Consider the following 71,210-nt stretch of genomic DNA (forward strand, 5'->3'; position numbering starts at 1 on the left):
GAGTGGTTGATGGGTGTATTCAAGTCTGTTTCAAACACCCCATCACCACACCACCAATCTTGCCAAACCCTCACTTTGGAACCTCTGCCAAGGGTCTATCTCACCCCTTTAACAAGGAGCTCTCTAGTATTTAACACACCTTTCCAAGTATGTGAAATACTCTTGCATTTCCTTATAAATAAAAAAGGTTGCTGCCTCAAATATTTTTGTTTAAGCACCTCCACCCATAAACAATTTTCCTCTTTTATCATTTTCCAGCCCAATTTGGATAAAAGGGCTAGATTTTGATCTCTAGCCTTTTGAATCCCAAGTCCACCATCTTTTTTTAGCTTGCAAACCTGAGTCCAATTCACAAGGTGAACTTTCCTCTTTTCAGAGGTATCACCCCAAAGAAAGTTTCGGTTAATTTTATCAATCTCATCACAAACTTTCCGTGGAATCTCCATTGTGTGCATGGCATAAGTTGGCATAGCACTAGTAACTGATTGAATCAAAGTTGCCCTCCCAGCCAAGGATAACATTCCAGATTTCCATCCAGCAAGTTTATTTTTGAGTTTTTCCAAGATATAATTGAAGTTATTTTTGCTCACTCTAGTATGAAACAAATGTATCCCAAGGTATTTCCCCAGATTGTGCGTTAAAGGAATACCACATTTGTTACTCAAGTTACGAGCTCTGTGTCGTTCTATGTTAGAAGACACATACATGTGTGATTTTTGAAGATTAACCCTTAGCCCAGAAATAGTACTAAACTCATCCAGCACTTTCGAGATTGTGGTAAAATTTTTTTCATTTGCTTTAGCAAACAAAATGAAATCGTCAGCAAAGAATAAGTGAGAAATAATAGGACCATTCTTAGCCAAACTAAGTCCCATCCACTCATTTTCATGCACTTTTTGACTAATCATAGCAGATAGCCTTTCCATGCATAACACAAAAAGGTAAGGGAATAAAGGATCCCCTTGCCGTAAACCCTTAGCAGGTTGGAACTCTTCAAGAGGTTGGCCATTCCAAATGATAGCAGTAGACACACTAGAAACACAACTCATAATTAACTCCACCAGTTTCCCATCTAATTGAAACTCATTCAGAGTTTGTTTAAGAAAATTTCAAGATATATTATCATAAACTTTTTCGAGGTCAACCTTAAAAATCATGAAACCCACCTTTCCTTTTTTCTTTCTCAAAGTGTGAAGAGCTTCCTAAGTAATAATGATGTTGTCATGAGTGGATCTACTCGGAATAAAGCTACTTTGGGTTGGGCTAATGATAGTGTTCAACAGAGGTCTAATGCGGTTGACAATGATTTTAGAAACAATTTTGTAGGACACATTGCACAAACTGATAGGCCTGAACTGTTTTACATTTTTCGGATTGGCAATTTTAGGTAAAAGAGCTATAAAAGTTCTATTTTACCTCGGGGGGAATGGAATAGGTGGCAAAACAGTGTTTGACAAAGTTGATCACAGACCTTCCTACTATATCCCAGAAGGTATGGTAAAATATGGCTTGGTACTCATCCGGACCCGGGGCCTTGAAGGCTTTGATGTTTTTGACTGCTCTCCATATCTCATCATCAGAGACATCCCTACCCATCTCAACTTGATCCTCAGGACTTAAACAATTGGTCAAATTGTTCCAGTGATCGAGACAAATAGTGTGATTAAAAGCAAACAAATTTTGAAAATGAGAATTGACCAGAGTTTTTAAGACAGTGAGATTGTCAATCCAAATCCCCTCATTCATTTTCAAAACTTCAATTTTAGCCTTCCTTCTTTTAATAATGGTAGACATGTGGAAAAACTTAGTATTTCGTTCTCCCTGGGTAATCCAATTAGCCCGAGATTTTTGGAACCAAAGCAATTCTTCTTGATATAAGATTTTATTATACTCAGCAATAAGTTCAGTTTCTAGTTTATGCAGATTATGAGAGAAATGCTTAGCTTGTGAAATTTGGATTCCATTGACCCTACCCAATAGCCAACGTTTGCATCGAAAAATGTTGCCAAAAACATTTTTGTTCCAAACCTGAACCGTAGATGTCAAGGAATCCAAATTTTCCAATAGGTTGGCCTAGTTATGCTTTGACCAACTATTATCAACAACTTCCCGGAATCCCTCATAGGAAATCCAAGCAGCCTGGAATTTAAAGGAGGGACAAGAGGTGCTAGAATGGTGCGTACCTTGAGTATGAACGATTAGGGGAGAATGGTCTGAATAAGTACGAGGTAGGTTGCGAACATATCCTTCTGGAAATAAAGTTCTCCATTCCGTGTTGCACAGGGCCCGATCCAGTCTGACCATGGTGTTAGCCCACCATTTTCTGTTATTTGTCCAAGTGAGTCTTGGACCAACACAACCTAAATCCATAAGGGAGCATTTGTTAACTCTATCAAGGAACTTCTGACTTTATCTGTGGCTTTGGCTTGAACTTTGGCTCTAGTGAAACGAATAGCTCATTTAATCCTCAGAACTTGAATAGTCATTAAAATCCCCTACAACCAGCCACGGTTCCTGGGTATTTTGCGCAATTGTTTCCAACCTATTCCAGAGTTCATGTCTCAGTCTGTGATTTGGGCTTGCATAGATGGCGGATAATACCTAGTCTGGGTACTCTTGGCGTGAGATTGTGGCCATGATCATCTGGGAGTTAGCTTCGGTGACACGAACATTAGCATGGCTAGGATTCCACAATAACCAAATTCCTCCATTCTTTCCAATCGGATCAATATGAGTTGAGGCAGTATATCCCAAGTTATTGAAGAACATACCCATAGTGTTTAACTCCACTTTGGTCTCCATTAGGATAAGCATGTCAGGTTTGTGAATTTGTACCAATTCGCGCAGATTCTACCTGAATCGATTTTTACCAGCGCCCCTACAGTTCCATATCAGCAAATCCATTGACGACATTTGAAAATGTGGCCAGTCCGCTGACTTAGAGAGTCCTAGTAATCTTCTCACTTGGTTCTGAGTTGTCTCCATTTCTTTCGTTGGTTTCACAAGTACCATGTGTCTCACATTGTGTGAGTCTATCTCCCACCAAGATTGAATCAGTAGCTTCACTTCTTCTAGCCACCAATCTATTCTGATGTGGTGATACACTTATTTCTCGAGCTCTAAAAATAGTAGAGTCCTGAACTGATCCACTCGATGCTCGGTCATTAAAATGTTCTCTGCGATTTCCTCCATTAGCTCTTACCGCCTGTGTTCTACTAGCTTCAGGTTGTTTACCTCATCGAGCTTTCGATCGATTTGGTGAGATTTTACCGCCCAACCTTACAGTTGAACTCTTGGAGATAAAGGGAGGCTTAGAAACAATTGAAATGTTAGGGTTTCCTTGAATACAAGCTTTACCTGGGTTGAGATTCGGTGCCTCTTGATGGGTAATGGTTTGATTGGCCTGATGGTACACTTCTTCTGGCCCATGTTGAGCAACTGGCCCTATACCTTGTCTACAATCCTTCATGGGTTTAACTAAGTCCACATCCATTACTGGAGAGATTTGTAAAAATGAATCTGGTGAGCCCCTAGGTTGGTCGTTAGGCGTGATACTTATATCAATAGTGAGGGCCATATCCAGGTCCACATACGTCCTCTGGCCTCCACTGCTTCTTTGGGCTTCACTACTTTCCTCATGCTCTTTATCCAGTTGCAGGACTTTAAATCTGTTATCCTTTTCAAAATGGGCCTTTTGTTTAACTTTTCCCTGTTAGAATTTTTTCCTACTTGGGGCTATGGTCCAGGACCCATACCCATTTGTCCCTTCCTCATTGCATATGTCTTTATTCTTATGTCCATTGGGCCTTGATGTTGTTGGCCCAGTATCTTGTTCAGGTTTGGCAACGGTCTCATTTTGTTTCATCTTCTCCAGATGTATCATCGGAAATTCAGGGCACTTGTCTTTCCGGTGGCCAACTCGGCCACATGCAAAACACAGAATATGTAAATGTTCATATTCCACCACATAATGATATTGCCTAACAGTGAGGTACGAAATAAGCGATTTACGGAGGTCCATTTCAACACAAGCCCTTACGTATTTTCCTCGTGTTGCCATGGCAGTATTAATGTCAACCTTTAATGGATTACTAAGCACCTTCGAGATATGGTAAAGAACCTTTTCATCATAATACTTAATGGGGAGGTTTGGGAACTTGACCCAGATTGCGGTTGTATCTGCCTCTGCCTCGTCAGATTTAAAGTCAGGTTGTCATTTATAGACTGTTACGTAACGATCCAACACGATCCATGGGCCCCCTGTGAAAACCTTAGTGTAGTCCTCCATCATTTCAAATTTTACTATGAAGAAACCAATTCCAATATCCAACGATTCAAAACCTGCTTGTAAATTCCATAGTTTATGCATTCTATTGACAAACAAGTTGTAGCTAATATTCCTTCCCAAAAGTCTCACAATGAGACAATTTTTCCATGGTTCTTTGACTTTCTTAAGGAGACCAATCGGAATTTTCACAACCGTATTTGAGGCGGTCCCTTTAAACTCCACATCTGCCTCTATGGGTTCATAATTTTCCATTTCCTCATCGGAAGAAAAATAGGCCGCCTCACAATCGAGGCTGCGTTCTCGTTCTATTTCATTAAATCTAGATATTAGGAGTGCTTGTTTGAAGGATCGATGAGTTTCCTTAGAAGACTCGGTGTCCCTATCTTTGGGATCTATTCGTCCTTCAACTGGCTCCACCATTTGTTCATCTATATGATCCATAGGGCTATCATGAGTTCCTTGCAGTTTTCCATCAGAATCTTCTATTGCTTTAACCTTTTTTTTGCTCCGATCAAGATAATCTTGCTCCTTTGCGGATGTGCCATGGTTTCCAAGTTCACCTTTAACGGTTATTTTTCACTAGTCTAGACGAACTTTGTATACAATTTTTTTCATCGTTTTGGAGATCTTCCAGTCATTCACTTCTTTGGAGTTGGTGTGTTTGGGTTTCTTTCAGTGGTATTTTGAAAAGTTGATAAAAAGTTAATTTTTTTAACTTTTTTGACAAAAAACTGAATTGTTTTAAATAAAAAACACTAACTTTTTATTGACTAAAAAAATTAAAAAATTTAAAAATTAACTTTTTATTAATTTTTCCAAAGTGTCCCTCATGTAGGGTAAGTCTGCGTTATTTTGTACAATATCCTTTTGTTTATCTCTTGATGCAGCAGATTCTTGGTCAAGTATCGGCAAAGGATAATAAAAGAGGAGCAAGGGCTTGAGTTCTATTAAATGTCATTAACTGCTCTGGTCTTGTCCTTTGACTTTTGTTTCAGGACATGTCATGGAAGATAAGGTACTGGTTTGGATCCTGACATATTAAGCATTAGCATGCTAATAAAAAGTATGATAGCATGCATTGCATCCATGTGTAGATGAGAAATTAAAGATAATAATTTCAAACTTTTTCATTATTATTTATTATTTATGCCCTGAATACTAATGTTATGTTTGGTTAAGAGATTTGAAGAGAGATTTAGAAAGAGAATTGAAAAAAGTGTGTAAAATTAAGTGAAATATAGACATGTTTTATTCACATTTTACCTACCTTTTTCATTTCCCTTTCTAAATTCCTTTCTAAATCTCCTAACCAAATACAACATAAGAGATTAAGAAAAAGCAACTGTATGAATTTTTCTTGTTAATGTGAGTTGGTGATAATTTAAATTTCTTGATGACGATTTTGCTCCTCTAATATCTACGTACACATTAATGCAATATGTAAATGTATAGTTCTTAGCAAGTAAATTCTTGACCCCTACACTAACATATTGTTCTTATATTTTATGAACAATTAATCATATTTGTTTATGTGTCTATACGTTGTCCATGAGTATAGCTCTTCTTAATATAGATGAGTTTCATTTATCTAAAAAATTAAGAAAACAGAAATAACAATGACTAATTTAATTTTGATATACTATGTCACAATCGTGCTGGGAGATCCGACTAGTATTATTATGGCTTGGTTTGGGAAGTAGGTTGATTTTTTGATTTTTTGACTTTTTTGACTATTTTAGCCTGGGCTAAAAAGTTTAGTTTGGGAAGGGCTTTTTGGCTTTTTGGCTTTTTTGACTTTTTTGACTTTTTTTGTGAGAGAAGAATGTAATGATTATAGATTGGATGTAATATTTTTTTGTTATGGCTAAAATAACTTATTTTATTTTTTGTGCCTAAAATAACCAAAAAAGCCTGAAAACTAACTTGCCAAACAGAGGCTATAAAACTATATAATTTATTTTTTAACTGTAATAAAAAAAATTATGTAATATTTGTTCGAAAAATATATAAAGATCCGCATGATAACAGTTACGAACTGGAATTGGATTGGCCAATCAATCTGAGTGGATCATGTACGTCAGAGGCGTAGGTCCCACTATGTAGGATGACGCCACTTTTTCTACGTGTTAACCGCACATTGGATTTCAGACTTAAAGTCTTGAGCTTCCTTGAGAAGAATCCATCAATTCTCTAAACTACCCTACCTTTTCGCCAATATCTCTCCCCGTGCCCTCTCTACTGCTTCCAAGTCAGCCGTAAGTCCTCCGGGCATAATTGGACAATAAAAATTTCAGTGGCAATTTCCGAAATTTCGGAGCAAAAACTCCATTTAAAACGCGGGTTCTCTGCTCCTTTCGCTCCCAAATCACCCACACTTTCCTCTCTCTCTCTCTCTCTCTCTTGCTCTCTCTGCTTCTGCTTCTGTTTCCATCTTCAAAAACTACATCACTGTGAATTTTCTTTGTTTCTCTTCCTATCTTTTACACTATATATTGTATATGTATACAGAAGCTCTTGTATATATATATATATAGTTCTCTCTCTCTCTCTCTGTGTGTGTATCTATTCATTCTCTCTCTAAATCTTGGGGATGGAGGTTTTGCCCTTGGAAGCTCTGCCGATAGGGTACCGATTTAATCCGACCGACGAACAACTCATCGATCACTTCCTTCGCTCCAAGATCACTGGCAATGAGGACGCTGTTCGTTTCATTCGAGAGGTTGATCTATGCAAATGCGAACCCTGGGAATTGCCTGGTAATTTGTTTTTTATTTTTTTGATATACTTGATTGAAAGCCCTAATTTTGTGTATTCATGTTTGCATTTTGGGTTTGTGTTTTGTTGATATCAGTACTTATTTAGGTATTTTGTGTGTGTGTGTGTATGTGTGTAATTGAAGGTATGTCGCTGATACCGACGAATGATGATGAATGGATCTTTTTCTGTCCCAAAGATCCCAAGAATAGAAAAGGAAAGCGATCGAACAGATCGACTAAGAAAGGGTTCTGGAAGGCGACGGGTAATGATAGGCCGATCAAGAGTGGGAATGGAACGACTAAGATTGGCACGAAGAAGAGTTTGGTGTTCCACACTGGGCGTGCTCCTAAAGGGAAGAGGACTAACTGGGTAATTCATGAGTACTGTGCAACCAGTAAAGAGCTTGATGGCTCTAATCCAGGACAGGTTCAGCCTTTTGATCTCTTTCTCTTTCACACATTTCTGTCAATTCTGTTTGATTTCCCTTTGATTTCTAATTTTTTCATGTCTTGGATTGTGGGCGGGCCTAGTTTTAAATAACAGTATTAGGAGACATATTCATATTGGTACTTACTGGAAATCGGATGTTTGTGGATTATATAAGATCCTTGGTCACAAATGAAAAATAAAAAAAACTTTATAGCAATGAGCTGGTACAAACCAGGCGATAGGTATGTGATTTTCATTCTAACTGGTATTTGTGCCCATTGGCTCAAATTTTGTTTCACTTTCTGTTGCTTTGGAACAAATTAATTTTGAAATGAGGTCCTTTTTGGACATCCTAAGAGACTCCTTTGATTGAGCTACCTTGAGGTGGAAAAGAAACAAAAAAATAGAGCGATTAGTTTGTTTCAGGCTTTTAGCTGAACATATGGAGTTTGTTTCTCAGAGTCTCAGATTACTCACAAGACATCTTGGAACAGTTATCTCAGCAATCTATGTCAAGAGCTTCTTGTATTCTCCCAAATGAAAAGTACACAGATTTTTCTGCAGCCCTTTTATAATTTTGGAGGGCATTGACAGCGTAGTTGATTTTTTTGAAGTCTGATTGATTAATTTTTTTTATTTTTAAATGTATTGTATCTTGTGGCTCTTTAGCCTGTAATTGATGAAAATGTGTTATACATTAATGTAGAACTTGTGTAATTAGAAATAATAATTATTATGATTTGCATTAAAAAATAACGTCCACATTATTCTTAGTTCAAACTGGTGCTTTGTTTCAATTTTTTGGTCTTTAGGTTGAAATTTTCCGCTCAGTTTTTTTTTTCCCTTTAGTTTTGTTTTGGAGATTCTGACTAAATCTGTGAATTATAATTCAAGTACTGGCTCACTTAATTCATTTTACCTACTTTTTGCCTTATGCAGGGTTCGTTTTTCCTGTTTAAGTTAATCAAGAAGCATGATAACAAGCTAGAAAGAAATCAGGATGAGAGTACTGAAGGTTTGAATTGCGATGAAGTTGAGGAGAATGTTTCTTCTCCTGCCACAGTTGTATCATTTATGCCATCAGAGCCGGTGACTCCTACGGTGCATGCCCAAGTTGAAAATCTACTGTCTAGTAGTAAGAGTTGCCTTGCTCAAAATTATGAGAGCTTCCATGATAGCTATGTTGCTGATGATGTGAGAACAGTTTATTTTTTAGCTTAATTCATTAACTATCTTTGTGGAGAGTATGAAATCACAGTCAAATTGTTTCTTATTTTTTCTTGAATGTTTCAGCTGGAATATGACCCAGAAGTGTCGAGACATCTTGTTGATCCGGAACAACCAGATTCCCTTGCCAAAATATTCTCCCCATTGCACTCGCAGATGCAGCCAAATCTTGAATCTATGCATGACTTGCATTGGCCCTTCTCGAACGATGTGGGTGACCATGGACCAACTGAACAGGGTTCTACTGAGTACTTTGCTTCAGTCCCAAGTGAGGCGCCTCTTTATAATTATCTTCTTCAGTTGGTCTCCAATAGCGACTCAGATGCAGAAGCGGCCCAGGAACAGGTAAGCTGAATGCTCTGAGAACCATTCAGCCCTTATGATTTTGTGAATTCTCAACTTAACGACTTCTGTGAAGTTTCCAGAATCCAACTCAAATGCCTTGAATTGCATAATTTTCATGATACTTGCATATGAAATTATTCTGCATTATTCTAAGTTCTTATATTTAGAAAATTAATGTCTTCCTGCACCCCAGGTTGATCCTGAGCAATTTGAGCCGAACAATGAGAGGACGGCTAATGTATTTATGGCAACGTCTGTTGAAGCTTATAGAACTCCTGATATATATATTAGCAATGATGAGCAGCAGAGGTATTTTCTCTTGCTAAAAAATGAGTTTCTTGAGCGATCTTTTGTCTCTGTTGCTTCTGCCAGTGACTAATCCTATGATTTGTTAAATAGTCCCGAAGGATCAAGCAGCAATAGCGATTCCATCGGCCATGGTGATACCTTTGGAACTGGAATCAATTTAAGGACTCGCCAACCACGTGATCAATCTAGTTTGAAAAACTTTGGGCCACAGGGAAATGCACCAAGAAGAATCCGGCTGCAGCAGAAACTTCAACTTCCATCATTTTTCTACAGCAAGTTTACAGGTTTGAGCTTCGAGGAAGAAAACCATGAAGCAAAATTAGTAGCGGCTAAGGTGAGAAGAAGTTTGCCAGCAAAGCTTGTGTACAGATTGTGATAATGCCTCTTCTTGGTTTGTAAACTCCATTTATATAATTGGCATTTTTTGCAGGCTGAAGAAGCCGGAGAAAAGCTTAGTGCTACTGATGATCCCGCTGCTGTCATAGATGCGTCCCTTTCCAAGTCCAATCAAGAGCACTTGAGGTATTTGGTTTGAGTAATGTTACATTGACCGTGTTGTTATGCCAGCTTATTTGTCACAGTGATGATATGTGATGTGTCATCACTGTATGACAAATAAGATAATATAACATGGTGATTGTAGTATTACTTATTTGGGTTTACTAGAAAATGAGTTTCTTGAGAAGTCGATTGTCTCTGTTGCTTATGCCAGTGACCAAGCTTGTGAATAGTGTTGAAGGATCAAGCAGTGTGGTCAGCATGTGTGATATGTCATCACTGTATGACAAATAAGATAATATAACATGGTGATTGTAGTATTTACTTATTTGGTTTTACTAGAAAACGAGTTTCTTGAGAAGTCGATTGTCTCTGTTGCTTATGCCAGTGACCAAGCTTGTGAATGGTCTTGAAGGATCAAGCAGTGCTGTCAGCAATGATGACTATGTAACGTCCCAACTTTTGGGCCGTTAATAAATTAAATAAATCTTAAATTTATAATTCCAAATAACTAATTGTTGGAATGTGTCTCACATTGTCTGGAGTTGCCCTATCTGTGTTGGTTATAAGACTCCAATTTTCCTTTCCTTAATACCTGGGTTTTAAGGAGAAGTGTTGGATGGGTTTTTCAATTTGGTATCAGAGCTTGGTTGGCTTTGTGACTGGTATGCCGTTTGTTCGGCTACTGTATGTTGTGGTTTAGGATGGTGTGTTGGAATGCGTCCCACATCGCCCCCTGGAGGTGCCCCATTTGTGCTGGTTATAAGGCTTTCGTTTCTCTCTCCTTAATACCTAGGTTTTAAGAAGAAGTGTGGATTAGACTTTTCAATTCTAATCAGGGTTTGTTGGAATGGTTATAAGGCTTCAGTTTTCCTATCCTTAATACCTAAGTTTTAAGGAAAAGTGTGGACTATTGTTTACAGCTTCATAAAAATTGAAACCAAATCAATCTATTTAAATCATGGAATCAATCCAATCCGAATCAAACTATTTAAACACGGTTGTTCATAAAGAAAAATCATATCACATTTTTTATTTCAACATTAATTTACCAATGAGTTTTTGAAACATAAACATGCATATTATTCTACTATTAACTTAAACAAAAAAATATATAAAAGGGTAGGATTTTATGCATCAGGTATATGGTATATATGTGGTTTAAGTTACATGCGGATTCAAAAATTTAGTCCAAATCTACTGGATTGGACTGGACCGGTTCAGATTGTGAATTTTTTGGATTCCTTGCTCAGTGTTAGTACAAATTGTCTCAAAAAAATAATATAGACAATTGTCTCCAAAAATAATTTATTGTGGTGGTCCCAAAGTTCTAACTCAAATAATCCCTTAGTACTGCAAATTTGGTCGCGACTAATGCTCTGCACTTGAAAAATAAATTAATTCGGGAAGTATACAATAAGAGAGAATGAAAAGGCTCGGATAGAAAATAAATCAACAGTAATCCATTAATTTACGACATTGCACAAATGATTCGATTTGAGACTATCAAGCAATTTATCAAATTGTACAAACAAATCAACTCAACATATGACAATTTGTCCAGGACTAAATACCCGGTCCTACTCAATATATGATTAGTGACTGACCTCACTCACTCTCATCCAAAAACAACCACTTATCCGAATATATTGGTTCAGACAATATTAGTAAGGTCTACTCGATCTATGTATAGACCATTTTCACGTCATTTAGTCAGACAAATTAACATCGTCAATACAGAATAATTTCACAGAATTTTATCAAATATTCAAAATAATCAAACGTATCAAACATAGAATGATTTCATAATATTTTATAGATTTTATTAAGTGGCTAGTATAACAAACGGAGTACAAATTACAAGTAACTAAAACAAAACTCTTTGCAAAGAAATTTAGAAGAAGTATATTGTATACCCACTCGAATTACCTCTAATCAATTTCCTCCATATCCTACACTTTAATCTGCTGATATTCACCATAAATCTCCAAAGGTAATTGATCAAAATTCTAAAGCATAATGTATCTAAGGATTGACAAAATTTACAATTCTCCTCTTTGTAAAATTGCTAACTCTCATTCTAAGCCCTTCCAATCTAAACTCTAAATTTACATCACAATTAGAGAGATAGAGATACGAATGGACTAAGAAGAAGAATAGAAAAAAAGCTCAATTTATAGAGAAAGAAATGGGGAGGGGTAGAAAATAATAATAATAATAAAAAAAAAAACCAAAAAAATTTTTTTTTTGAAAAGAATGAAAAAATGAAAAGACAAGAAATGGAGGGTTAAGGCATGGCATGGTATGGTATGGTATATGGTATATACCATGTATTGTATCAATCAAAATGACAAGGGTATGGGGAAGGGAATGGGATGGCCGACCATTTAAAGAATTTATTTATTTATTTCTTTTTCTTGGTAAGGAAGAAAGGATGGGAAATGAGAGTAAAAATATCTTTTCAAAAGAGATGAATAAAATAATGAGGTGAAGACAAAAAGAGTTAAAATAAATACATAAATATAAGAAAGTACGTTAAATTCTCATATAAAATCTCACTACCAAACTGCTATCTTAAATAATAAATTACGAATTCTTCTCATTAAAATATTTATACTTAAAAAATACGGGATTTTACAAACTATGTTGTTGACCATCTTATTTTTCATAGAGTGATGACATGTAACATGGTGATTGTAGCATTACTTGTTTGGGCTTACTAGAAAATGAGTTTCTTGAGAACTCTTTTTGTCGCTGTTGCTTCTGCCAGTGACCAATCTTGTGAATTGTTCAATAGTCCTGAAGGATCAAGCAATGCTGTCAGCAATGGTGATACTTTTGGAACTGGAATCAAATTAAAGACTTGCCTAACTCGTAATCAACCTAGTTCCAAAAGCCTGAGGCAGCAAGGAAATGCACCGAGAAAAGTATTCTGGCTGAAGAAGAAACTTCAAGTTCCATCGTTTTACCGCACTAATTTTAGAGATCTGAGCTACAAGGAACAAAACCATGAAGCAGAATTAGTAGTGGCGAAGGTGAGAAGTTTGTCAGTGAAGCTCGTGTACAGATTGTAATAATGCCTCTTCATGTATTGTAAACTCCACCTATAAATTGCATTTTTGCAGGCTGAAGAAAAGGAAAGTGTCAGTGCTGATCCAGCTGCTATTGTAGACGAGGGCCAGGATACATCCCTTACTAAGTCCAATAATGTCACAAAGTTGCTCAAGAACCGGCTTGGAATGTGAAATCCAGAAGGGATTTTCCAAGAGGCGGTGACAAAGAGGTTACCTGAGTCTTTGTAGGCTCCTCTAGCATCGCACTCCATTTTCTCATCTAGGCATATACTTGGTGTACTTTTGACTCTAGGTTTACCCATTGTTATTGTGGGTTTATTGAGATATCTTGAGTTTTGAAGTTAATTAGAGAAGAGAGCTTGTTGTGTGTATAATTTTGACCCCCTAGTTAATGTCTTAACGTTAGAATACAATGGATAGGGATGATCATTTTGCTTATGTTTATTTATGTTTTTTCTTCCTTCTATCTACTTGTTATATATACAACACCACTTGGTGACTTGGGATATATGTGTAATCTTCTGAAATGGAAGCCTTCTTGTACATGATGTGACTGGAAAATGTGATTTGTGTGTTGGAAAATGAATTGTGGCCCTAAAAACAGTGGCCCTAATGGCCCTAATTTCCTTTTCTGGATAAGTTTGTTTTTTTTTTCTTTTTTTTTTTGCCTTGTTTTTTTTTTGTTGCCTTATATGGAAATTTAGGGCCATTAGGGCCACTAAATTTTGAGCTACCAACCAAAACCGTTGTGTGTTTAGGTTGTAGCCAAGTTTGGTAAACCTTATTGGGTGTGGGTCACTTCAAATATTTTTTTTCTCTGTCCATCTAATTTGATTTCTCGCCCAAGGTGGGTCAATTTTTGTTAACATTTATTTTGCGGCGTCCACATTTTATTGTTTTTGTTTACAGAGAATACAGTTATCATGTTTATGTTTATTTTTGGTTAAAATGAAAATTAAAACATGTTTGATACACAATTGTTTTCAAAACAAGGGAAATGAGTGGTGGAGGTGGCTGTTGGCTGCCAAAAACGGTGAGCAGAGGTGTATTCTGGCTTTCGGATCGTGGGCTGGCTGCCTCTCACTGAACTATGGGCAAGCTGACAGGCTGCACTGGTAGGTCAGGCCATATTCAAAACTGGCCTTATTTGCTTTGAGAGATTGGACTAGGGATTGGATTTATTATTATGGGGAGGGCTATTGAAATTATGTTTGTTTGTAGAAATAGCCATTAGACTGTAGTTTCATGGGATTAGAAATACCCTCCAGTGAGGGGACTAGCAATCCCATGTGGGAAGATGGTATTCAAACCTATCTCATGAGATTAGAGATGAAATAATTATTTTGTCCCTCATTTTACAAAAATAATTTAATATTAAAATAATTTTTAATATAAAAATAAAATAGTATAATAATATACATAAAACAATCTATTAAAATAATATAATACCAGAATATAATTTTTAATATTAAAATATATCAAAAATACTAAGAGTATTTATGAAATTTTATAGGGTAAATTACATATACCCCCTCGAGATTTGGCCAAATTACAAATATCTCCCTGAGTTTTGAGAAATTATAAATTTTTCCCTGAATGCTATATTTGCATAACAAATTAAGGGGTAATTTGTTATGAAATTTAAACCTCAGGGGGCAAATTTTTATGAAAATACAAATTTTAGGGGGCGGGATGTAATTTTTGAAACCTCAGGGGTATCTGTAATTTAGCCAAACCTCAAGGGAGGTATATGTAATTTGCCCAATTTTTATATAACTAATCTTATTATAGAATGATAAAACAAACATGAATTCTTACTAATTCGGTGATTATCAAACAAATATAATTTTTTTAATCTTCTTACTAACAATCTTTATATTAACAATTTCATCATTAATAACACCTACATTAACAATTTCACCCCATCTATATGTAAAAAACAAACGGGTTGTAAACCCAAACCCACTATATTGCAAACCTCATTCAGGCCAAGCTGATGTGCTTGAGATATATTAGTTTGTGACATAGGGAGTTGGGCCAAGTAAAAGGCAGTGGAGTCTGTAGGGTCTGGGCTGGGCCTTTGAATCAAATAATAAGTCTTGCTTCTAAATGCCGGGTGATTATTCGATAATTTGATAGCACGGTCATGTAATATTTATATGATTGATGGAAAAAATAGATTATTAATTATTTATATTGCGTGATTGAATAATATAACGAAATATAATGAATAATGATTAGTGAAGTAGTAAGATCATATGATATTTCCGGACTATTATTTAATTGCCTAACTTTTTGGAGACATTTTTGTATGAAGCTTAGGGGTAGTTTAGACAGTTTTACAACGAGCAGGCTGAAAGCTCCAAGTGGAAAAATCAATGTGAGTTTGCCATGTGCCGTCATCCTATCCAGTGGGCTACACGACTGGCTGACGTAGGCAAGCATTTAGGGAAAATTATTCAATATATTATGAGACACACCACTTTTATGTCGAAATTTTAAGAAATAAAATGTTAAGTCTCAATGTTGGTGGTTGAGAAGGAGATTTTATGTGAACTAGGGCCGAGATAGGCCCAGATATTGTAATAGACCGATCTGTGGGCCGTAGTGAAAAGGGCTTCTCAGCTGGACCTTGCTTCTGTGAGCTTGGTCCGGAGTAATGGCAATTAGCTCGGTCTATGTATTCTGAACTGAGGTATGGGCTTCGCGTAGCATGGTCCCATGTTGTAAAAAAGCTGGGTAGAGGTACTTTGAACCGAGCTACCTAAATAAGTGGGCTTAGCGGTTAGCTTAGGTATTGATGAGAGAGGATGCCAGGCTTGGTATAGCTCGGCCAAATGCTATCCAAGTTATTGCTTAAGTGTATGACCGAGGTAATATAGCTCGGCTAAGCCGTGGCAGCCCAAACAAAGGAGGTAACCATCTTACTTGGTTGGCGGAAAGTATAGCAGCCCAAACAAAGGAGGTAACCATCTTACTTGGTTGGCTGAAAGTATATTGTTATAATAGACATTCTTCATTTGAGCTTAAGACTTCTAGGAGGGCTCTGCTTAGGAGAGTAGAGTCCTACTAGGATTGTGCAAAACCATCTCACTTGGTTAGTAGTGAGTAGGGTGTGTGATTCTTAGGAGGACTTTACATTGGAAAAAAAGAGTCCTACTAGGATTGTATAACGTGGAATCTATAAAAGTTCATAGTAAGACCTATGAACAGGTATCACAATTTTCATCCTAGAATACACAGAGCTTTTGTGTCTATTGTCTATTCGTTGACTTAGGCGTCGGAGAGGTTTCCGGCACACACCTTCCGGCTAGCTCATGTTTGTGTTTTCAGGTGACAAAGCGACGACGTTTGGAGGAGTGCAAACTTGATCAACAGAATTATACGAGAAGATTATTTCGTGCTCGTACAATTGGCACCGTCTGTGGGAAATTTCACAAAGAACGAAACCCCTTGATCAAGTTTTCCTCTCTAGTTGAAAGCAATAGGGACAATGAAGACTTGCCATAATTTGTTGTTGATGGGGAGACCTTGGAGGGAGGTGGGAGGCGCGAAGGTTTACCTCCTATCCCACCCATGGCGGATTGAGAACCCCAGCGACAAAACTCCCGGAGGGACACAAGGGAGAGACGGGGCACTAGCCCCCGTCGCTCTCAAAGTCCTGAAAGGCAAATGTGGAGGTTTGATTCTCAAGTTCTGGAGGATCGCGTGAGGGAGCAAGATGAGCTAATAAGGAGATGGCGGCAGACATGGAGACAATGATGCACCAGATAAAAGGAAAAGGGGTGGAGACAGGAGAGGGGCGCAAATACAACACACCCCTTCGCCACTCGGAAGATTGTGACAGGAATACCACACCATCACTAGCAGAAAGTAGGAGCCTTAGAACAGGCAACACCCAATCAAGGACTTCCAGGACTCGACATTCCAGGTCTTAGAGAACGAGGACTGAAAGGTCGTATACAGAGAGAAGCAGCTATTACCCCTCACATACGCACCAGACGACTTCTAGGCACACGGAGTTGCCTAGGTCAGCGGACTTACGGACAGTGCTGGAGGAGAGGGCCCGTTGGAAGGAAGACACCAGTCCTCGCGACCCTTGCAGGGTTTCAGCCCTACAGTGATTGGCCCCTAGGACACGTAGGAGTGTCGAGATAGCGATGCCAATGTTGTGCCTTGCTTACGAACCAGCAGATAAAGTATTAGCAAGGTTACAAAGCTCGCCGTTCGTTCCGGCAATGGAGAACGCACCACTACCTTCAGGCTTCCATCAGCCCAAACTTACTATTTATGAAGGGAAGTTAGACCCCTATATGCACTTAAGCCACTTTCGCTAGGTTATGACAGTATACCGGCGAAACGAAACTCTAATGTGCATCCTGTTCCCATCCAACCTTTGCGACCTAGGTCTGACCTGGTTCGAAAAGCTGCCGAAGGGCAGCATAGCCTCATGGGCACAGTTGGTAAAAGCGTTCGTAACAAGATTCAGAATGAATACCAAAACACTAGTAGAGATTAATCAGCTACTCTCCATTAACATGGGCGAAAAGGAGACATTGAGGTCTTACAACAGTCGTTATTGAGAAACCTTCAACCAGATTGGGGATTGCCCTACAAATCTCACCATCGCACAATACAAAGGGTTCTACCAGTCGGAAACAAATTGAGGGACTCAATTACTATGATGCCACCCCTCACGATGGAAGCCCTAATGGAGAGGGTACATCAACATATCCGAGTAGAAGAAGATAGCGTCCGTGCTAAAGCAAAATCTGGCAAAACAACGTTGCCAGATAAAAAAACTACAGCGAAAGTCAACGCGGTGGAGCAAGCAAGCAGAAATGGGCGAGGCAGGCGAGCCAACAGAGAGGACCCAGAAAAGAAGAAGTTAAGAGTCCGCAATGCCATCACCACCGTATTCAATAAACCTATCTATCGGATTCTTAGCGAGATGCGTAACGAACCCTTCGTTCGGTGGCCATCCAAGTTGGGAGAAGCACAAAGAGGCTATGATGAGAGGTCACGCTGCACCTTCCATGATGAAAAGGGAAACCGCACTGAGAATTGCACACCACTAAGGCAACATCTAGAAGAGTTAGTGGCCGCTGGACACTTGGACCAGTATATAGAAGAGGGAACACAGCCAGCTCCACAGGACCCCAACAAACCAAACGGGATGCTGGTCGACGGTCCACCCTAAGGCGTAATCAACGTCATACATGGAGTCGTCGAACCTGAGTGGGTATGTGAGCTCAGGGGGATGATTAAAAAGGCTGAGCACTTGAGAGAGGTACTAAGTGCATAACCAATCGTGAAAAAGGGCAGAACAGAAGCCACGAATGTCATATCTTTTTCAAACAAAGACTTAGCAAGGCTGCATTGCCCTCACAACGACGCACTGGTGGTGACGTTGCGCGTCAAAAAATTCAATATCAAACGGATCCTGATCGACCAGGGAAGCTCATGCGAGATAATGTACTATGAGACCTTCAAACAACTGAAATTAGAGGACAAAGACTTGGCTCCTGCGACATCTCCACTCGTCGGTTTCAACTCAATGCCAGAATGGCCAGTGGGTAAAATAATCCTTCCAGTCAAGGCAGGAATCGTGATGAAACAGGTGGAATTCTGGGTATTGAAGGTCCCATCCACCTACAACATAATCTTGGGAAGGGCATGATTGCATGCCATGCGCTCAGTAGCGTCAACCTACCATTAGGTAGTACGATTCCCTAATGAAACCGGTGTGATTGAAGAAGTCTTAGGATACCAAATCATGTCGAAGCAATGTTTCGTCACAGTAAACGACAGCCGTGTCGCGAAAGGATTCGTCCAGATGGTAGAAGAGCTAGAAAGCAACGAATTGTTTGCAAATGTCGACAAAGCAGTAGAGCAGAAGGCAGTGAAGGACTCGATTGAGGTAAGGATAGATGAAAGAGACCCAGAAAAATTCTTTTTGCTCGGCTTGTCTTTATCCAGCACTGAGAGAACTGAGATTATGGAATTCTTAATCTCAAACATCGAAGTGTTCGCCTGGACACCATACGAAATGCCTGGCATTGACCCTAAGTTCATCTGTCACCAATTTGATGTCCACCCAAATGTCAGGCCAATTATACAGCGCACTCGCAGGTCAGCACTCCACCACGCAGAGATAGTGGCGGAGGAAGTGGGAAACCTGCTGGAGGCAGAAGCCATCAGAGAAGTGAACTATCCTAGGTGGATCTCTAATACTGTGGTAGTGCCAAAGAAAAATGGAAAATGGCGTGTTTGCGTGGACTACAAAACAGTCAACAAGGCATGCCTAAAGGACAGTTTCCTCCTACCACGAATAGACCAATTGGTGGACCTAACTGCAGGACATAATCAACTTAGCTTTCTTGAAGCGTATAGAGGTTACCATCAGATCGCTATGTATGAGCCAGACCAGGAGGTCACATCTTTTACGACGCCTAGAGGACTGTACTGTTACAAGGTCATGCCCTTTGGCCTAAAGAACGCAGGGGTAACATTTCAACAGATGATCACCAAAATGTTTAAACCTTTATTAGGCAGAACAATGGAGGCTTACATAGATGACATGGTTGTCAAAAGCAAGGATGAAAATGACTATCTCAGGGACCTAGATGAAATGTTCCAAATTCTGAAGAAGAACAAGTTACGCCTGAATGCATCCAAGTGTGCATTCGGTGTAGGATCAGGCAAATTCCTAGGCTTCCTGGTAACCAACCGAGTTATAGAAGCTGACCCTTCTCAAATCAAGGCAATCCAGGAACTTGAGAGGCCTAACACAGTCAAAGAGGTATAGCATCTCACTGGCCTAGCAGCCATACTCAACCGATTCATAAGTCGATTGTCAGATAGATGTCGACCATTCTTCCAAGCTTTGAAAGCCAAATTTGAGTGGGATGAAGAATGCGACCGTGCCCTAGAGAGACTGAAGAAGTACATGACCTCTCCTCCATTATTAGTAACCCCAGTACCAAGAGAAGAGCTCTTCTTATACTTGGCGGTTTCACAGCATGTGGTCAGCGTAGTGTTGGTCATAGCGGAAGGAATCCAACACTTGCCTATCTTTTATGTTAGCAAAACCTTGTTGTACGTTGAAACAAGATACCTACCATTGGAAAAGCTGGCCTTAGCTTTGATGATGGCCTTAAGGAAATTGACGCATTATTTCCATGCCCACACCATAATCGTCCTAATAGCTTTCCCATTAAAGACCTTGTTTGAGAGGGCAGACTTTTCTAGACGAATCTTGAAATGGGCAGTAGAGCTGGGACAGTTCGATATCAACTTTCAACCCAGAACAACAATAAAAACCCAGGCTTTGACAGACTTTGTGGCTGAGTTCACACCAGGAAGCCATCACATCTGCCCAGTTGACTTAACCGATACAACCGAAATCGGGATGGAAAGTGCCGCAGGAACTACACAGCCCCTAAAACAAGATGCCCACCTACATTCCAGGCCATACAGAATTGAAGACAAGAAGGAAGGGGCAAACCATGCTATGCCTAGCAAGGACTCATCAACAAGTAAAAACTTGGGGTAGTCTGATAGTGAAGAGCAAACCCCAATAGCAGGCATGGACTTAGAAGAAAACATCAACAACACACATGACCTCAAGACATCATCCGACCCCTCTACTTGCTGAAAACTATTTGTCGGAGAAATGTGGAAACTCTTCGTGGATGGAGCATCCAGTAGGCACGATGTAAGACTTGGGATAGTCCTCATCTCACCATATGGCCTAATAGTGGAACAAGCAATTAACCTTGGCTTCCCAGCATCAAACAATGAAGCGGAGTATAAAGCACTGTTAGCAAGCCTAAAATCAACACTTTTCATGAAGGCCACCGAGCTAATGGTTTACAGTGACTCCTAGCTGGTAGTAAACCAAATTTCAAGTGACTATGAGGCAAAAGATGAGAGGATGGCTAAGTACCAAGTATTGGTCAGAAAAGAGGTCATGAAGTTTGAAGTAGTTCGGATAGAGAAAATCGGCCGAGAAGAAAATAGTAGAGCAGATGAGCTGGTAGGTTTTGCATCAATGGCAGATATATCTATCCCACATCCATTACTGATCGACTTCCTACCCAGACCAAGCATTAAAGAACCTAAAGTAGCTGAGGTATGTTGTGCCGAACTAGGCCCTTCATGGATGGATCCCATCATACTATTCTTAAAAGATGGCAACCTACCTAAAGAAAAGAAAGAGGCCAACAAAATTAGAGCAAAATCACAGCGATTTTGGCTCTCTCCATCATTAGCGTAATACAAAAAATCCGTCATAGGACCTTACTTGAAATGTGTCCATCCCAACAAGGTCGAGACATTTTTGTTCGAGATACACGAAGGCACATGCGGAAGCCACCAAGAGGGAAAATCATTAGCGTATAAAGCAATTTTGCAAGGATATTAGTGACTATACATAAAAGCAGATTCTGAGAAGTACGTCAAAAGATGCGAGGAATGTCAGAAGTTCGCACACCAGATACACCAACAAACCAGAGAGCTTCTACCATTAACTAGCCCATGACCCTTCGCAATGTGGGGCCTGGATATAGTGGGACCACTCCCAATAGCACAAAACAACAGAAAGTTCTTTCTCGCAGTAACAGGCTACTTTACAAAGTGGGTAGAAACCGAAGCACTTGCATCAATAAAGGAGAAAGATATCAAGAAATTCGTCTGGCAAAATATCATTACCCGATTCGGCATACCCAAGGCCCTAATATCTGACAACGGCACCCAGTTTGATAGCAAAATCTTCAAGGGCTTTTGCGAGAAATACAAGATAGAATTCTATAACTCTGCACCGGCATACCCTCAAGCGAATGGCCAAGCAAAAGCATTAAACAAAGTTGTCTTAGATGGTTTGAAGAAGAGGTTAGAAAGGGCCAAAGGCAAATGGACTGAGGAGCTTCCTCATATTTTATGGGTCTACCGCACCACACCTCGGCGATCAGCTGGAGAAACGCCTTTTTCCCTAGCCTATGGCATGGAAGCAGTAATCCCACTAGAAATAGGCCTCCCTACTATTAGAAGTGAAAATTTTGACCCAGACTTGAATGAAGAAGCTATAACCTTGGAACTCGACCTTACAGAAAAAAGAAGGGAAAAAGCTCTAGTTCACTGCCTCATACTAGTAGGAGCTATCCAAAAAAATATAACAAGACAGTATATCCAAGGCAATTCAAGATTGGGGATAAGCTATTACGCAAAGTAGTGGGCAACACTTTGGTACTTGGAGATAGCAAGGTAGGACCTAACTGGGAAGGACCATACAAAGTAGTTGGTCTAGTAGGAAAAGAAGCATATCACTTGGGAAGATGGAGACGACAAGGCTATTTCCAGGCCATAGAACACTATCAATCTCAAACTATTTTATTTTTAGTTTTTAAATACTTGTAATTTTTCCTTTTTCAAATAAAAGAAGTAGTTTTTAGCATTATTCTTTCTATTGTAAAAATTGTTCTTAGTCATTGCCAGCAAAGGGCAATCAGGAAGTTTGGCAGGAATAACCAAACATGTAGTTCTCTTCAGCCGAGATCAGGATTTAGATTGAAGAAAGTTGGCTAGAATAACCAACACTTAGCTCTCTTCAGCCCAGATCAAGATCTAGGCTGAAGAAGGTTGGCTGGTGTAGACACCCCATTTTTGATTGACCTTAAGACATAGACGTCATCGATTGAGCGCTTGGTGATAGTGCATGTTGTGCTCGTTTCGAGGTTTCGGAGTTTTGGCTGAGAGCCTTGCCTTTGGACCTCTGAACTCTTTGTGTTTTGGCTCAGTTTGCACACCAAGCCTTGTTTTCCTTGCCTGAGGGAAGAAGAGGTCTTGTAGACCACTATTTTGTGGTCGTAGACCACTTTTCCCGCTTGGAGACTAGTTTTCGATTTTCGAAGCCTTCAGTCGCATGCCTTGTCTCGGGACCGCTTAACATTCTCCGTTTGGCGTGATTTTTGAACCACACCTTGTTTCCTTGGCCTAGAGGGCCACTGTGGTTTGGGAGACCACTTTTGTGATCGTAAACCACTTTTGGTGCTTGTCAGCTAGTTTTCGAGGCTCCCGGCTGTGCGCTTTTTCTCCCGAGCTTTCGTCTTACATCCGTTTTGGTTTGTTTTTGGTACAAAATTTGTTTTCCTTGTTTGGAAGGTGGTACAAGGGTAGGAGACCAATTATTCCCCTTGGAGACCACTTTTCTTCCCGCCAGCCAATTTTCTGGCCGGGAAACTGGTTTGCTTGGTCTTTGGACCATCTTTTTTGGCCGGCCACCACTCCACTGCGTTGTCTTCATGCTTTAGACCATCTCCTACCATGGCCGACCAGTTGTCTTCTTGGGAGACCACCTGAAGTGGTCGGCCGACCACTTTAACTAGCTGGCCGACCACTTCAAGTGGTCGGTTGCTTTTTGTCACCTTTTGGAGATATTTGGGCCAGCTGGTACAGCTGGAGAGCACTTGAACCATCCTCCATACACGTGTATGGAGGGATGGCCTTGAGCCTTAGCTTCTTCAAAAAGCTTAAGCTTTTGTTCTCTATAACAGGGAGGCTCCCCCTCCCTCCTCCAGGTTCAGCTTTTTGGGTTGGAGAGTGATAAATACACCTTTATCTCTATATCTCTCTTTTTTCTTCATTTTGTGCCTTTAAAGTGTAGTTTTGTCATACTTTAACACACAAACACACACTCAAACACCATACTCTTGGAGCTGAGGTCCCTTGAGGTTGTTTTTGAAGCTTTTGGACTGGTTTTGGATCAAAAAGGGTGCTGGAGTTGCAGCCTTGAAGGTGGTCATCAAGGGTGAGAAACTAACCTCTTAAACCCCGATTCTTGCTTAAGCTTTTGAACCTATTTTCATGATGTTTTAAGCTTAACTCTTAACTACAAAAAGTTCTGATTTTTGGTCCTTAAGATCTTTGTTTAAGGTCAGTTTTGTGTTGGGGGTTGTCTACCCCCTCTTAGGCCTTGTTTGGCCTTGCTTTTGTGCCTTCTTTGTGAGCTTTTGGGACCACCTTGTTTTGACCTTTTCACCACTGAAACTTAGAGGAATTTCAATAGTGGAAGTGGTGTTTCGAGGTCCCAAATAGGAGAGAGTCATCCCCTCTCCTTATGTCTTGAATACTTGTCTTGAATGCCTCATGTGTGAGCATGTTTGTTAAGTTTATGTTGGTCATATCTTAGCTTGTATTTAGGCTTATTTTGCTAAGATATACCACTGTTTTTATTTGGTTTTGTTACTCCATGCATGCCTAATACACTTGTAGTGTAAATCTCTTAAACTAGCTTTGTATGCTTCATGAAGTAGCATGTCATTCTAGCTTGATTTGAGTCCATTTCAGCATGTTCTTGGTGTTGTTTTTCCATGTCATACCTCTGTTAAGGTTTGATTTGATTGGTCTTTGCATGCTTCATGCACTTATAGTGCAATTTTATGAAATAGCTTAACATGCATCATGCTTTAACATGTCATTCTAGCATGATTTTGCCTTAACTCTAAGAAGTTTTTGTCCATGTTTTGGCATGCTCTAGCTTTGATTTGTGTTGTTTTGGTCATGCATGACTTGCTTTGTATAGCCATAGTGCATTCTAGCTTGTTTGCTTTGTGTATCAAGTCCACTAGCATGCTTTACTTGGATTATTTGAATGATTTGACATAATTTATTATGTGATTTCAGTTCATATTCCATGGTCATACACTTGCATCTTTCACTCATTCAATGCGTTGGAGGGTTTGCCCTTTTATACCTTAACATGGGTCATTGCGTATGCCTTCATGCCTAAGCTTGCGAGCTATCATTTCAGTGTTTATTTGGGATTATTTTGCCATGATATAACTTTGATTTTTATTGGTTAAGTCATCCTATGCTTGGTCTTAATAGGTATAGTGTAATCCACCTTATTTGCCTTGTATGCATCATGCCTTATGCCCTTCATGCTAGCTTGTTTTGGCTTCCTTCTATTCATGTTTTAGTATCATTTTGACATGTTCTAGGACTATTTTGGGTTGCCTTTGCCATATCCTTCATGCTTTGTATAGCTGTAGTGCAATTGGCCTTGCTAGCTTTGTGTTTTGATGACTCATGCATACTATCTTTGAGCTATTTAGATGATTCAACATCATTTAATACTTCATTTCAGAGCTTATAGCATTGCCAAGTTCCCATTTCTTTCATGTTTTGAATGCCTTTAAGTGTTGTGCATTGTTGTCTTACTTATGGCCTAGCATGTATGCCATCTTGCCTAGGCCTTTGAGCCCCTAACTTAGCATGTTTTGGTCCATGTTTAGACCTATTTCAGCTCTGTTTGTGGTTGGTTCATGCATATTTGCCATGTATTGCATGCCTCCTTTGTAGTCCTCTTTACTAGCTTCATGCTTTAAGGACCTTTACATGCTATGCTTGCTTTGTTTGAATGATTTGGCATCATTTCATACCTTGTTTCAGTGGACTTAGTGTTGTTACACTTCCGCATTTGTCACTCTTTGAGCACTCTTAAGAGTTGTGCTCTTAGGCCTAGTTAAATGGCCAATGCATTGCGCATGCATGCCTTGCCTTTTGTGCCTTGGTTTTGATGTTAATGGCCACTGATTTGGGCATGACCGAGGTCTGCCCATTTTGGTTTAAGTCCATCGAGCATTGTATATGCCATGTTGTTCATTGTATTGTGTATGCCATGTTTATTTGCATTGTGTATGCTAGTGTAGACACCCCATTTTTGACCGTCCTCAAGACTTGGACGTCACCGGTCGAACACTCGGTGATTATCCATGTTTGTGTTTGTTTGGAGTTCCCGGAGGTTTTGGCTCGCGTGCCCTACCTCAGGATCTCCGAACTTGATCGTTCAGTGTCCGGTTTTGCACCGAACACTTGTGTTTTGCCTTGGAAGGGCAGGGTAGGGCTTGTAGACCATCCCCACCCACCACCGGCATTGGCTTGAGGCCACCGGCTGGTTTTTGTGGCCACCGGCAATATAGTTTGCCGGCCGGCACTATTTGTTGCCGGTCAGCACTATTTGTTGCCGACCGGCACTCCTTTTGGCCAAGATGGCATTTTTTGCCGGCCGATTGCTGTTCATCTGCTTTTGCAGATATTTTAGGACAGCTGTATTACTTTTGCTCCCCTCCATACACGTGTATAGAGGGATCTCCCTCTTGCAAAGCTTGTCTTGTAAGCTTTACAAGAGGCATATAGAGAGAGCTCTCTCTAAGGCAAGAGAAGAGGCTTGAGACATTTTTGAGAGAGAAAATACAGAGGAGAGCTCTGGTTTTCTAGGGTTAGGGTTAGACATACACAACCTATCTCTCTTTCCCTCTCATTTTGCACACTAGGTGTTTTGTGTCTCACTATTGCACACAAACACCTAGTGTTTCACCTTCCTCTTGGAGCTGAGGTTCTAAAGAGTGTGTTTTGAAGTTTTTGTCTTGGATTCAAGCTCAAGGAGGCCATTGGAGCATCTTTGTTGAAGAAGGCATCAAGGGTGAGATTCTAGTCCTTTTTTTCCCATTTTTGCATCAATTTTCTACTAGTCTTAGAGCTGTTTTTGTGATTATTGTATAACATAAAAAAGTTCTGTTTTTAGGCCCTCTTTATTGTTTATTAAGAGTGTTTTGTTGTTTGAGGGTTGTTGACCACCCTTAGGCCTCAAAAGGCCTCTTTTTGGACCATTTTGTGCTAGCTCCGGGATTTTGGTGTTGAGGTCTCTTCACCACTGAAATCTTGAGGGATTTCAGTGGTGAAGATGATGCTTTGAAGTCCCAAGAAGGAGAGGGCCACCCCCTCTCCTTGTTGTCCTTGAAAAGGGCATATTTTGGCCTCTTAAGGAAGCCTATGCTTGAGTGTGTGTTGAGCATGTTTGGTTTGTTTTTCATGCTTATATGTCCATGATATAACATGATTTAAAGTTGGTTTTGGAACTCCATGCATGCTTAGCATAGTTGCCATGTAATGCCTTATTTGTGCCTTAACATGTTCTAGGTTGTTAGCCTTTGTTGGAGCATGTTTTAGGCTTGTATTTGTGAAGTTTATGTGCTTATTTTGCCATGTTTTAGCTCTGTCCATAGTCGTTTGGGTTGATCTTTGCATGCAATATATAGCTCCTTTGTATTTAGGCTTGTTGGCCTTGAGTATGTGCATGTGTAGCATGCCATCTTTGCATTGTTTTGGTGATTTGGGATCATTCTACATGTCATTTCAGTCCCATTTCCATGCTTGTTTGATTACCTTGCATGCCTCTTTAATGCTTTGAAAGCATGTGTTGCAATGCTCCATGTTTTGGCCATGGTGTATGCCTTTGAATTTGGGCCATTTAGATGCCATCTAAGTAGTCCTTTAGCTTTGTTTTAACATGCTAAACCTCTGATTTTGGTCCTTCTTTGCATGCCTTGTTTGGTCTTGTTAAGTGTAGTTCAATGCCTCATTGATTTGCTTTGAACACTTAGGCCTTTTGGTGCATGCTTGGCTTGATTTGTTACTTGGTTGGGCACCATGTATTAGCATGATTTCCAGAGCTTATGTTGCATGATACTTGCTCATGTTTGCCTCTTTCAAGCGTGCTTGAATGTTGTTTGCTTTGTGCTTAAGTGTTGGCCCTTATGTGCATGTGTGTGTGCATGCCATTTAGCCCTCATTTTATAGCATTATGGCCACTGTTTTAGGCCTTATTAGAGCTGCCTAATTCATGTATAAGTCCATCTTTCCATTTATTTGCATTGCCATATGTATGCTTGTATGCTTGCATAAGTGCCTTACCATGCCATGTTGCATTCCTAGCTTGTATGCCTAGGTTGCATTGCATCTTGCATGCATTCCTTGTCCCTTGACTTGGGTGATAGGGATTGGGAGTTTTGTTTGATTGGTTTGCATTGCATTTGAAACCAAAGTTGCATACTCGGCTCTTTGGGCCATCATGCATGGAAATGCGTGATTGGTGGTCCGAGAACCGAGGCACATGTCCCTTTGAGTCTTCACAATGATAAGAGACATGGTTGGTGCATACATACTTTGAATTGTGCTGCCATGCCTTGTTTTGCCCTCTGTTGCTGTGAGTTGCAGGTTCTGCAAGAATACTCTGCCGACCGGCAGTGTAATGTGCCGACCGGCACCATTTTCTCTGCCGACAGATCCTATTTTGTGTCGATGGCCATACTACACTGCCGGTGGAAGTTTCATCTAGCCGGTGATGATCCCCTCTGTCCAAGGATGTAGTCCTGAGGCTTTGACAGTCTCCAGAGGAGGAAAGGAAGGAAAACAGAGGCAGCTTGTGCATGGTGGCGCACTTCCCGAGGCGTTTTCCCGCTTTAAATTAATTTATTTAATTTGTTAATTAAATTAATTAATTTGTAATATTAATTAGCTTGTGTAGTTAATTAATTTGTAATATTTATTCGGTCCCTCCGAGCGAGGGCAAATCTGTAATAAGTGTGCGTGAGTGTGTGTATGTCTTCCAACTTCACGTCTTTCTTCCCTTTTATTTACCTGCTTATGATGGTAGATTAGGGCACATTTATTTTAGCATACCTTATGCTATGCATGCGTGCATCCATGCATTTGTACTGCATGCATTAGGCTCGGTACATCATGCTAACCGCATTTGTACTTCAATTCAAAAAATTGAATATGTGATAGTTGCGCATTTTCACATGCCATGTTTAGGTTAACCGAGCCTGTTTAGATTGCATCTTTGCATGTGTTGCATTAGCTATTTTTAACATGAACTAGGATCATGCATGTTTGCTAACTAGTTTATTGTTTTGGCACGGAGTACGATGTAAGTGTTTATGCTTTAGCATATCGCATGCGTGTGAATGTTGCCATAAAAGTATGCTTGCCATGCGGCTAAGTGTTTACATGAGATAAATTGCTTGAATGCCTGTGGGTGAAGGTTGGATTGTCTGAGTTGGAAAGACTCGTCGAAATCCGTATTTTAGCCTACTTGCGAGTAGCAAATTCCAAAGCATTTTCAAACCAAACGGGTATGCAATGTTTATTTCCAAATTAGGCAATCTAGTCTATACTTGTTTGCTGCGCGCATAACATAGTAATTCTAGGCTAATAATTGGTTTAAGAACACATAAAGTTTTCAAAAACGGATATCACGGTTAGTAGAGGCCGGTCTTCGGACCGGGCGAAAGGGGGTGCTCATAGCTGACCTTTCCCGATCGTACCCAAGCTCCCGAGCCGAGACAACTCCGGTGATGACGGACATGTGGCCTTCGGCACCGAGTCAGGGTTTCCTAAATTCTCCCAAAATAAAATATTTAGGTGGCGACTCTGTATCTGGCAAAGCAGTCCATGTTTGGCACTACTTTTTCAAAAATCTGTTTCTCAAAACGATTTGCCAGATTTGGACTCTTTGGTTCAGATTTAGAACCGTGACACAAATCGAGTCCGAACTGTAGCGAGGTCCCCCGCGGGCTTGCTACAGTTTCTGGCGACTCCGCTGGGGAATTAATCAGAGAGCTTGACTCGAACTCGTGATATCCTATTTTGATTTCGCTTATGTGTTTCTTTGCATTGCATGTGCATTGGTGCGCCTAGGAACACCGTGTTTGTCAAGGCATGTCCATAAGGCTGACCGGCTATGGGCTCTGACAGCATGGGAACACAAACCCCGGTTTACCGGGGCACCCTTTTTGACCATTCGACCTAGTGCATATTCGGAATCCATAGTAACCATTCCAAACTAGGACAGGTTGCTTACCCGATAGGTTGTTTGAAACTGCTGTGTGCATAGTGAAACCCTAGTTCCTGACAAAATAGGACAGGGAAACCCTACCCCAACATAGGGGTGTTTTGACTCTCTCTTACTTGCTATGTGCTTTTAGAGTGTATCTCTACAGGAATGCATATACCAGTTTGCACATTTGAGTATCAGGCCCGAGGGCACCAGAATCAGTATTGTTGGGGATCAGTAATTGAGAATCAGTTATCTGCGGGTATCAGATTCAGTATTTTGGGAACAGTGATTTTTGGGAACAGTGATCAGCAGTAGGGTATAGTTGTTCGGCTACACCCGTGTTTGATCCGTTTTGGGCTGAAATGCTGCCTGTTTTTCCTTTCAGGGGGGGTTCAGAGAGTCGCAAAGTTGATACAGAATAGCCAGTGTCTCCCCTTTGCTGAGGCAGGACTTATGATGGCGCAGAATTCAGAAGAGACTGTGGTTATGACAGCCACATTAGGTCAAGGAATCAGTTTGCAGGGCGAGATCGATGGTGGTGCACCACATTCGCCCAGGTTGCCTGTTGCGCACCCGGTCTGGGCCTCCCAGCTATACCAGGCTCGCGAGCCTACTACATTTGAACTAATGACGATGATCGAAGATCTTCAGAGAACTGTGGCAGATCTGGCCTTTGGGGTTTTGGCTCCATCATCAACCACATCACGTACCAGGGAGTTCATGTCTAAAGGCTCCCCAACTTTGGGACGGGTTGCATTGGAAGAAGGCCAATCTCTTGACAAAGTGGAAGCGACTGGTAAGAACAAGGTAGGAGCAGGTATTGGTCCCCATGAACACCTTCGGTGGGATATTGAGGCTTTGAAAGCTGAGGGACTGAACAAAGAGCAAGTCCTTGCGGTTGTCACAAAAACTGTGGATGACACTTTCGCCACTCAGAATGAGAGCACTCTGAATCAAGGGGCAAGCCGGGAGAAGGGCCTTTGTACCAGGAATGTTCCCTTCAGCCCTAATCCCATGCTCGAAAACGATCAGCAAACCCAGTCAACGCCTGCCAATCCCTTTGCTGGTGCATCCAGCAAAACTCCACAAACCTCAAAACACCCACCTCGAGGCCAGAGGGTGTTCACACCACTGTACATGTCTCTATCAGCGGCCTTGAGGGTCCTGATTAAAGAGGGGGATCTAAAACCCCTGGAGCCGCGATCACTGCCAGATAGACTTCCTTCCTCCCATGATCCGGCCAAGTACTGTGCCTTTCATCAGCAAGTTGGCCATATCACTGATAGGTGTTTCCGTCTTCGCCACGAAATACAAGATCTGATTGACAATGAGGTCATCGTCGCACCTACTCAGAAAATTCTATCGTCATTGGATCAGTGAACTTGTGGGGGATAATGTGATGTGATCAGGGGATGAACCACCTGTGGGCGGCACTCAGTTTACTCCAGATGTGGCGTGTGGCACGCACTGTTTTGAGCACTTGCGAATGCTGGTTTTTGTAGCTTCTGACTTGGGTGTTGAGTCAGTTTTGTGGTTTTGCTTTAAGTCTGTCTCTTTGTTTTGAGTCAGTCTTTTTTGATTAATGGTCTGTCTTGTTGTATCGAGTCAGTCCTGTTTTGTTAGGGTCAGGTGATTCCGGGGGTGTTACCTCGGGCATCATTATTTTGTTTTGTGTTTGTCTTTTTGCCTTCTTTTGAGTCTGTTTCTGCCTTGGAGCCAGTTATGCCAACAAATTTGAATGGAACAGCAGTGATTTTCACACTCTTGTGTTTGCTTCTGCCGTATGCCAGTTGTGCCAGAAGTATTGAATGGAATGACAGTGCTCTTCGCCTGCCTTTTCTGTGCCTTGAAATCATTGTATCGACCTAAGTTTTTTTCAAAACTTTTTTTTTGAACACTGCGGTGAAAACGAAGAGGAAGGAATTCCTCGGAATTTGCAAAATTTTGATCATTTGAGAGAAAGAGAGGCATGCTAAGCCCTTAATGAATGAGATCATGTTTGTTAATGTGAGTACTGAGAAGGATCCTGGCTTGATTCAGATTGGTCCCACACTGTCTTCAGCGCGAGCGATTTGTCGCTTTCTTAAAAACTTTCGAAAAATATTTTGCGCAGTCCTGTGAAGACTTGTGTGGAATCGCTCTTGAGATTGTGCAGCTTAGGATCGCTCTCAGCCTCGAGATTCGACCCCCCCCCACTTTCAAACCTTGAACCTGAGTTCAGAATGTTCAACGGTCAACCACAACGTGAGGCCTATGTGGCCATTTTGAAGCAGCCCTCGAACAAGAGGCACCGAAGTCAGATCAAGAAGATCAGATCAAAGGAAGCTTGTAAAGCTAGATCAGAAGCCCCCCTTCAAACTAGGGGCAAAAATGTCAGACGTGCTCGAAGAGCCGAAGATGAGTCCTCTTGCAAATCAACAGTCACTCTCCTGGATTCAGACGGATTCGAGATCTCAGAACCATTTGACATGGACAAAGCTACGCTTTTACCCTTTGAGAGGCTCGCTGGGCCGAAAACCCGGAAGGGCGACCCAGGCAAAAGTTAGAGCAAGAGAAAAATACAAAAAAAAAATGCAAAGAAAAGAACAAAAAAAGGAAAATCAAAAAAGGAAATGAAATGAAATGAAAAGAAATGAAAAGAAAAGAAATGAAAAGAATTGAAAAGAAAAGAAAAACAAAGCTCGCAAGGTCGAAAACCCGCACCAGGCGCATTGGCAAAAGTTAGAGCCTAAAAAGGAGAGGTTAAATACCCGAGTGTACCTTAACCCCGAACTACGTAAGGCTTGATTCCCATGTTTGGGATACGTAGGCAACTTCATTTTGAAGTCCAGCCGTAAAACACTTCAAATTCAACTGTGTCCATGTGTTGGTTCTAGTCATCTTTGTTTTTTCTGTATCCGGGAGTGCGGTTGCAATCATCGCTCTGAGGACTGATTACAATACACTACGGGGCCATTCAGACAAGGGGCAACTTTCCGTTGCCATTCAATGCGCTGCGGTGCCGTGCAAACAAGGGGCAACGTTCCGTTGCCATGCAGCTCTCTTCGAGCAAGGGGGCAATTTTCCTCCAAATCCGAGGTTGTGCGTCTCAAGAGTGGGTTCCGTGCTTGTTAAGCATCGGCCGTTTGCAAAAATAGTTTTTGAGAATTTTTACTGAGGTTGACTAATTTCCTCGAAAATTGTTCCATCTTTTCCAAAAACTGGACCATTTCTTGGACCCAAAAAAGGAAAATTTTCAGTGCTCATAGCCTGACTTGCATGATTTCAAATCAAAAATCGAACAAGTGTGTTAATCTAAACTCTCATATTGGTCAAAATTGTTTTCGTAGAAAACCAATAAAAAATGGTCAAAATGATGAACTAGGGGCACAATTGAGTCAGGCTTCCTGTCTTTTCCCCATTTTCAACATACTTGCCAAGAAGGGCACTCTACCTGCCAGAAAAGGGCACAACTGAAGTCAACAACAAAGGGCTGAAAGCTCTCTCCTCCTCCAAGCAACGAGGTATCAAGACAAGTGCGAAGCACGGACGGGAACGGATCAAGATATTCCACTCCTTTGTTTGGACAGATCTAACTACGTCCAAACTCCCCAGCAGGGCATCATCAACCAATGTTAGCTGCAGATTTGCTACACACCCAGTTGTAGCACAACCCCTCTATAGGAAAAACTTACTGTTGTGAACAAGAGTCTGGTAGAATACCAGGGGCAAGAGCCCACAATTTCCAGCTTATCCATCAACCACCCAGGAGAGGGATGAAAAATGAGAGATTAAAGAATAGAGAGATGTGCGCTGAGAGAAAAAGCGAGAAAAGGGTTTTGAGAGAAAAACCGAGCTTGAGAGCCGAGTGATGTAAGAATCACAAATAAGAAAGGGTGGGAATAATACCCGGTGAAACAGGCTCCCTGTGCACGTCTGTGTGTCGTGTCTTTTGTTTTGTTTGTCTCGATTCTTGCTTTGAGTTGTTCCGAGCATGTCTCGACGTGTTTAGGTTGTTTACCTTTTGTTTTTTTGTTGTTGAGTCTTTCTCGCTGTGTTTAGTCGTAGGCTCAACACCTGGTCGAAAACTCATCTCTCAATTTCAAAAATAAATCGTTTTGTGCTCAGAGTGCTGTGCCATCCTTCACGTTTGTGCAAAACAAGATTCTTTTTTCCATAAAACTGCAGGGTCCACCCCCGATAAGTGTGAACGGTGAAACCAGGACCTATCTGAAGCTATGATAGTTCCAGACTGCAAAGCAAAGACAAAAGAGTGAAAATTGAAGTATCTGAGTTTGTGTCAACTTCAGAAAATTCCGTGATTGTACTCCGGACGTACCTCTTTAGGGCCTTGTCAATGCTTCGAAATATGAGTGTACCTCTACCTCAAGCGCAAGATCAATCCTGCTTCAAGGTTATGCACTCTTCCACTTACATTGTTATGCACCCACTTCACTTGCATTGTAATGCATTATACCTATCAAGTTTCTTCCTCAGTCATGCACGATATTGTATGCACGGTTCATTCAAAGAAGTTCCGTTTTAAGGTCATTCACTTTTGTGTATCAATCACACACACTCACTATAGTGTATCAATCACACTTCATTTGCCTTATATATCAATCACATTTCTTTCATTTTGTGTATCTATCACACACATTCTCATTTTGTGTATCTATCACGCACATGTTCGCTTTTGTGTCTATTGCACTCTCACTTAGTGTATCAATCACATTTCTTTCATTTTGTGTATCTATCATGCACGCATGCATAGCATAAGGTATGCTAAAATAAATGTGCCCTAATCTACCATCATAAGCAGGTAAATAAAAGGGAAGAAAGACGTGAGGTTGGAAGACATACACACACTCACGCACACTTATTACAGATTTGCCCTCACTCGGAGGGACCGAATAAATATTACAAATTAATTAACTACACAAGCTAATTAATATTACAAATTAATTAATTTAATTAACAAATTAAATAAATTAATTTAAAGCGGGAAAACGCCTCGGGAAGTGCGCCACCATGCACAAGCTGCCTCTGTTTTCCTTCCTTTCCTCCTCTAGAGACTGTCAAAGCCTCAGGACTACATCCTTGGACAGAGGGGATCATCACCGGCTAGATGAAACTTCCACCGGCAGTGTAGTATGGCCATCGGCACAGCTAGTTGTTGTTCATATTGTTGCATGTTTATGTTGTCTTGCATTGAGTATGCATGCATTAGCATTGTGCATGCCATTAGCCTTGCTAGGTTATTCATGTTGCATTATATGTTTGTATGCGTGTCCCTTACATGTGGTTTGCATGCTTGTTTCGTTACATTGTATGTTTGTATGCTTAGGTTGCATTGTGTATGCCTTGTTTTGTTGCATTTTGTTTGGAATAGGTGTTAGTCCAAACATGAGGAACAAAAGACGTTTCATACTTGAAGTTATGAAACGTGCCTCAATTCTCAGTCGCTGACCCTCTTGATCACACATGATAGAGTTCTAGGCTTTATGTGCTTGTGTGTGCATTCATTTTACATTGAATTGTGCAACTACGCCTCTTGGCCATCATACATCGAGATTTGTGATTGGTGACCTGAGGGTCGAGAACCACACTCCCTTGAGCTTATGAAATGATAGGGAGGGTGGTTGTGCACACATACCTTGCAAATACATTGCCATGCCCTTTCTTGCTCTCTGTTACAGCAAATTGGAAGAATGCAGCAACAACTGGTCGACCAGCCAGAAAAACTAGTTGGCCGACTACTTTTTCTTGTTTACAATAGCAAAAAGTGGTCGGCCAGTGGCTGGAGAGAGCAACAACTGGTCGGCCACCCTCCTACAGGTCCCCAAGTTGAGTTAGAAGCTATCTGGAGCTTGGTGCAAGTTTCTGGGAGCAGTTGCAAACAGAGGCAAGTTGGGGCATCGCGACGGATTTTCGAACGAGGCGACCAGGCATGCATGTAATCTTCTCCCTTTGAGGGCCCTGTTTTATTGCTTTACTTAGCTAATTTGCTTAGCTAGTTTCTGCTTTGGTTTGTACTTAATTAGTTAATGCGTTTAACTATTCGATTTGTGTTGTAATAGTTAGTTAACTAGGATTAGTTAATTCGCTTCGTTGTGATGTAATAATTAGTTTAATTAGTTTAGATTAGCTAGTTAGCTTCTTATTCGGACCCTCTGTTGAGAGGGCCCACTGTTGTAATAAGCGTGCGTGTGTGTGATGTATATCTTCCAACCCTCATTTCTTTCTCCCTTTTACTTAACCGCTTACGATGGTTAGTTTTAGGGCATATTTTATTTAGCATACCTTATGCTTGCATGCGTGTATTTATTCATCTGTTTTGCATACACCGGGCTCGGAACATCATACTAATTGCATTGTATTTTCAATTCCAATTTGAATACATGTATCAAGTTGCATTTCATATGCCATTTCTAGAATAGCCGAGCCTATCTTAGTCACATTTTTGCATGTATTGCATTAGCCATCTTAACATGAACTAGGATCATGCATGATTTCTAACTAGTTCTTTGTTTTGGCTTGGAGTACATAGTGAGTGTTTACGTTTTAGCATACTGCATGTGTGTTATTGATTGCCATGAAAGCATGCTTGCAATGAGGTTAACTGCTTATGTGATATAACTGCCTGAATGCCTGTAGGTGAATGTTGGATTACTTGAATTGGAACAATTCATCAAATCCCCGATTTAGCCTACTTGCGAGTAGCAAACTTCAAACCATTTTCAAAACGAACATGCAATGTTTTGTTCCAAATTAGGCGATCTAGTCTATACTTGTATGCTGTGCGTATCACGTAGTAAGATTAGCTAATTAACTAGAAAAAGAGCACATGTGTTTTCAAAAATAAAATATCCTGCTTAGTACAGGCCGATCTTTGATCGGGCGAGCAGGGGTGCTCATTGCATGACCTTCCGCTCTCGTACCCAAGTTCCCAAGCCGAGGCAACTTTGGTGATGACGGACACGTGGCCTTAGGCACGAGTCAGGGTTTCCTAAGTTTCCCCAAAATAAAATATTTAGGTGGCGACTTTGTATCTGGCAAAGCAGTCTATGTTTGACACTTCTTTATAAAAATCAGTTTTCCAAAATGATTTGCTGAATTTAGACTCTTTGGTGATTTATCGGTCTTGCACTTTGTGAGATTAGATTCAGAATCGTGACATTGAGTCCGAACTGTAGTAGCTCAGAACAAAACGAGATTCGCGCCATCGCGCATGCGGATATCGGAGGGTTCCCAGGGCGCATCTACAGCTGGAATAACCAACACTTAGCTCTCTTTAGCCCAGATCAGGATCTAGGCTGAAGAAGATTGGCTGGAATAACCAACATTTAACTCTCTTCAGCCCAGATTAGGATCTAGGCTGAGGAGAAAGTTGGCTGGAATAGCCAACACTTAACTCTCTTCAGTCCAGATCAGGATCTAGGCTGAAGAAGGTTGACTGAAATAACCAACGTTTAGCTCTCTTCAGCTGAGATCGAGATCTAGGCTGAAGAAGGTTAGCAGGAATAACCAACATCTTAGTTCTCTTCAGCCAAAATAAGGATCTAAGCTGAAGAAAGTTGGCAGGTATGACCAACATTTAATTCTCCTTCGTCGAGATAAAAATCTAGGCTGAAGAAAGTTGACAAGTATGTCCAACTTTTACTTCTCTTCAGTCGAGATAAGGCTAGGCCAACACACAACAAGGTTAGCAGATTATAAAGCTAAAAAACCGAGATGGCTATCTCGGCCAAAAAAGTTCAAGACATGCCAAATAAAGTTGAGGGACAAACAAGAACAAGACATGAACCGGACGAAAAGAATGGAAAAATAAACAGATTTCATTCAAGATTACTGCATTACAAGAGGCGGGGCTTTAGCCCAGTTACAAATTCTTTCAAAAAGTTGGAATCAAAAGAAGAAAATACAAAATCAGGCAAATAGATCGTCCAGATTTGCATCTAGGTCAACCCGAGCTTCACCACTCGGTAGCTCGGTTCTAGCAGGTAGGTTAGTCACAGCTACATCTTCAACCGTACTGGGCACCAGTGGATCCACCTGAGCTGACTGAGCAGTTTGGAGACCATGATCATTGGTGGCAGCAGGGGCGTTGATTGGCTCTGGGGATGCCTCCTCCTCCTCCCCTACTTAGAGCAATTTTTGTTGAACGGCAATGGCATAGTCCGCCATATAACTGGGAATGAAGTAGGGATGAGGGTTCTGGAAGACCTCGGTTTCTTGGCCATAACTGAGCTTTGACACAACAGCCTTGCATCCACACTTGAAAAATATGTCCTTTACAGCTTCACATTGCAGAATATAGGTGGCTTCCCCATCCTTATAGCCACGATCTTCTACATCTTCCATCTTCTTCTGCAGCTCGGCGATTTTTGCATCCTTCTTCTTCTCGAGCTTGGCCAGCTCACGCATATAGCGGTCTTTCCGCTCGGCCAAAGCCTTCTGTTTATCTGCTTATCTGTTTCAGCCGAGTTGACCAGCCCGGTGAGTCGGGCGATTTCAGATTTGACCTCGGCCATCTTTTGCCTGGCCTTATTCAGCTCAGCCGTTTTGGTATTGGCGTCTACAACAGCCAGCCGTGCTGTCTTACGCAGCTCTAGCACGCACTTGTGAGCAATGTGATTCTTCTGCATGGCTTGTAAAAGGAGAGATAACAACTATGATAAAAAAACGTGCAAACAGATGTGTGAATTGGAAAAATAAGCAGAGGGAGAACTTACCAGCACCATCGACTTTGTTGCTGAGCGAATGGCCTTCAGCTCGGTCAGATGATCGTGATGCTCCATGTCAGCTGGCAGGCACACACTCTTGGCGAGGTTGAAGGCAAATGAGTAGTCTTTTTCTGTAACCACTAAGTCGGCGTCCGAGATAGCGCGGTTCTTGTAAGTTATTTTCGGAGCCCACTCCGAAGGGCTAGCTCGGTTCGAATGCACGGGCTTGGGGCTCGGCATTGAGGTATCTGGAAGCATGATGTCCTCATCAACCAGGCATTGCGGCTCGGTTAAAGCGATTCGTACACGTTTGCTCGGCCGAGATGTGGAGGGCCTTGTAGTTGGAAGGCCCACCACGGTATCACGTGGCTGGCCAGCTGGCTTTAGCCCGGCTTGAGCTTCACCAGTGGTTTGCTCGGTGATGAGTGCTCGCACGGCTCTTTTCTTAGCCATTTCTTGTTCCTCTGTCAGCGGGATCAGCTTGATTTAAGGAAGTGTGAGATCTGGTTTAGGTGATGACTCAAGGAGAAAGTCTGTCACCCTGGTCTTCCTTTTTCTGCTATATCTGTAGGTCGGTTCGAAGTTAAGTAGCTCGGCCTAACCTCAATCACGGTAGCGAAGCGCGACGCGGAGAGCGTCTAAGTTAGGGTATTGGTATTGTGACTTTAGCTGGTTCAAATCTGCATAAGGAGAAAGGCAACGGTTAGCGCGGTGTAAAACTTAAAAGCAGCAAGAGCAAAAAACAGACAAACTAAGCCGAGGTCTTCATACTGGCTGTTCCTTTATTCCAGTTAATACCGTATCCCGGTATCTGGGCTTCCTAGTCTTCAAAATTGCCAGAAACCCAGAAAAAGTCATCGTCATTCACGTCTTTATTCGGTGTATTTTTAATTATTTTCTTTCGGCGTTTTCTTATAATTAAATAATACACCCAGCCGTCTTCATTTTGGCCAAATGAATATTGATGAAATAGCTTGGCTAAACCGAGGTTGAGGCCAAGCTGACGGTTTAGCTCGGCGATGCCATTTATTATTCTGTATGAGTTTGTAGAGAGTTGAGTGGGGCAGAGCCTTGTTTGCCTGAGGAATTCACAAAGGAGTGGCTGAACGGGAAATCGAAGACCGGCTTCTACAATGGATATCACGGTAAACGGGACGAAGCCCGGTTTGCCCCAAGGTGTTGTTTCTAGTTCGACTAAGGAGAGATGAACGTCGTCTGGAATCTGATAGTCCCTCCGAAATTCGGCTATGGCCCCAGGTGAGTCTACCAGGAACCAGTATTTACCCATGATAACTTATGACAAAATTGTTCAAAGAAGCCTAGCTCGGCGCTGATGGAGCTGTGGTGAGCTCGGTTGAGCAAAGCCGCCTAGGGGCAGGGTGCAAAGGTGTGCCTGGCCAACCTAGTAAAGTCTGCAAAGGGGAAATAAGAAGTGTTATGCCTAGACAACTAGATCGGGCTAAGTAAATAGTCAACTTACATAATAGTAAAAACCTAGCTCGGTTACACTTGGGTAACGGTAGCTCTTAGTTCGGTTGCAGTGAAAGTTCAAATCAAGATCCTTAGCTCGGTTAAAGGTCTGTGGACAGGGTTATAGCCGGTTTCCTAGTTCGGTCGTGTTCAAACCTAAAAGTCACTTAAACAAGTATCTAGTTCGGTTGCAGTGTGATTTTTGGATTAAATGTTATGTTTTTGAAGAAAGAAAAAGAAAAAGAAAAACAGTAGGTGTGCTTCTGAGCTTTGGCATGAAGTTTTAGGTTTATGGTATTTATTCAACACTCTAAATGTGTGAAAACACGCGTACAATAAATTTTAAAGATTGAGAGTACAGAAATAAATGGAAAAGAAATAGTAAGAGGAGGTATTGAACGAACTTACCAATCGAAGCGTATGCAAAACTTCAGCAATGGAGCCAATGTTGCGATAAAGAACTGGAGCATAAAAGGATGCAAAAGCAGGGGCAGAACGCACAAGGAGTGAGTAAGAGAAGATAAATAGTGAAGTGTTGATTAAAAAATAAGGGTTTTTTGTATAAAGTACAGGAAATGGACGGGACTGTTCAAAATTCTCGAAGTACGAAGACGACTGTGACAGTTGTATTGGACCAATGAGAGCAAGCCACGTGTCTAAATGGAATAGATAACGATTCAGATGTACTTGAGAGACGGAACGACGTACCGAGCTAATTGACAAGACATTTCTGAAACCGAGTAAATGGGCAGTCCGATAGAGAATGAGCTCGGTGGCATTACTTGTTTTAGTTCGGTCAGATTGGGTGTTTTAGCTTGGCCGGAGAAGAATAATCCCAAATCATGCGCTACAGATGAAATTAAGGGGCAATTGAGAGTGAGATTTTATGTGAACTAGGGCCGAGCTAGGCCCAGATATTGCAATAGACCGATCTGTGGGCCGTGAAAAGGGCTTCTCAGTTAGACCTTGCTTCTGTGAGCTCGGTCCGGAGTAGTGGCAATTAGCTCGGTCTATGTATTCTGAACCGAGGTATGGGTTTCGCATAGCATGGTCCCATGTTGTAAGAAAGCTGCGCAGAGGTACTTTGAACCGAGCTACCTAAATAAGTGGGTTTAGTGGTTAGCCAAGGTATTAATGAGAGAGGATGTCGGGCCTGGTATAGCTCAGCCAAATGTTATCCGCGTTATTGCTTGAGTGTATGACCAAGGTATTATAGCTCGGCTAGGCCGTGGCAGCCCAAACAATGGAGGTAACCATCTTACTTGGTTGGCGGAAAGTATCGTGTTATAATAGACATTCTTCATTTGAGCTTGAGACTCCTAGGAGGGCTCTGCTTAGGAGAGTAGGGTCCTACCAAGATTGTACAAAACTATCTCACTTGGTTAGTAGTGAGTAGGGTGTGTGATTTCTAAGAGGACTCTACATTGGAAAAAAAGAGTCCTACTAGGATTGTGCCACGCGAAATCTATAAAAGTTCATAGCAGGGCCTATGAACAGGTATCATAATTTTCATCCTAGAATACACAGAGCTTTTGTGTCTATTGTCTATTCGCTGACGTAGGCATCGGAGAGGTTTCCGGCACACACCCGCCGGCTAGCTCACGTTTGTGTTTTCAGGTGACAAAGCGACGACGTTTGGAGGAGTACAAACTTGATCAAAAGAATTATACGAGAAGATTATTTCGTGCTCGTACATTGATAAATGAACAATTTAAAGATATGTTAAGATTTTAAGCATAACTTGAAGATATGTTGGTAGTAAATGAATCGTTGACTGAAATTAAAAGCTTGCTAGTGAGGGACATGATTGGATTATCTAATGAACGGGCTTTGTCCTTTGTTTGTTTTTTTCTTTATGATATAACCAAAAAAATATGTATATATGTTCAGTTTCAATCTGTTAATCGAATAGGAGTATTGTATTGAATAATTACTCAAATTTCTCATTGGCAATTAACGAAATTTCAGCACAAAATTTAAACACGCGAGTGTCATTGGTCCCTTCGCACCCAAACCACCACCAACAACCAACAACATCATCTCGCTCTCTCTGTCAACTGATGCTTTCATCTTCAAATACTCCGTCTGTCTTCGAAACAACCAAAGTGAATTTTATGTGAATCTCCAGTTTGATTCCTATCCTCTTTTTTTTTTTTTTTTTTTTTTAATCTCTCTCTCTCGGTTATTATGGTCATGTTTGATTCACAATACTAATAGTGAGGTATTAATAATCCTATCAAATTAGTGTAGTATTAACTATCCCACCCCTACCCCATTACTAATAATCCTACAAATTTATTGGATTAATTATCCATTGAATTAATAGTCCTAAACCAAAATGTCAAAACAAACATAGGATGATTGGACCCACGAATTAATAATACTAATCCCATACTTTAATCCTTCCAATCAAACATGCTCTATAAGTCAGTTTTTCAGTTTTCTGTCCCTAAATATTGGTCATTTTTCTCTGTTAGTCATTCGGGATGCCTGTATTGCCCTTGAATGCTCTGCCGGTAGGGTACCGATTTAGCCCGACGGACGCAGAACTCATCAATCACTTCTTAAGCTCCAAGATCACTGGCAATCAGGAGGTTGTCACTCAAATTCGTGAGGTTGATCTCTGTAAATTTGAACCCTGGGATTTGCCTGGTAATCATCCAAACATTTTTGGATTTTTCTTTCTCTTTTTGGATTGTTCATATGCTTGATTTTGGAGAGTTTTTTTACATCAAAATTTTCAAATCCAAGCAGTTTTAAACTTAAAATTTTGATGGAAAGTTCAACATGACTTCATCAAACAACCTGGGTTTAGAAATAAGTTTAAAACTGTTTGGGATTGGGAATTATGTTTCAAAACAACTTGCATTTGTTAAAATAAATAAATATATATATATATATATATAAAGAATTTGGGTATGTGTTTATGTGTAGTGGAGGTAAATGTAGGTTCAATTTGGTACCAGATGAGTACTACCTGCTCTGGTGATTACTCATACTTGGGGGGCTAGAGCTTCTGTAGAAATCACTACTCACTTATTAGGTCTATTTTCTTTGTGTAATTTCAGCTATGTCGCTGATAGAAACGAATGATGATAAGTGGATCTTCTTCTGTCCCAAAGATTCCAAGTATAACAACGGGAAGCAATCGAACAGAGCGACTAGAGCTGGGTATTGGAAGGCCACGGGCAAGGATAGATCGATCAAATCTGTTAATGGAACAACTGTGATTGGCACGAAGAAGACTTTGGCTTTCTATACTGGGCGTGCTCCTAAAGGGCAAAGGACTGACTGGGTTATTCACGAGTACTCTGCAACCAGTGACGGGCTTGGGGGTTCTAACCCGGGACAGATTCGACTTTTGATGTCCTTCTCTGTCTTTAAATTCTTTGAATTCTGTTTGATTTGTGATTTTGTCATGTCATGGCTAGTGGGTGATTAAAACCCATTAGCTCAAATCATGTTTGAGTTTGTTTACCAATGGTGAGTTCTTGGTTCTTAGTGAAATGAATGGTGGGGTAAGTTTGGACATGATGTGGAAAATGGACCGACTATTTTTTGCTTCTGTTGCTTTTGAACATTTGGGTTTAGTTTAACATGGAGAAATTTCTGTGTTAACAAATTAATTTGGGGATGAGGTCCTTTTTAGACATCCTAAGACGCATGTGATTTGCCTTTCTTTGGTCCTTTCATAATTGGAGGGCACTGGCATAATTGATTCATTTCATGTTTGATTGATGTCTTTTTTAATGGATTATAACATATGGTTCTTTTTGATGGATTAGCATTCAATAATATCAGTTCTGTGTTCTTCTTAATCAACCTGGTGCTATGTTTCAGTTTATTGATTATTTAGGTTCAAATTATCAGCTCTGTTTGTTTTTAGGATATTCTGACTTAATCTATGTATTAGAATTCAAATACTGGCTCACTTAATTCATTTTGCCAAAAGTTTGTGCCTTCTGCAGGGATCATTTCTCCTGTTTAAGTTAATGAAAAAGCATGACAAGAAGCTAGACAGAAAGCAGGATGACAGCACTGAAGGTTTGATCTGCAATGAAGTTGACAAGAATGTTTCTTCTTCTGCCACAATTATATCATTTATGCCATAAGAGTTGGCGACTCCTAGGATGAATGCCCTAACTGAAAAGCTACCTTCTAGTAGCAACAGTTGGCTCGCTCAAAATTCTGAGAGTTTATACGGTAGATGTGCTGCTAATGATGATGTGAGAACCTTTTTTTTAAGCTTAATTTATCAACTCTCTTGTGGAGAGTGTGAAATCACAATCAAATAATTTCTTATTTTTTTCCTCGATTGTTTCAGCTGGAATTTGATCAAGAAGTGTGGAGACATCTTGTTGACCCAAATCTGGAACCACTAGATTCCCCTGGCAAAATCTTTTCCCCCTTGCACTTGCCGTGGTACAGTCTTTGTTCGAATGACATGCATTTACCTATCTCTAATGATGTGGGTCCAGACCACAATGCGGTTCAGTCTCCTTATGGAACAAACGAACTGTATATGGCTGTGCACTTATCTAGAGTCCTAGCTACCTCAGATGAACAGACCTGTGAAGATTCTGGCAGTAGCAAGAATTTGGCTGTTGAAGCAGCCCAGACACAGGTATGCCGAAGTCTCCAAGTCCTAGCTACCTCAGATGAACAGACCTGTGAAGATTCTGGCAGTTCCAAGAATTTGGCTGTTGAAGCAGCCCAGGCACAGGTATGCCGAAGTCTCCAAAAACCTGCAAGGCTTTATGATTTTGCAAGTTCACAATTTAACTTTGGACTTTTGTTAGTCTCCAACTCAAATGCCATGAGTTGGCTAATTTTAATGATGCTTGCATATCAATTTATTCTGCATTTTGTTGTTGTGTTCCATGTGTTGTGTTATTAGACAACTTCTCATACTAGGAAAATTGACTTTTTTTTCCTTCCTGCACCCCAGTTTGATCCTGAAGGATCAAGCAATAATAGCAATGCCGTCAACAATGCTGATATTTCTGGACCTGAAATCAAATTAAGGACTCACCAACCTCATGATCAACGACGGGTCGAAAACTTTGGGCCACAGGGTACACGAAGAAACGCGCGGAAGGGCCGTTTTCGTTTATCTTACCCCAGCAATTTTAGAGATTTGAGCTACATGGAAGAAAACCATGAAGCAAAAGTAGTAGTAGCTAAGGTGAGAAGTTTGTCAGCAACACTTGTGTATAGATTGGGTTAATGCCTCTTCTTGGATTGTAAACTCCATATCTATAATTGCCTTTTTTTATTTTGCAGGCTGGAGAAGCTGAAGAAAAGCTTAGTGTCACCGCTGATCCTGCTGCTATCGTAGATGAGACCCAGGATACATCCCTTTCCAAGTCCAATGATGTCACAACACTTGTTCAAGAACAGGTTTGGATCATGAAATCAGGAAGTGATTTTCCAAGAGGCGACGACCAAGAGGTTCCCCCTGTGTCATGGATAGCTCTTCCTGCATTGCATTCCATGTCCTCATCTATGTATGTGCTTGGGGTACTTTTGGCTATAGGTTTACCTATTGTCATTATATGGGTTTATGGAGATGGCTTGAGTTTTGAATTTGATTAGAGAAGAGACCTTATTTTGTGTATGATTGGCCCCCTAGTTAATGTTTTAATCAGGTAATTAAGATACAATGGATAGGGTAATTATGTCTATATCAACTTCTTATATACAACAGCACTTGGACATCTAAGTAATATTCTGAAATGGAAGCCTTCTTGTACACAATGTACTATTCGGAGATGTGTTCTGTATTTATGTTGTAGCTCCAAGTTTGGTAAACCTTTCAGTTTACTGGATGTGGGTGATTTCAACCCTTCTTTTTTTTTTCTCTCTTCATTTATCTATCTAATTTGATTTCTCTTGCCAAAAGTGGGCAAAATTTTCGGAAGGAACCCACATCTCACTTTTGCTTTTCCCCGACCTATTTTTGGGACTGACCCTGAATGACTACTGTCTTTTTTAACTAAAAATTGACCCATAGTTTGAATGACTTTTACTCTTTTCACTGAGACAAACCCGAGAAACAGTTTATTCTTCTACCCTTATTTAGTTAGGGAAAGCGAGTCCTTTACTTAAAAATAAAATAAAATAAAAAGTTAACAGCTCTTTCAGCTGTTTCCTAATCCGCCAACATGCTCAAGAGCCAAGAGCTGTAGGGAGCTTCTTTATTTAACAGAGATAGGGAGGTCACAGTGTGACAAAAATAAATAAATAACTAAGAGAAGAAAATCTGTTCGTTTGGTCCCTTCTCTGTGCACCTATTTTCCTCTGCAATTTATTTATTTATTTTTAAATGGGAGGCAGCTGTTTAAGATTAATTTAAAGATAGTAAAGGTGATTATCTCGAAGAATAATCTAAGTTGGATTATCAATAATAATGTTACTAACACACAAATGCCAATGAAAATAGTATGTACCCTTAAAGATGTATATTGCATGCATCATATAAGAATATGCGTAATATAGTCGTAAGATTTTTTTTACCAGAATGATTCATGAATCATAACATTTCTACTTCAACATGATTTGGAGATGATTTGGGACCAGGGAGACGGAGAGAGAAAATTTGGTCACTGGTTCAAGCATGAAACCATGAAACTATAGTAAACCTGTCTCTATCTCTCTCTCTCTCCATTTGTAGATGCCCAACTCTGGGAATTAATTAATTCTGGCTCAGTTGGCTGTGAGCCACAAGAAGTGAAAGATATGGATAGGAAAAAGCGTAATTATCCCGATTGTATCCCTGCATTCAAACCTAGGAGTAAGGAGAGGCGTCCTTTCATTGTAGCTGATGTGGAGACGGTTCTAATAAATGATGTTCATGTTCCTTACGCTGCGGGTTTCTTAGTGGTTAAGCCGGGTGATGATGTTGGTGCCAGGCCTGATTATTCAATTGAAACATATTTCAGTGAAGATTACCAAATGGTAATACTAGATTTTGAAGAAAGGAGTAATCAAATGTTGTTCGACTTTCTAGAGCGTTTAGCAGTGGTTACCGCTGAAACAAAGATTCGCACTTGGTAAGCAAGTATTAAATAGGTTGCATGGGGTTGAGACCTTTTGGATCCTTTTTCTTTGAAGGGTCAAATCTGGACCTTTGTCACAACCTTAAAGCTTTTTTAATTACCATAATCGAGCTTTTGGAAGTGTATAAGGTTAAAATATCACATTTAGAAACTGTGAGATGCAAGAGACAAAGTGTAGTAATCACATGAATAAATAAACAATAAGAGAGCTAAACAAATTAATGAAGTAATGACAAATTCTCATTCCTGCTAGGAAATTCAGATGATTTATTATCGTAAGTTAAAAACGATGCTAAAGTTGGAGACAAAGTACTCTCTTGATGGAAGATGTTACCAAAGCAAAGATTACTCCACTCACAGTTTGAGACAAAGGTTTCCCCTTTATATAATTAAAGAAAAAGGAAAGAAAAACAGTGATTGTTTGTTTTTTATTCTGTTTTTTTCTTTATAGAGGTTATTATTATAAATATATATAGTAACGCTCAAGATATATGTTCAAAAGTATACAGGAATAGGATTCATAAATAAAACAACACAAGATTAGCTTAAAAATAAAGGAGAATTTACTAGTAAATCCTAAATTACGGAATGATGATCCATTTAATCCTTTATTTTTTTTTATGAACCATTTGATCTTATTTTAATTGGTAAGGAATATTTTCCTTTGATTTGGTACGGGCGGAGTTTACACATTTACCCTTGTTATAATTTTGGTGGATTCTTTTTTGCTTATTTGTGTGTAATAATTGAGATGATAACGCTTTACATTTCCATTTTTGTGTGTTTGATTTTTATAGAGTGATATACGATGGATGAGTTTCAATTGCTAATGTTGTTTTGTTCATTAACATCGATACGGTTAACATTACATTTTTACGACTACAAATGTTATTAACATTCCATATCACCACCAACAAATTATGTTAGTACTGCTCGCATATCACAAACTACTAATACATAATGCATCATTACAATGACTGAACATTCACACACATTACACTATCAATTGTTGTACTGCGTGCGTTACGTGACAGAGCATTGTAAAAACATACAACCCCCCTGACAACATTGACCCGAACATGTGTATTGCCCAAAAAAGCCACATCTATCATTCCCGTTAACATGTGTATGATCCAAAAAAAAAACAAAGCAACGTAAAAACATGACATTACAAAGCATTGTTTAAAAAATAAATAAATAAACATTGTAAAAATATACAACTGAAATAAACAAATCTTAGCTCCATGATAACAATGACCCAAACATTACATTACAACAACCACATGCAATAATATACGAAATAGACAACCAAAACCCTAATCTAAACCATTGTCAGCCCCTAAACATCCACCATCAGGGCTTGCAAACATCTGCAATACACACACCAACAAATGACCCACAAACATCGGTCGACAGACACCTCACTAACACGTACATAATATTTCCACAAACACAGTCCACCACAACCACCACCAAAACAACCATGTAAAACGATCACACATTACACATTAAACATCACCAATGAACACAACCCCAAATTACATTTCAATGTACACAGAAGGACGGTAATACATAACCTTCATTTCACATTGTCATTGTTACTCAACACCAACTTCACGATCGGATGACCTCTTCATAGCTGAAACCAATTTTAAATGTATTAACCCTCGCCGTCGCAGACCTCATCCGCCCCAATTTTTGTGCCGTTTGCGAACTGATGTTACGCTTGACAAACGTTCTTAGGGTTTGGTCAATGTTAGGGATCCTAATTCACAAATGTGTGGGATCTAGGTTTGCTAAATCGACACCGAAAACTATGCGATTCCCATTTACATTGCACCAAAAACCACGTCAGTGTTGATGAACGTTACAGATATCCATAGAATCTTTCCCAACATGCAATCTGAAATTCAATTAACAACATATAAAAGAAGCCCCAAATGTGTAATCAGAAATGCTTCCTACCCCCATTGGGGGTCGACCCCAGCGAGGTGTCACTCCGGGATTAGCCCAAACAAAAACATTTTTTTTTTTTTTTTTTTTTGTGTTTTCAGCGAATAGGGGGTCGCCACCTCACTGGGGGTCGACCCCCACTGGGTGTATGAATCACAACTGAATGTGTAATTTCCATATAAGCGAACTACCAGATTTACCCCCTTATTATTCCATAACTCCCCATACGTATTAGCGTCATTTTCTATCAATCACACTATAATAGGACTTATTGGTCTGCACAAATAAACACAAGACTAAACAGTTCATAAGTTTTCATCTTAGGATTTATTGGCGCATCACCCAAAAATAAACTCAAGCCGGCCAACAAAAACATTCTTTCTTACTTGAGAAGAGTCATTTATTTTATTTTTTTGTTAATCTATAGAGAAAAATAAAATAAAAAGTTGTATTGTGTAATTATAGTAAAAGAGTGTCTAAACATTTAGGGCTGGTTTGACAATTTTAAAAAAAGTCAAAAAGTCAAAAAGTTACTAAAAAAGTTAAAATGTTATCACTATTCATCAAAAAAAATATACAAAAATTAATATACAAATATTAAAATACAAATCAACTTTTTGGCCCATCAACGAATTGATGTCAAAGCAACTGCAATGAAAGGAAAAAAAAAATTACATGTGTACATTCACTAAGTTGGATGGTAAAGTTGGGCCCGTGGGGGCTTACCATGGGTCCCGTTTTGATAATCTGAACTGTTGAATATGTAGAACTCGTCTAGTACTATATGTCTGTAAAAAATCACATCTATCGAATATCGCTAACTACATGATCAAATCAGTTTTGTATAAAAAATGAATGGTGTTATAGTTAATAGTTGACAAAAAAAATTAATAGGATCAGATAACTATCGATATCCAATCAACGTGATTTTTTATAAGCATATAGTACTTCACAAGTTTTACACATTGCACGGTTCCGATTAGAAAAACGGAACCCGTGGTAGGCCCCCACGGGCCGAACAACACTGTCTAATCAAAGCCTGAAAATCTTTTCCCATCTACTCACCCAGCCGACTGCACTGCCAATCCGTACAGCCTACTACACTGTCTTCTCCTACACACTTATTTATACAATTTTTTAATACATATTTTTTCATAAAAAGTCAAAAAGTTAACTCAAACATCTATATTTTTCTCCTCAACTTTTTAATTTAAAAAAATTAAAGTACACTTATTTAGGACACCCTAAGCAACCCTTTACTTTTAAAACTTGAATGTAAGTAGATAGAATTACTCTTAACCTTTTGATGAGATGCAAAAATTCTAAAGTAGACTAAACTTTTCTCATCGTCCATAGATTGAGTGTTTGTGGTGAAAGATGAGCTTCTAATTAATTTCCATTGTCCATTTCTCTACTTCTTAAGGGTATAATTGAAAAGGATGACAACATGAGATAGAAGGAAAGGGGAAATGCATTGGAATAATTTTAAAATAATTGTATTATAAGTAAAATATTTTTTAGTACATACACAGAAAAAAAAAACTTGCACTAAACACAGAAAATAACTTACATTATACCAAAAAAAAAAAAAAAAAAAGCAGCTTAAATCTCATAAAAATGAAATTATTTTTCTAATGTAAACTGAAATGCAATTTCTCAATAATGGCTCCAAATCCTCCACCACCAAAAGACAGTGGGAGTGTTTGTTTCAGTTTTTCAGAGCTAACTTATGGCTTTTTAACTTCGAAAAAGTTATTTTGGACTGTTTGGTTAAACTTATTTCAAACAGCTTCTGATTCTAACAGTTTATTTTAACTCAAAAAAACTGATTCTGAGAAGCTGCTCACCCCTTGCTTCTGATTATCAGCTTCTGCTGTGAACATATTAATTTTTAGTTATATTCTTAAATTTTTTTATTTTTTATTTTTTTAAAAATAAAAAAAGACTCAAATGGACTATAGATTATTATTATTATTTTTTATGAGAAATGTAGACAAACAAAAAATAAAAATTAATTGAAAAAGTTATTTCACAGCTTATTTAACAAACACTACTCAGCAATTTAAATCTATAATCCAACATGTACACCAAACAAATTAATAACTTCTAATTAAAGTCATAATTTATAATTTATTAAGTTATAATTTATAAACTGTTTTAACAACCACACCAAACGGAACCAGTAAAGGGAGAGATGGGAGCTTGGAAGCTTTAGATATCAGGGTCCCACTTATGTATTTTCCACCAAATTTCACCATTCACCTAAATATAATTGCAGGAAAAGATTCTAACAAGTGCTTTTGCCCTTTTCCACGTCCCATTCTTCATGTTCACACCTCAAACTTGCAGCGCACGACTCTTTAGTTAGTGTTTTCCAATGTGCGGGGTATTTTGGGAAGAAAATAAATAAATAAATAAATAAAATAAATTTTATCTTTTTATTCATTTTAAATTATATTATTTCTCACATTTTTTATTCATAAAAAGATAAAATAAATTAAAAAGTAAAAAATTAATTTTTTACCAACTTCTCAAAATTTCACTACATATAAGATAAAATAATATAATATTATGAGTAATAATTTGTTAATTTCTAATCCTTGGTTGCCACACAGTTGACTTGGAAGAGGACCTCAAGTTATTACTATACATGACATTTGGTGTATATTCAATTTTTCTTAATTGTAGTTTGTATTGAAGGGTGGGCGTAAACTTTCAAATTATAGTCTGTTGGAAAAAATAATAGGACGCTTCGATTTTTTGACTAACAATTTTGTGTTTTTTATTTTATTTTATTTTTTAAAATAATTCGTCAATTGTATGAAATATATATAAATATCTTTAATTATTTCAATATTTTTCTACTATTAACATTAATTTCAGTAACTTTAACATACTAAAAGAGAAATTTACCAAAACAATTAATATTTACTGAACAGAGCATATTTATAGATTTAAAAAATAAAATAAAATATTCTACAAAAAAAAAAAAAAAATTGCTCATGTAATTTCTTCCAAAAAACAGAGCATATTGATATATAAGTTTATTTTAAAAAGTTGATTAAAATTTAATTTTTTTTACTTCTTTCAAAATAATAATAATAATAATAATAATAATAATAATAATATTTTCGATTCACTTGTCAAAATAACAAAAAAAAAAAAAAAAAAACGCGGGTCTTTGGTCCTAACGTCCCCAAATCTCAGCAACGTCCTCTCTCTCTGTCTCTGTCTCTCTCATTATCACTCTCTCACTCTCTCTGTTTTGGTGTCCATCTTCGTAACATTCCACGGTGACTCTTGTTTGAATTTTCTCTCTTTAATTTTGGAGATGGAAATCTTGCCCTTGAATGCTCTGCCGATAGGGTACCGATTTAGTCCGACGGACGAAGAACTCATCAATCATTTCTTACGCTCCAAGATCAATGGCGATGAAGAGGCTGTCAGGCATATTCGTGTTGTTGATCTCTGTAATTTGGAACCCTGGGATTTGCCTGGTAATCTTCTTTCTGTTTTTTTGGATTCTTGATTTTCTTTGATCATAAACAAGTCCGAATTTTGTGTATGCATTTTGGGTATGTGTTTATGTGTATTGATTTACTTCAATTTTCTGTGGTGATTAATCATACTTGTATTGGGGTTTCTTCTTTGATTATTGATATACAGTACTTGATCAGAAAGTCCCAATTTTGTGATATGTAAGCAACGTACATGTTTTTATGTAAGCATTTTGGGTATGTGTTTTATGTGTATTGGATGTAAATGGAGCTTCAATTTGCTCTTGTGATTACTCTCATAATAGTATTAGGGCTAACTACTTGACTGCGGATCAACTCTTGTAACCTTTTTGATCAGCTGTGGAAGCAGTCTAGTTTTGGGTGACCACATAAACCCTTGTGTTTTTTGTGTGTATGTGCTTTTACAATTCTTGTATGTGTATTCTACTTTGTGTCCGTGTGTCACCCATCCTGGTCAGGTCTCTTCTCTTTTTTTTTAATAATTATTTTTGTAATTATTATTTTTTTTTGGGTAACTGCAGGTATGTCTCTGATAGAGACGAATGATAATAAGTGGATCTTCTTCTGTCCCAAAAATTTTGAGCATAGGAGCCGAAAGAGAATGAACAGAGCGACTAGGGCTGGGTACTGGAAAGTGACGGGCAGGAATAGATTGATCAAGTCTGTTGATGGAACGAGTGAGATTGGCGAGAAGAAGACTTTGGTGTTCTACACTGGGCGTTCTGGTAAAGGGCCGAAGAAGACTAACTGGGTGATACATGAGTACTGTGCATCCAGTGATGTGCTTGACGGCACTAATCCAGGGCAGGTTCAACTTTTGATCTCCTCTGTCTTCAATTTCTACTAATTCCGTTTGATTTGTAATTCTCTCATGTGTTGATTGTGGTGGCTAATTAAGATCCATGAACTCAAATGGTGTTTAAGTTTGTGTACCTATGGCAAGTTCTTGATTCTTAGTGAAATGAATGGTGGTCCTTTCATAATTTTTGAAAGGCATTGACAGCGTAGTTGATTGTTTTCAGGTCTCATTGTTTTTTTTCATAACATGGATTATATCTTGTGGTTCTTTTCAAGTCTGATTGATTGTAGCTTATGAGTCTTTTCTTTGTCATCATAGTTTGAATTTGATGAAAATATTTGATATGCATTGATTTGGAACTTTGCTATTTAGAAGTAATAATTATCATGTTTAGCTTTCAAAAAAACCTTTTCTTGTTTTTCTGGATTTAAACTGATGCTATATTTCAATGTATTGGTTCTTTAGGCTCAAATTATCAGCTCAGTTTGTGTGTGGAGATTCTCAGTAAATTTGTGAATCAGAATTCAAATAATGGCTCGCTTAATTCATTTTACCAAATTTTTTGCCTTCTGCAGGGTTCATATGTCCTGTTTAAGTTAATCAAGAAGAAGCTAGACATAATGCAGAGTGAGAGCACTGAAGGTTCAAACAGAACTACTCTTGATACTTCTTTACCTATTGAGATCCGTGTTGCTGATAATGTAGGAGATAAATCAATTGTCCAAGTGAGAAGAAAAGTTTATTTTTAGCTTAATTTGTCGACTATCTTTATTGAGAGCATGAAATTGCAGTCATATAATTTGCTTATTCTTTCTTTCTTTCAGGATAAGATCCCTGAAGGTTCAAACCGAACAACTCTTGATACTCCTTTACCTATTGAGAACTGTGTTGCTGATAATGCAGGAGATAAATCGATTTTCCAAGTGAGAAGAACAGTTTATTTTTAGCTTGACTTATCAACTATCTTTATGAGAGCATGAAATCACATTCATATAATTTGCTTATTCTTTCTTTCTTTCAGGATAAGATCACTGAAGGTTCAAACGGAACAACTCTTGATAGTCCTTTACCTATTGAGAACTGTGTTGCTGATAATGCAGGAGATAAATCGATTTTCCAAGTGAGAAGTACAGTTTATTTTTAGCTTAACTTTTCAACTATCTTTGTGGTGAGAATGAATCATAGTCATGTAATTTGCTTATTCTTTCTTGATTGCTTCAGCCGGATCTTGATCCAGATTTGTTGAGACATATTGTTGACCCAAGTCTGGAACCACTAGATTTCCTTGACAAAATTCAATCCCCATCGCACTCGTTAAATTTGCTCCATGTTGGTCCTGACCCCAATAGGGTGTTGACTGAGCACTTGGCTTCAGTCGTAGCGAAAGATTCTGGAAGTTACAAGAATTTGGCTGTTGAAAGTGAGCCCCTTAATTATATTAATCTTAATGGGTGGGTCTCCTATTTTGACACAGAAGTGCCTTGGGCACAGGTACGCTGAAGTCTCTGAGGACCTTTCAGGCTTTATGATTTTGCAAATTCACAACTTAACTTTTGACTTTTGTTAGTCTCCAACTTGAACGCCATGAATTGCCTAATTTTAATGATGCTTATCAAATTATTCTGCATTGTGGTGTTCCATGTGATGTACACTTGGAAATTGACTTTTTACTTCCTACACTGCAGTTTGATTCTCAAGGATCAAGCAGTAATAGCAATGTCGTCAGCAATGTTGACACTTTTGGAACCGGAATCAAATTAAGGGCTCGCCAACCTCGTGATCAAACTAGTTCCAAAAACTTTGGGTCACAGGGTAATGCACGAAGAAGAAACAGGCTGCAGAAGAAACTTCAAGATCCATCCTTGTACCAGAGCAATTTTACAGATTTGAGCTACAACGAAGAAAACCATGAAGCTAAGGTGAGAAGTTTGTCAGCGAAACTTTTGTACAGATTGTGATAATGCCTTTCCTTTGATTTTAAACCCTCCATCTATATAATTGGCATCTATATAATTGGCATTTTGTGCAGGCTGAAGGAGCTGAAGAAGAGCATAGTGTCACTGCTGATCCTGATGCTATCATAGACGAAACCCAGGATACATCCCTTTCCAAGTCCAGTGATGTCACAAAAGTTGCTCAAGAATTGGCTTGGAACATGAAATCAAGAAGTGATTTTCCAAGAAGTGGTGACGAAGAGGTTCCTTCTGCGTCTTTGAAAGCTCCTCCTGCATTGTTCTTCTTTTTCTCATCTATGCATATGCTTGGGGTACTTTTTGGCCGTGTTGTCCATTGTTTCTGTGGGTTTATGGAGATGCGCTGAGTTTTGAAGTTGATCAGAGAAATTGGCCCATGGTTAATGTTCTAATCAGGCAACCGGGATAAGACAGATAGGACGTTCATTTTGTTTATGCTTATATATATATATATTTTTTTTTTCTTCCTATGCAGTCTTTTAACTTTGTATATACAACAGCAGTTGGACTTGTACGTCTGTAGAATTTTGAAATGGAAATGATGTAGAAGTATTTAGGTTATAGCTAGCTTCAAGTCTGGTAAACCTTTCGCGTATGTTTCTTTTATCTATCTAATCTGATTTCTCTTGTTAGGGTGGGCCAATTCAAGATTGTTTTATCTCTCAGTTTCCATGTTGGTTCTCAATTAAATTTTGTTTACCTACGCATTACACAATGCTTGTGCTGAGACATATCAAAATGACCACCAAGAATCTGTATTTTTTTCTTCTTCTTGTGTAAAGATTCCATAAAAGCAAATTAGATGACCTTGGCAATCACTTGTAACTCCACATTGTTTTTACTAGAAATTTATGTGCATAACATGAATGACGTATTTTGTGTTTATAAAATTTTTATTTTAATTTCTTTTGTTGAATAATATTGATGCTTGCATTCTTGAATATTATAATAAAATACTTTCTCTTTTCATTTTGTGCCGGGTGTTTTATAAAGAGTAGTGTCATATAAATAGAAAAATTAATTAGAAAATAAGTAAAAATGATATGGTAATTTATCCTTATTTTAGGGGAAAATAAAAAAATAAAAAAAAAAACTCTTATAACAAAATAAACTCTGAGGTTTTAATTTCTGTTACCCAATGGAAAAATGATAATTTAACCACTAAACTCAACAAAAAAAAAAGAGGAGTATTTTAGCCATTAAACTTAACATATGTGTACATAAAATGTCTAAATTTTACCTTGCTTGGTTCCATTTTTCCAAAAACACTTTTCAGAAAATTCTACATTCTTATTTTTCGTGTTTTTTTGTTTTTACTAATTTTTTGAATATTTTAAGCAATTTTTTTACTTTTTAGACACACCTAACATAAATACACCTAAAAAGTAAAAAAATTGTAAAAAAAAACTTTTAAAAATTCACTAAATACCAAAAATATAAAAAAAAATACAAGAATTCAGTATTTTTTTTGTATTTCTATGTATTTATTAATTTTTTAAAATATTTTTTCACAAATTTTTTACTTTTTAGATACATCTAAGTAAGGTGAATCTAAAAAAGTAAAAAAAAAGTTTAAAATTTTAAAAATATTCACTAAAAACAAAAAAATAAGAAAATCAAAAAATTCTCAGTTTTCAAAAACTTAATCCACAAAACTCAAACCAAACACACTGAATCCAAAAAAAACAAAAAATAATTGCATTTGTATTCAATGAACATGGATCCTGAATAGGTCAAGATGCATATATTCCAAAATCCAGAATGAAAGAGATAATTGCTAATCTAATTTGAGGACATTTTTTTTTTTTGGTTTTTTTTCAGATGCTTAACACTCGCACATGGCTACCATATTTTTGGTGGGACATCTAGGGATGATTTTAATAACACCGTTGTGATGAAATGTCACCCGTTAGGAGGGACAAGATGGGAACCCAATTTGTATGCCCACTCCATACTTGCATTGCATTGCATTAGCACCAAAATGTTTTTGACTAAATTTAAATGTGAAAATTTTCACAAAATAAAATACAGATACAAAAAGTAAGTCTTGCATATAGTGGGCTTCTTATGTTGGAATGCATTTTTTTGTTTCACATTTATGTTTCATTCTCTAAAAATTATCTATGTTCAAGACACGACTAATTAGTTTAATTTTAAATGAGTAAAACCTATTTTACTGGTATTTTTACATTTTTAACAAGCTAGGGTATGGTTTCATTTCTTTTTCTTTATAATTTTCATATGATTCTATGTTTTTGTTAACAGTGTCTTAAAAGTGTTGGTTAACAAAATATTAAATTATTAAATATGTCTCAATTTTTTTAATATAATGGGTTAATGATGATGGTCTAATAATTTGCCCCCACTAAAAGGATTAGAAAAAATATTTTTTTAAAAAAAGAAAAAGAAATAAGAGGACAAAACAGAATGAATACAAAATATTAAAATAGATGTGGCTGTGCTCGACTTTATTACGTTCATTGTGCCTTCAAATGTTAGGAATAAACAGAATTCGAAGTTCTTTTATCACTGTGATGCTTAATGTCCACTATTAACTAACTACCTAACTACCTATTATTGCTATTTCTATTGGACACATGGTATCTAATTAATTTAAGATCTTATTATTGAGTGTTTTAAGGTTATTTATTAATAAAGCCTCCGTTTGGGAAGTGGGTTGGCTTTTTAACTTTTTGGCTTTTTTGACTATTTTAGCCTGGACTAAAAAGCTTGGTTTGGGAAAGACTTTTGGCTTTTTGACTTTTTTAACTTTTTTGTGAGAGAAGAGTATAATGATTATAGGTTGGATGTGATGTTTTGTTTGTTGTGGCTAAAATAGCCACAGCCAATTTTGTCTTTTGTGGCTATTTTAGCCCCAACCTTGCTTGCCAAACGGACCCAAAATTAGAAATAATTATAGAGTATATTTATATATTACAAAAGTACGTTAGAAAAATGTATATAATTATTTTAAAATTTATTAATTAATATACGTAGTTATGTTTGTTTGGAAAACTAAATTAGATGATATTAGCAACTCTAAGATGATTAATCCTAAAATTATCAATCTTTTTACATTGTGTATCATATCTTATATTTAGATTAATTCCGATCAATTAATATGAATTTCTTCATAATCTCTTATTTTATATCTCACTATATTCTTGGAATTCAAATCACAATTATGCTCCCTTTTTATGCTAAGCCAAGCATGTACTAAGCAAGGCAGCTGTGACAATGGTGTCCACTAGTCACAGATCTCTCTTTATTTATATTTATTTTTATTTTATGTCGCTTTTTGAATTCAGCAACAGAAAGTAGTGGAATTGGTAGCATTGTTAACCTTTTCATTTTAGACATTGATGTGTATAAGCCCATAAAAGTCATGAACCACCCATGGCCCATCACTCGAAGCACAGTGATGTGTATAAGCCCATAAAGGCCATGAACCACCCACGGCCCATCACTTGAAGCACAGTGCATAATCCAGCTGACGAGGTTCAGGACAGCTGGAGTCCAACATGACACAAAGAGCCAATGACATTCAGACACACGGCAAGAAAAAGATGAACCACATCAGCAGATAAAGATCTGTAAAGTTATTGACATTGCACATCACCATTAATGCAGCCCATTACAGCATTTATTACGACAACACCTCTCCGCCGGAACAGGACCCCCTTACCCTGAGCAAGGCGAGCTGCAGCATAGGCTTTCGGCAAGGAGAGTAGGTCGGAAGGGACAGCGAAATAATTGCCAAAAGATATAAGCGAACGTTGTAGACAAGGAAAAAAGGTTAAGTTCTCTATCTCAAATCCTCTCCCATATACTCTGCTTCTCTCCTTAACTGGTGCGTCGGAGAGTTCGCTGGGGGACTATCCCGTTCCCCGTTGAACTTGTTTGCAGGATATCCGGTGGGCTCGATCTTCTGGGCTTGGCCTTGGGGAGCTTGGACCAGTCTGATCCATCCACTGGGACGAACGGTATCAACAGTTGGCGCCGTCTGTGGGAACGCTTTGCTCCGCATGCTGGTTGTGATCACTGTCGCCGGAGGCCCCGTTCCAACAACCTCTCTCTCCTACCCGTCAAAGTGCATGGTCACGACTAGATCCATGGCTTCTCACAATAATGATACCGACCATCAAAACGACCCCCTCAATCTAAACAACCCACCACAGTACTTTATCGAGCTTACCAACAGTATCAACCGTATGGCCGAACAAAACCAGGCCTTGATAAATGCCTTACTCCAAAGGAACCTTCTGATTCCTCCTCCACCACCTCCAGATATTCCCTCCAACCGAGAAAGAACCCCGAGCCATACTGCCCCCCAACCCCATCCACCCAACCTGGAAGGTTTGCAACCTCCCCACCCACACATAAATCCACCACCGCCACCTCCACACCCGTCGGTCGTAGCACCAGCCCCTAAAGGGGAGGCCAGCAGCGTCCAACCTCTACTGACTGACCAGGGAGACCACGTTCCACTCTAGGACGCCGAGCTCCGAGCAATGACGCTCCAACTCCAAGGAGTCATCCAGAACATTCAGAATAAACCCTCTACCACGGCAAATTTACCATTTGTTGCCTCCATTCGGGACGAACCTTTGCCCGCCAAATTCAAGATGCCCACCATTGACTCCTTTGTGGAACGACAGATCCAGTTGACCATCTGGAGACCTATCGTACACTCATGATCCTTCATGCCTTCTCCGATGAGATCATGTGTCGGGCTTTCCCCGTGACACTGAAGGGGTCGGCCCGACTGTGGTTCAGTCAGTTACCGGCAGACTCTGTCTCCACTTTCCAGCATCTCACCGACTCCTTCCTCAGCCATTTCATTGGAGCCCAACGCCAACGCCGTCCTGCAACCCAACTCCTCAACATCCGTCAGGCCGAGGGGGAGTCACTACGTAGCTTCGTTACCCGCTTCAACACCGAAGCCCTACAAATAGCGGAGAATGACGATAAGGTCATCCTTACGGCTTTCATGGCCGGGCTGCGATCGTCCGATTTCCTCTTCTCCCTCTCCAAAAACCCTCCGACCTCTATGGCAGCCCTATTATCCAAAGCTCAGAAATATATGAATGTCGAAGATTCACTGGCCGCTCGCCAAGATCCAACATCCAAAAACCCGCCCCCCAGAGAAAAAAGAAAAGACTCGGAACCAAGAAACACCTAGCATAACAGCCAAATGCCCCAATATCCCGACCGACCTCCTCACACTAACCGGCCGGCACCAGCACGACCCCCCGGTCGGTTTGAGCGGTACACACCCCTCAATTCTCCTATGGAACAAGTTCTCCACCAAATCCAACGGGATTACCCCCTCAAATGGCCCTTGTCTTCACGGACCCCTTCCAACCGAAAAGACCAGTCCAAATGCTGTCGCTTCCACCAGGACCACGGCCACAACACTGATGATTGCATCAACCTCAAAGATCAGGTCGAGACCCTCATTCGTCAAGGGCGTCTCAGCTGATTCACGGACACCCGCCCGCAATAGAGGCATCGAACCGAACCCCTCAAAAACGACCGCCGACGTACCACACCTCGGCAGCCAGCCCAACCTGCCCAAGGCCATGACCGCCTCCCACAACAGCCTCGGCCCCCAGGTAACCCCCCTCCACCAGTTGGTGAAATCCGAGTCATTTCTGGTGGCCTTGCTTGCGGCGGACCGTCCCGCTCCGCTCAGAAAGCAGAGCTTAGGAAAATAAGGCAAGGTTTGGACAAAGCAGTGGACACGGTAGACCGACCTTCCAAGCAGCCCAAGAAGTGGACAGAGCCCATCACCTTTACGGACGCCGATTGTACAAGTATCCGTTATCCTCATGATAACCCCCTCGTCATTTCTGCCCTTCTCTCCAACAATAAGGTCAGACGGGTTCTCATCGACAACGGCAGTTCGTCTGACATCATATTCCTCAGTTGCTTCCGCCAGCTAAAAATTGGGAAGGAAAGCCTGTTCCCTCTCCAAACCCCCTTGGTCGGTTTCACTGGCGACCGGGTGACCTCCATCGACTCCGTTGACCTCCCCATCACTATTGGCGAATACCCACGGCACACTACCAAGTTACTCACCTTCCTTGTGGTCGACTTTCCCTCTGCCTACAACATCATCCTCGGTCGTACCGCCCTCAACGCTTTCCAAGCTATCACTTCAACCTATCACCTCGCCATAAAGTTCCCCACTGACCAGGGGGTCAGGACAGTACGGGAAGAGCAAACCATCGCCAAGGAATGTTATGTCGCCTCACTCAAAGAAGTCAAGTTGAAGGAGGCCATGATCATTGAAGGACTTGACGCCCGAGATGAGGATGAACTGGTCAGGGGCGAACCGGTGGAGGAGCTCGTTGAGATTCTGATCGATCCCACCAACCCAATGAAAACTGCTAAGATCGGCAGCCAGCTATCCCCCCAAGCCAAGGCCGACCTTTCTGCACTTCTGACCAAGCACAATGATGTATTCGCCTGGACTCATTCAAATATGCCAGGTGTAGACACCCCATTTTTGACCGACCTTAAGACTCAGACGTCACCGATTGAGCGCTTGGTGATGTTGCATATCGTGCTCGTTTAGAAGCCTCAGAGTCGCGGCCGTGAGCCCTGCCTCCGGACTTCCGAACCTTCTTTTGTGCCTTGACTCGGTTTGCGAACCAGACTCAGTTTTCTCTGTTTCTTTTCCTGAGGGGAGGGAGAGGTCCCGTAGACCATCTCTCAATGGCCGTGGGCTACATTTTGTGGCCGTAGGCCATTTTGCCCATTTCGGAGCCCGGTTCCCGATTTTCGGAGCCGTCAGGCCGTGTGCCTCGGTTCGGGACCGCTTAACCATCTCCGTTTGCCCCGGTTTTTGGCATACTTCTTATTTGCTCCCTTTTGAGGGACACTGAGGTCTGAGAGACTCACATCGTGGCCGAATGCCACTTTCGGTGTTTAACAGGCAGTTTCTGGGGTCTCGAACTGCGCGTTTTGGCCCCCGAGCTTTCGTTTTGCATCGGTTTTCGTTCATTTTTGGCAGGTACCTCGGTTTCATCACTAGGAAGGTCATGGAAGGGTGGGAGGCCAGCAATTGTTTCAACAACCAATTTTTTACTCATCCGGCGCCCTCCGACGCCCGTTTTTCTCACTTCCGAGCTAATGTTGAACAACTTGGGCCCTTTTTCTTGAACTTTGAACCACATATTTGTGATGTACACACATGGGAGGACCCTAAAAGTTGGTGGCCGGCCACTAATGTTGCTTGACCCTTTTGAACCCCTCCTTCCGAGCTAATGTTGAACAACCTGGGCCCACTTTCTTGAACTTTGAACCACATATTTGTGATGTACACACATGGGAGGACCCTAAAAGTTGGTGGCCGGCCACTAATGTTGCTTGACCCTTTTGAACCCCTCCTTCCGAGCTAATGTTGAACAACCTAGGCCCACTTTCTTGAACTTTGAACCACATGGTTGTGATGAGGAGACATGGGAGGATCCTAATATCATATGGCCGGCCAAAAAATCCAATTGACCCTTTTGACCCCTAGCCGGCCGGCAAGGGGGGGTGGCCGGCTGGCCACATGGAGCTCCAAAAAGTGGCCGGCCATGTTCCTTGCAATACACACTTTACAGCTGTATAGCTGTTTCCCCCAGAAAAGATCTCAATCCGGGGGATATTTTGTGGGGGAAAGCCTTGGTCCTTTTCCCCCACCCTTTCCTTCCATGCTCCCCCTCCTTTTGGTCCATATAACCAGCAAGCAACATGAGTTATAGGGGTTAGAAAAATTGGTCTTCAAGCTTGATACACAATCCCCCCCCTCCATCTCTCTCATTTCCTTAAAAAACCTCTAAGTCCTACATCACCATTTCTTCTACACCACCACCCCCTACCTTTCCATCTTCCATTCCAGAATTTTGAACGTGTTCTCCAAGGCCTAAGGGTGCTACAAACTCAAGCCAAGAGTTGCTAAAGGCTTGTCTTCAAGGGTGAGTTACACTTCCCCTTTTTTGGTCCATTTCTGGTATCATTTGTAAGCCATATATGCTCACTGTTTTGAGCTCCGGCCCTAACTGAAAGTGGCCTTCTTTTGAGTGCCTTTTCACTTTTCATTAAGGGCTCAACCCTGTTTGAGCTCTCCATCTTGCACTTGCTTCATTATCCCTCTAAAATGTCATTTTCTTGCATGATATTTTTAGCTTGTATGTGATCTGTGTTGGAGCATGATGTAAACTGTAAGTGAGCTTATTTTGAGCCCCTCTTCAACATTTAAGAAGGGCTCATCACTTTTTGGGACCTCCATGTACCACTTGCCATTGTATCTCCATTTTGGGTCCATTTTTGCATGACTTGGCAGCCCCTTGTGCTTCTATTTTTGGTCATTTTACAGAGCTAGAAATAGTCTTATTTTCGCCCATTCTTCATGTTTCATTAAGGGCCTTTCATGGTTTGAGGCATATTTTATACACTTCATGTTATATCTCTCTTTTAATCCCCATTTTTGCATGATTTGTTAGCCTATCTTGCTTCCATTTTTGGATGATTTACAGAACTGGAAATAGTCTTATTTTGACCCCATATTCATGTTTCATTAAGAGTCTTTGGCTGTTTGATGAATGTTTTGTATACTTTGTGTTTTAACCTCTTTTGGCCCCCATCTTGCATGGCATTTTGAGCATACGTGTATACTGTTTTGGGTCCGGTCATCAACTGTAAAGTATTATATTTTTGGTCCCTCTTCAATGTTGTAGAAGAGTCTTTTTCTGTTTGGGTTTTTCATCTACCACTTCCTTCTTTGGCCACCTCTTGGCCCTTTTCTTGCATAGGAGTGCAGCCATACCTGTGTTTGTTTTTGGGGTTTTTACAGTTCTGAAAAAGATCATTTTTTGGGTCCCTCTTCAACTTTATTGAAGGGCCTTAATCTGTTTGAGGACAGCAGATGTGAGTTGCTTCATAATCTCATGTTTAGGGCCATTTTTGCATGCCATTGTTGCCCTATCTTTGCTTGCTGTTTGGCCATGATTTGTACTAGTAAAATGCTAATTTTGGGGCTGCCTTGCTACTGTCTATTCATTGCATGTCCATATTGTGCATATTTGGTATAGCTATAGGCCATTTCGGGTGCCAAAGTCCATATTTCGGGGCTATTCCATGCATCGGGTGTGTTTTCGCCTCATTTCGGGGCTGTTTTCCCCCACATTTCAGTGCTGAAATTTCATTAGCATCTTTGCATGTCATTTTCCATGCCATTGCATTGCATATGTCATTGCCTCGGTTTGCGTGCCCGTGTGCACGCATTTCGAGGCACTTCGTTTTCATCCCTCGGCGTCTTATGTGAGTGTGGCTGAGGCTCTTTCATGTTAGTATAAGTCCATGTTGCATTCTGTATGTCATTTTCCATGCCATTGCATTGCATATGTCATTGCCTCGGTTTGCGTGCCCGTGTGCACGCATTTCGAGGCACTTCGCTTTCATCCATCGGCCTCTTATGTGAGTGTGGATGAGGCTCTCTCATGTTAGTATAAGTCCATGTTGCATTCTGTATGTCATTTTCCATGCCATTGCATTGCATATGTCATTGCCTCGGTTTGCGTGCCCGTGTGCACGCATTTCGAGGCACTTCGCTTTCATCCATCGGCCTCTTATGTGAGTGTGGCTGAGGCTCTCTCATGTTAGTATAAGTCCATGTTGCATTCTGTATGTCATTTTCCATGCCATTGCATTGCATATGTCATTGCCTCGGTTTGCGTGTCCGTGTGCACACATTTCGAGGCACTTCGCTTTCATCCATCGGCCTCTTATGTGAGTGTGGCTGAGGCTCTCTCATGTTAGTATAAGTCCATGTTGCATTCTGTATGTCATTTTCCATGCCATTGCATTGCATATGTCATTGTCTCGGTTTGCGTGCCCGTGTGCACGCATTTCGAGGCACTTCGCTTTCATCCATCGGCCTCTTATGTGAGTGTGGCTGAGGCTCTCTCATGTTAGTATAAGTCCATGTTGCATTCTGTATGTCATTTTCCATGCCATTGCATTGCATATGTCATTGCCTCGGTTTGCGTGCCCGTGTGCACGCATTTCGAGGCACTTCGTTTTCATCCATCGGCCTCTTATGTGAGTGTGGCTGAGGCTCTCTCATGTTAGTGTAAGCCCATGTTGCATTCTGTATGTCATTTTCCATGCCATTGCATTGCATATGTCATTGCCTCGGTTTGCGTGCCCGTGTGCACGCATTTCGAGGCACTTCGTTTTCATCCATCGGCCTCTTATGTGAGTGTGGCTGAGGCTCTCTCATGTTAGTGTAAGCCCATATCATATTTTCATGTCATTTGCATTGCGTATGTCATTTTCTCAGTTTGCATGCCCGTGTGCACGCATTTCGAGGCATCTCATTTTCATTGCATTGAGCATGCTAGGCTGTATCTTAGTTGCATTCATGCATGTCATGCATATTGCATCGTGTTCAGGATAGGAGTTAACCCGGGCGCAGGAAACGAGGTGCGTTTCGTACTCCGAGTGACGGAACGTGTCTCAATTCCCTAGTCACCGACACTCCGGATCATCCATGATGGAGTTAGGTCTTGTTGGGTTTTCATGTGCATTCATCCTATATTAAATTGTACAATTAGACTCCTCGGCCATCATGCCTCAGTATGCGTGATTGGTGGCACGAGGATCGAGGCATGCATATATTTGTGAAAATACATTGCTATGCCCCTTTCCTGCTCTCTGTTGCAGCAACATGAAGAATCAGCAACTTTTCGAGGCTTGGCACGCATTTCAAGAAAAAGTGTAAACAGAGGCTAATTAGGGCATCCCAGTGGATTTCCACGCAAGGCAGCCCAGACATACATCATTCATCAGAAGCAAGGCAGTCCTTGGCTTGCATGCCAGTTTATTATTTTTCTTAGTTAATTTGTTAATTAATTAGGAATTTGTATATTATTTGAACTGTAATATTTGGACTGTAATATTCTTTCATTTGGGACTGTATTATTTATTCGGACCCTCTGCGCGAGGGCACAACTGTAATAAGTGTGCGTGAGTGTGATGCATGTCTTCCAACCCCACGTCTTTCTTCCCTTTTATTTACCTGCTTATGATGGTTAGATTAGGGCATATTTCAATTAGCATAGAGTATGATAGCATGTTTGCATTCATTCATCTGTTTTGCATGCACCGGGCTCGGCGCATCATACTAACTGCATTGTACTTTCAATTCCAAATTGAATACATGTTAGCTGTAGCATTTCATATGCCATGTTTAGAATAGCCGAGCCTGCTATAGTTTGCATTTCTGCGTGTGTTGCATTAGGCATTTCTGTATACTTAGGATCATGCACGATTTCTAATGTAATTTCTGTTTTGGCTTGGAGTACTTGGTAAGTTTTACGCTTTAGCATCCTTACATGCGTGTGAGTGACTGCCATAAATAGCATGCTTACCATGAGGCTATATGCTTATGTGATATAACTGCCTGAATGCCTGTGGGTGAAGGTTGAGTTATTTGGATTGGAACAAATCATTGATTGTAAGTTTTAAGCCCACTAGATAGTGGCAAAACCATCTTTTCTTAAGCCCACCTGAGGGTGGCAAAATCTGCATTTTAAGCCTACCTGCGGGTAGCAAACCATCTTTCAAAAAACAAATATGAAATGTTTTGTTCCAATTCAGGCGACTCAGTCTATACTTGTATGCTGTACGCATCACATAGTAACCTAGGCTAATAACCAGAATAAGAACACACAATGTTTTCAAAAATAGATATCATGGTTAGTAGAGGCCGGTCTCTGACCGGGCGAGCGGGGGTGCTCACAAAGTGACCTTCCCCAATCGAACCCAAGTTCCCGAGCCGAGGCAACTTTGGTGATGACGGACACGTGGCCTTTGGCACCGAGTCAGGGTTTCCTAAATTTCCCAAAATAAAATATTTACGTGGCGACTCTGTATCTGGCAAAGCATTCCATGTTTGGCACTTCTTTCAAAATCTGTTTTCTCAAAACGATTTGCCGGATTTGGACTCTTTGGTTCAGATTAAGAACCGTGACAAAATTGAGAGTCCTGAACTGTAATGAACCCCAAGTGAACGGAACGGGAGGCCCGTCCCTCTTGGGGCGTTCGGGGACGTCTACACCAGGCATCGACCCTTCTTTTATAACTCATCGCCTCAGCGTTGAACCTCATTTCCGACCGTACCGCCAAAAGCAACGCATCTTTCATCCGGAGCGCAATACTCTTATAGCCGCAGAGGTCGACAAACTCCTTGAGGCCCAATTTATCAAAAATGTTGACTACCCTAAATGGCTGTCAAACATGGTCCTCGTCCGCAAGAACAACGGCAAATGGAGACTTTGTGTCGATTACTCTGACCTGAACCGAGCTTGCCCCAAAGACAGCTATCCTCTGCCCCGCATAGATCTGCTGGTCGATGCCACGGCCGGTCATCAAATGCTCAGCTTCATGGATGCTTTCTCCGGCTACAACCAAATTCTCATGCACCCGTTCGACCGGGAACATACATCATTCATCACCGACCGAGGTACCTACCATTACCAAGTAATGCCATTCGGATTGAAAAACGTTGGGGCCACCTACCAACGGTTGGTCAATGTCGTCTTCCATCACCAAATAGGTCGGAATATGGAAGTATACGTCGACGACATGCTATTCAAGAGCAAACTCTCCACCGATCACCTGATAGACCTGCGGGAGACCTTCGCCACGCTACGCAAGTACCAAATGAAGCTCAACCCAGAGAAGTGCGCCTTCAGCGTCGGATCTGGGAAGTTTCTGGGTTTTATGGTCAGCCAGCGGGGCATTGAAGCTAACCCTGAAAAAATCAAGGCCCTGGTTGAGATGCAGTCTCCCAGGACGGTCAAGGAGGTTCAAAGACTCACTGGCTGAGTTGCAGCCCTCAACCGTTTCATTTCCCGCGCAATAGATAAATGTCTACCGTTCTTCAAAGTTCTTCGGCAAACTTTTGAATGGACAACTGAATCTGAAGAGGCTTTTCAGCAGTTAAAGCAATGCATGGCCAATCCACCTCTCCTTTCACAAGCAATTACGGGCGAGTCCCTCTTCCTCTACTTAGCCGTCTCAAGCACCGCAGTCAGTGCAGCTCTTATCATGGAAGACGACTCTGTCCAACGACCGGTCTACTACATCAGTCGAGCTCTCAGGGGAGCAGAGCAGAACTACCCCTTGTTAGAAAAATTATCCTTGGCCTTGGTCACCGCCTCTAGACGACTCCGTCCTTACTTCCAAGCCCATTCCATAGTGGTCCTTACCGACCAACCCTTGAAGAAGGTCATGCAGCAACCAGAACTTTCCGGCAGACTTATGCAGTGGTCAGTGGAACTCAGCCAGTTTGATATCTCTTACTGACCTCGAACAGCAATTAAGGGACAGGCTATCGCTGACTTCATCTTGGAATTCACTAATCCTACCCCAACCACTGCCCCTCCACCCCTGCCAGCTCTCATCGAACCAGAAAACCCTCACTCTTGGACTCTCAACGTTGACGGATCATCCCGTAGGCAAGGTAGTGGGGCTAGCCTCATTCTCACCAGCCCTGAGAGTGGGTATTTCAAATGTGCGCTCCGTTTCTTGTTTGAAGCCAGTAACAATGAGGCCGAATATGAGGCACTAATAGCAGGCCTTCGCCTAGCCAGGGACATTGGTGTCAGCCACATCCGAGTGCTCAGTAACTCTCAGCTCATCGTCGGACAGATCACGGGCAAATTCGACGCCAAGGAGGGCACAATGCGAACTTACAGGGATCTCGCACTCCCCCTTGTTCGCCTCTTCAATACCTTCCACATCAAGCGCATTCCTAGGGCAGAGAACTCTAAGGCAGATGAGATGGCCCAGCTGGCTTCTGCAGACCAGTCCGCCCTCAGCGGGGGTGTCCGTCTCGAATACCTGTCTCACCCCGCCATTTCCCCCGACCAGTATGAAGTACAATTCCTCCAAATTGAGCCCATTCCTTAGGCATCGGATATCTTTCGATTTCTGACAGCAGGGGAACTCCCAGATGACCACCAGCAAGCCGCCAAAATTAGGGTACGATCCTCCAATTACATCCTCGTCGACGGCATCTTGTACAAACGTGGTTTCTCACGCCCCTATCTGCGGTGCCTCAATCCGACTCAAGCAACTTATGTGATGCAAGAAATTCGTGAGGGTATCTGCGACAATCACTTGGGCGGCAGGTCCCTGGCCCACAAGATACTTCGCACAGGATATTTCTGGCCTACTCTCAACTAAGACGCGGCTGACTTCGTGCTCAAATGTGACAAGTGTCAGCGCTTTGCCAACATCTCCCAAGCTCCTCCTACAGAGTTGATCACGCTTTGCAGCCCTACCTATTGGCCAAATGGGGAATCGACCTGGTCGGTCCACTTCCCACCGGTCGAGGTCAGACCAAGTTCGCAATCGTCGCCATTGATTACTTCACCAAATGGGTAGAGGCAGAACCCCTCGCCACCATTACCGAACGGAACACGACCAAGTTTATCTGGCAATCAATCATTTGCAGGTTTGGCATCCCCCAGGCCATCGTCTCCGACAACGGTAAACAATTCGACAACGCCAAATACAGAAAGTTCTGTTCGGACCTGCAGATTCAGCCCTGCTTCTCTTCCCCCGGCCATCCCCAAGCCAATGGCCAAGTTGAGGTCACCAACCGTTCCCTTCTGAAGATCAACAAAACCAAGCTAGAAGCTGCTAAGGGACTTTGGGCTGAGGAGCTTCCAAATGTACTCTGGGCTTATCGAACTACAGCTCAGACTCCCACTGGGGAAACCCTTTTCCGCTTAACATACGGCGCTGAGGCGATTATCCCAGTTGAAGTCGGTCTGCCTACCCTCAGGGTTTTACATTCGGATCTAGCACTAACTGAAGAACTCTGTCGGGCAGACCTGGACCTAATTGAAGAACTCAGAGACACCACCTCTGTCCAACTGGCCTCATACCAACAGAAAATGAGAACACACTACAACCGCAAGGTCCGATCAAGGGAGTTCACTGTAGGGGATCTTGTCCTGAGAAAAGCAACCCTTGCTACCAGAAATCCGACCGAGGGTAAATTAGCAGCCAAATGGGAGGGACCTTACATTGTGAAAGCTCGCCCCCGACCAAGCACCTACCGACTTTAGGACATGGAAGGCCGAGACCTTCCCCACCCATGGAACGCCGAACACCTTAAACGTTACTTTCAATAAAGCTCCTATTTTTGTATTGCTCAGTCACTATATTTTCTTTTCGGGACACTCACACATTCTTGATATTCCCCCACGCAATGTAACTTCTTGATTATATATCTCAGCTATCTATATGTTGTCTCAGTAACATTCTGATTTGCAACATTAAAAGCCTCCGTACTAAAAGCCTCAGCCAGACTGAGCAGACTGAGCACTAAAAGCCTCAGCCAGACTGAGCACTAAAAGCCTCAGCCAGACTGAGCACTCAAAGCCTCAGCCAAACTGAGCACTAAGAGCTTCAGCCAGACTGAACACTTAAAGCCTCAGCCAGACTGAGCACTCAAAGCCTTAGCCAGACTGAGCACTGAGAGCTTCAGCCAGACTGAGCACTCAAAGCCTCAGCCAGACTGAGCACTAAGAGCTTCAGCCAGACTGAGCACTCAAAGCCTCAGCCAGACTGCGCACTCAAAGTCTCAGCCAGACTGAGCACTAAGAGCTTCAGCCAGACTGAGCACTCAAAGCCTCAGCCAGACTGAGCATTAAAAGCCTTAGCCAGACTGAGCACTAAGAGCCTCAGCCAGACTGAGCACTAAAAGCCTCAGCCGGACTGAGAACTACAAGCCTCAGCCAGACCGAGCACTTAACGCCTCAGCCAGACCGAGCACTAAATGCCTCAGCCAGACTGAGCAAGAGCCGCCTCGGGCAGTCCGACCGTTAACACACTCAGCCAAACCGAGCGTTGAAGACCCCATCCAGACTGAGCGTGAAGCACTCGGCCAGGCCTAACATATTGGGCTCGGTCAAAACCACCCCTGCAAAACTTCACACGTGTGGAATTAATAATCACACTTAGTCACAATTCCAGGTCCAAGTCCTCACAGCACTCTTTATTTAGTCAAATTCCAAAGACGTTCTTATCACTTTTAAAAAAAAAAACAAAACAAAAC

The 71,210-nt window shown here is 40.6% G+C and overlaps 4 protein-coding genes across 6 annotated transcripts; all 4 read left to right on the forward strand.

Moving 5' to 3' along the window:
• The first annotated feature begins 6,485 nt into the window (after nt 1-6,485).
• On the forward strand, nt 6,486-13,470 carry LOC114259222 (NAC domain-containing protein 62). 2 transcript variants are annotated; one of them, XM_028199231.2, is made up of 9 exons: nt 6,486-7,044; nt 7,188-7,471; nt 8,414-8,668; nt 8,768-9,046; nt 9,240-9,355; nt 9,446-9,689; nt 9,786-9,877; nt 12,624-12,888; nt 12,979-13,470. In XM_028199231.2, exons 1-9 carry the CDS (start codon nt 6,879-6,881, stop codon nt 13,096-13,098), a joined length of 1,821 nt encoding a protein of 606 aa, XP_028055032.2. In that variant the 5' UTR covers nt 6,486-6,878; the 3' UTR covers nt 13,099-13,470. The 2 variants fall into 2 exon arrangements, with proteins under 2 accessions (XP_028055032.2, XP_028055033.2); XM_028199232.2 differs by having other exon boundaries at nt 6,535-7,044; nt 12,651-12,888.
• A 28,215-nt stretch (nt 13,471-41,685) lies between these two features.
• Nucleotides 41,686-45,519, forward strand: LOC114259221 (uncharacterized). The gene is made up of 6 exons (XM_082882021.1): nt 41,686-41,899; nt 42,261-42,435; nt 42,852-44,009; nt 44,108-44,506; nt 44,732-44,968; nt 45,067-45,519. The coding sequence occupies exons 3-6, from the start codon at nt 43,914-43,916 to the stop codon at nt 45,376-45,378; spliced, it is 1,044 nt and encodes a 347-aa protein (XP_082738147.1). The 5' UTR covers nt 41,686-41,899; nt 42,261-42,435; nt 42,852-43,913; the 3' UTR covers nt 45,379-45,519.
• LOC145788670 (NAC domain-containing protein 62-like) lies at nt 42,270-43,895 on the forward strand. The gene is made up of 3 exons (XM_082884924.1): nt 42,270-42,435; nt 42,852-43,213; nt 43,752-43,895. The coding sequence occupies exons 1-3, from the start codon at nt 42,270-42,272 to the stop codon at nt 43,893-43,895; spliced, it is 672 nt and encodes a 223-aa protein (XP_082741050.1).
• Nucleotides 45,520-51,951: 6,432 nt separating the features above from the next.
• LOC114259254 (uncharacterized) lies at nt 51,952-55,727 on the forward strand. Of its 2 annotated transcripts, none has more exons than XM_028199265.2 (8): nt 51,952-52,291; nt 52,834-53,120; nt 53,687-53,836; nt 53,936-54,034; nt 54,133-54,231; nt 54,333-54,602; nt 54,797-55,030; nt 55,141-55,727. In XM_028199265.2, the coding sequence occupies exons 1-8, from the start codon at nt 52,126-52,128 to the stop codon at nt 55,429-55,431; spliced, it is 1,596 nt and encodes a 531-aa protein (XP_028055066.2). In that variant the 5' UTR covers nt 51,952-52,125; the 3' UTR covers nt 55,432-55,727. The 2 variants fall into 2 exon arrangements, with proteins under 2 accessions (XP_028055066.2, XP_082740801.1); XM_082884675.1 differs by having other exon boundaries at nt 51,976-52,291; nt 53,936-53,951; nt 54,149-54,231.
• The last annotated feature ends 15,483 nt before the right edge of the window (nt 55,728-71,210 follow it).

This window comes from Camellia sinensis, chromosome 8 (assembly GCF_055761805.1).
Source record: "Camellia sinensis isolate YWXY chromosome 8, ASM5576180v1, whole genome shotgun sequence".
NCBI lineage: Eukaryota > Viridiplantae > Streptophyta > Magnoliopsida > Ericales > Theaceae > Camellia > Camellia sinensis.

What these genes read in the sequence shown, in the direction of transcription:
- LOC114259222 (XM_028199231.2), top strand. Translation starts at nt 6,879, where the DNA reads ATGGAGGTTTTGCCCTTGGAAGCTCTGCCGATAGGGTACCGATTTAAT. An exon ending in ATAGCTATGTTGCTGATGAT is followed by an intron (nt 8,669 to 8,767) that starts GTGAGAACAGTT and finishes TGAATGTTTCAG; the next exon opens with CTGGAATATGACCCAGAAGT. An exon ending in TCCAATCAAGAGCACTTGAG is followed by an intron (nt 9,878 to 12,623) that starts GTATTTGGTTTG and finishes TGCTTCTGCCAG; the next exon opens with TGACCAATCTTGTGAATTGT.
- LOC145788670 (XM_082884924.1), top strand. Translation starts at nt 42,270, where the DNA reads ATGCCTGTATTGCCCTTGAATGCTCTGCCGGTAGGGTACCGATTTAGC. An exon ending in TGAACCCTGGGATTTGCCTG is followed by an intron (nt 42,436 to 42,851) that starts GTAATCATCCAA and finishes GTGTAATTTCAG; the next exon opens with CTATGTCGCTGATAGAAACG. An exon ending in ATTTTGTCATGTCATGGCTA is followed by an intron (nt 43,214 to 43,751) that starts GTGGGTGATTAA and finishes TGCCTTCTGCAG; the next exon opens with GGATCATTTCTCCTGTTTAA.
- LOC114259221 (XM_082882021.1), top strand. Translation starts at nt 43,914, where the DNA reads ATGAATGCCCTAACTGAAAAGCTACCTTCTAGTAGCAACAGTTGGCTC. An exon ending in TTGAAGCAGCCCAGGCACAG is followed by an intron (nt 44,507 to 44,731) that starts GTATGCCGAAGT and finishes CCTGCACCCCAG; the next exon opens with TTTGATCCTGAAGGATCAAG. An exon ending in CAAAAGTAGTAGTAGCTAAG is followed by an intron (nt 44,969 to 45,066) that starts GTGAGAAGTTTG and finishes TTTATTTTGCAG; the next exon opens with GCTGGAGAAGCTGAAGAAAA.
- LOC114259254 (XM_028199265.2), top strand. Translation starts at nt 52,126, where the DNA reads ATGGAAATCTTGCCCTTGAATGCTCTGCCGATAGGGTACCGATTTAGT. An exon ending in GAGATAAATCGATTTTCCAA is followed by an intron (nt 54,232 to 54,332) that starts GTGAGAAGTACA and finishes TGATTGCTTCAG; the next exon opens with CCGGATCTTGATCCAGATTT. An exon ending in AAGAAAACCATGAAGCTAAG is followed by an intron (nt 55,031 to 55,140) that starts GTGAGAAGTTTG and finishes CATTTTGTGCAG; the next exon opens with GCTGAAGGAGCTGAAGAAGA.